Here is a 72,089-nt window from a genome sequence, read left to right on the forward strand (position 1 = left end):
ATTCCCCCTAAAAACTAGAACAAGGCAGGGATGCCCTCTTTCACCACTTCTATTCAACATTGTCCTTGAAACTCTAGCCAGAGCAATTAGACAAACCAAAGAAATTAAAGGGATACGAATTGGAAAAGAAGAAATCAAACCATCCCTGTTCGCTGATGACATGATTATGGTAAAGAAGAGGCATGTTTATTTTCACATAAGAGGTGTTATAGTTTAGTTACGAGGTGTCCCCCAAAAGCTCATGTGAAAATAACGCAAGAAAGTTTAGAGGTGAAATGATTGGGTTAGTCTTAACCTAATCGGTGTATTAATCTCCTGATAGGGATTAACTGGGTGGTAACTGTAGGCAGGTAGGGTATGGTTGGAGGAGATGGGACGTTTGGGGTATGCCTTTAGGACTTATATTTTCTTGTACTAAAGAGAGCACCCCCCATCTCTCTCTCTCTCTCTCTCTCTCTCTCTCTCTCTCTCTCCCCTCCCCTCTTCCCAGTGCCATGTCCTGAGTCCCTTTCCTCTACCACTCTTCCTCCGCCTCGCCTTGGTTCCTGAGGAATGAAGTCAGCCATCTAGGGACTGAGACCTCTGAAACTGTGAGCCCCCAAATAAACTTTTCCTCCTCTATGTTGTTCTTGTCAGGTCTTTTGGTCACAGCAGTGAAAAAGTTCACTAACAATAGGAGTGGGATTCCTAATTAGGGACATAAAATAAGTATGATGGCCTAATTATATCCTAGAATGAGAAGAAATATGCAAACTGGTCATGACCATAGAATAAAAGGGATGTCTGGGACTGGTTATGTGCATGGGATAAAAAGAAGTTAAGGAGCTTGATCATGTACAAGGGAAAGGAGAAAATAAGGTTCTGTTCATGTTATATAAATGGAGGAAAATATATGCATCATTGTGTCATATGATATGGGGAAGGTGAGGTCTGTATGACTGTATAAAAAAGTGGAAAATAGGGGGCAGGGTATTAGGTTCATAGAAAAGAAGAACAAAATGGGCCATGGCTGTGTTCATGTGGAAGACAACTATAGGCGCCTAGGTCATGTCCAGGGAAAATGAGAAAAATCCAGAGTATATACATGAGAGATAGGTGGAACATAAGAGAATTTACTGTGCACACAAATGATGAGGAAATTAAGCCTGATAATGTCTGTGGGATTGGAAAAAGTATGAGGTCTGATAGTTTCCATGGAATAAAAGGAAATGGGAAGATTTAGATGTCTAGGAATAAAAGTAAAAATGGAGGCACAGTCATGTGCATGGGATAAAGGGAAACAGTTTTTCAGGTCCTTAGAACAAGAGAAAAATAAAGAACCTATCATTTGCCTGGTTATTGGTCATGGAGTAACAGGAAAGTAAGGGATCTGAGTCTTTCCACAGAAAAAGGGTAAACTAAGTATGCTGGTTAAATTTGTGAAAAAATGTGAAAAATAAGATCTTTCTTTTTCTTCTCAATTAAAAGGGGGGAATATAGCCCTGTTTATAAAATGAATTATTAGGAAATATGAGATCTGCTTCTGTATGGAATAAGGAGGGGCTAGAGGAAAGGATTTTAAAGTGGTAAGAGGAAATTTTAGGCAATAGATATGATTGTTTTGTGGATTGTGGTTATGATTCTACAGATGTGCAAATGGTAAAAGTCTTCAAATTTTGCACTTTCAATATATGCAATTTATTACTGGTCAATTATGTCTCAATACTGTAGTTTGAATGGATGAATGAATAGATGGATGGATGAGTAGGTGGGTGGATAGATGGATGGAGAGATGAAGTATATGTGGCCCTAAATACAGTGCTTCTTATGGAACACTCAGTCTGGGGTTCCCTTCCTGCCACCACCATTATTGGTGACTTAGACTCTGAGTGACAAAGAATTGACCTTGTCTGAAGCCATAGGGGCACATTTGAGAACAATGAGGCAGGCACTGCAACCATTCTCATCTGCCTGTGCCCAGGTCACCTTATCATCTGCTGCCACACCACCCAGTCAGCCTGCCTCATGGGGAGTTATTTCTTAAGAAGGAGGGACTATATTTCCCAAGCATCCAGAAAACCTGGCTTCCTGTATCATGAGCTGAACCTGGTAACTGAGCCACTGCTGGACCAGTCACAGTGACAAGTGAATGGAACTTATCTTAAGCCCATGGCGGGCTACATGGGGTGTAGATGAAATGTCTGAATTTGAAGGGACCTCTATGAGCTGCACAACCCTGTGGTTGCCTGTTGACAACTGAGCTTGAGATTTCTTTGTCAGTGCAGTTCCCAGAATAAAACAAACAGCTGACAGAGGGATAATGTGCTTAATCACTGTGGGTTAGTAAGCTCTGCTGTGTGGGCTAAGGCAAGGGAGTTTCCCGGCTGTAGCTTTTTTAAAATTGGTGCATTCAAATTATACATCACAGTAGGATTCATGTTGCCATATTCATTCCTGCACATAATTTGCTCAATATCACCTCTTTAACTACCTATCCTTCTTGTCATTGCTGCTGTCACTCCACACCCCTAGAGGCTCTTCCTTGACTTTGAAAGAGCTCTCTTGGGCCTGCACAGAGCCACCTGTCAATATGGTCAAAATCCATTGTTTACTGTGTTACACCTCTGACTGGAAACTTGAAGAGGGGTGCCCTTACTCCCCAAATTGGAAGTTATCCAGGAAATGCCAAGGTTCCTGGGCATGTTCCTAGAGAGGCATCTGGATACAGTATTCCATTTCCAACCAGCCCCTGTCTAGGCATTTAGATCCAGTAAACTTTGGGGACTGTGGACCTTTGTGAAGGCAGGAGAGATGGGGATCAGAGCAGCCTTTTTCAGTGCAAGTTGACCAGTTGCTTTACCTGTTTACCAGTTACCCCACCTGTAAAACTGGCACAACAGCAATCATAAATGCCTCATAGAATGATAATGAAAATTACCTTATAAAATGCACAAGTTCAGGGCTCAAGGCACATCAGGGTTCATATTTATATCAATGTCACACATCAGATCACATATTTACATCAATCACATCAGCTATTTCAATAAGAAGGGGGAACCACCAGTGGAAAGCAAAGCAAGTTGAAATTGCACTGGGGCTTCATACTATTTCCTGTGAATGTATGTACCCCTTCCTCCATCTCAGTTGCAATTGTCATGATTCTAATAGCACATAGAACCTCTATTATCTGCAAGTTCTGCATCTACAGATTCAACCAACTGTGGATAGAAAACATTTTGGGGAAAAAAATTGCATCAGTTCTGAACATTCACAGAATTTTTTCAAGTCATTATTTCTTAAGCAATATAGAATAGCAACTATTTAGATTGCATTAGGTATTATAAGCAATCTAGAGATGATTTAAAGTATACAAGAGGTGCACAGATTCTATGCAAACACTAAGTCATTTTATATATCCATATCCATGGAACCAATACCCATGGATAACAAGGGACAACTGTATTTCACTGGAAAGCATGGCTTCAGGGTTGAGAGAAGGATCATGGTGTAACTTATTTTATAAACTTACATTTGATATCTGCCAACTTTTCACTCTGGGGGAACAAATGAGCCCTTGCAAATAAAGATGGTCTCAGTTTTTTCTCTCTACCCTCTTTTTTTCTTTTTTCTTTTTTAATGTAGCACTATTTGATCAATTCTTTTTGTACCCTGAATAGTCCTTGTTAAAAGGTTTGGAGGTGAGGTGTCCCCCAAAAGCTCACATGTAAGACAATGTAAGAAGGTTCAGAGAAGAAATGATTGGATTTTGAGAGTTTTAATGTAATCAGTGAATTAATCCCTGATGGGATTAACTGAGTGATAACTAGAAGCAAGGTGGGGTGTGACTGGAGGAGGTGAGAAATGGGGCATATATATTTGTATCTGGAGAGTGAAATGTCTCTCTCTCTCTGCTTCCTGATTATGTGAGCTGCCTCCCTCTGCCACAGTCTTCTGCCATGATGTCCAGCCTCAGCTCAAGCCCTGAGGAATGGATCTGACCTATGGACTAAGTAAGATCTCTGAAACTGTGAGCCCTTAAATAAACCTTTCCTCTTCTATAATTGTGCTGGTCAGATCATTCAATCACAGCAGCGAAAAAGCTGGCTAAAACAGTTGTGTTCTAGATAAGCAGAGTGGCTGCTGACCCGTATATTGCACAGACAGGAAGCAATCCTATTTGTGACCCACCCTACGACCAGATACAATCTGTGACCCTCTTGAGTACTCCAAGGTGTGGTTGTGGGAGACCATTGCCCAAGCTGCCAACAGCAGTCCCCATGGCAGCCCTGGACCCTTGTCCCTGGAACTGCTACAGAAGGATATGGCTGACCTTGGCTCAAAATGCCCGAGGTCCTTAGAAGCAAGCCAGCAGCAAGCACGCACACAGAACCTCAACATGACAAGGTGGTGCTACAGATGGCTTGAGCTGGCATCGCCTCAAGAGGCCCAGCGGATGTATTCTCTTTCCAGACTCAGAAACCTGAGAAATCACAAGGCGCAGGAAGTCAGAGCATTCTCACAGTGCTGTGCTTCCCCCTGGTTATATGACATAAAAAAGGATGCCCAGAGTGGAGGGGCTATTGGCAGGTCATCTTTTTCATCTTGTCTTTTTGTTTTCTTTATACAGATGTTTTCCACAATTCAAGATGACTCACTAGCTACCAAATAGGCTACTCCATTTAAATCAGGTTGTTTTTCTTTTTCCTTTCCTTTTTGATTAAAACAATTTAATTATAGTTAACAATTAGGCATTTGGGGGTAGCTGTGATATTTTGATTCATGTGTACAATTTATAATGATAAAATCAGAGTAGTTAGCATTTGCTTCAAGTTTATTATTTCTATGTGTTGGGAACATGTAAAATACATAATGTTAAGTGGAATAAGCCAGAGGTGGAAGAAGAAATAATATTTTCATATACGACATGTTGTCACTCCTATATAAAAGTCAAAAATATTGATCTCATTGAGGAAGAGAAAGTAGGGATTAAAAGAAGCTGGTAAGGGGAGGGAGAGGAGGGGGAGAGCGAAATTGGATAACAGGTACCAAAATACAGGTAAATAACAACAGCAGCCAAGGTCAAATGCTGGTGAGGATGCAGAGAAAAGGAATTCCTATACACTATTGATGGGAGTGCAAATTAGTATTGCTGTTCTGGGGAATGGTGTAGAGGAGCCTCGAAAAAATTAAATCTACTATAAAATCCAACTATCCCACTTCTGGGTATATATCAAAAGGAAATTATATCAATATATCCAAGAGACACTGCGTGCCCATGTTCACTGCTGCACTATTTACAATAGCTATATCATGTAATCAGCCTAGGTGCCCATCAATGGATGAATGAGTAATGAAACAATAGAATATTATTCATCCACAAAAAAAGATAGTGCTCTATACTAAACAGCAAAATGGATGGAACTGAAGGACACTGTGTTAAATAAAATAAATCAAGTGCAGAAAGGTAAGTATTTCTCATATGTGAATGCTTTTAAGAAAAGTCAATCTGAATATGGAATCATGATTATTAGAGATTGGAAAGGAGATGGGGGAGGGGGACAGAGAAGGGTTGGATAATGGATACCCAAACACAGTTATATAAAAGAAAGAAGTTCTAGTGTTCTAAAGGACAGCGAGATGACTACATTTTACAATAACCTATCGTATATTTTGTGAATAATTAAAAAGAGAAGCTTGAAGTTTCCAAAAACAAAGTAATGATAGGGAGTTGGAAATGTTACTTTGATTTACTCATTATACATTGTATAAGTATATCAAATTATCATGCTGTATCCCATGAATATGTACAATTAAAATAATAATTAGAACTTTATAAATACAGGTAAATAGGAAGAATATTTTCTAGTGTTCTATAGCACAGTAAGGTGACTGTAATTTACAACAATTTATTATACATTTCAAACAGCAAGAAGAGAGGATTTTGAATGTTCCCTTAAGTCCCACTTTGAAAGTAAATAAAAGGCCAGGAGATTCCATGGGCTGTTTCTGCTGTCTGCCACTATTTTTCTGTTTTTTTTTTGTGAGCAGATGACCATCTCACCAAGGCAAAGAGCAGACAAAATTGAAAAAGGCAAAATGTTGATTGAAATACTCTATATCTTAAAGTTCAAGGCCTTTGCCCATTTTTCTGTTTGGTTGTTTGTGTGTCGTTGGTTTGCAGAATTTCTTTAGCCTTGATAAATTCCTTTGGGTATATGTATTACAAATATCTTTTTCTGGGTTGTGGTTTGTCTTTTCATTTTATTTATGGCACATTGGTGAAAATAAATTCTCAACTTAATGGAGTGAATATATTGATTTTCCCTCTTCTGGTTTGCATTTTTTATGTCTCATTTAGGAACTCAAGGTCATAAAGCTTGTTTCAATAAAGCTACTTTCCTTTATTTCCTTTCAAACATTTTAAAGTTTAGCATTACCCATTTATGTCTATAGTCCTCCTAGATTTTGTGCATAGTATGTTTGCTAATATATAGTACAGACTTTTTGTATCTATAGTTATAAGTAAGACTGCCCTACCATTGTCCTTTTCCATATTTTCCTTCTCTGGTTTATGTGTCAAGGTCACACCTCATTCAATGAGTTGAGGAGTATGTCACTCAAGGTCTCCACAGTAAACAGAGGTACACTGACAACAGAAAATTTCAGGATAATTTATTTACAGAATTTCTACACAATGATGTAGATGCAAGGGAACCACAGTTGTCTGAAGCCATGGCAGCCATTACTCACCTCTCTCCTCTTTATTATGCCTGAGCATCAAATACAACTGGATGTCACAGGACTCAACAGTTCTGGGGTAGAGAGCAGCATTGAGTAGGTGTATTAGTTAGGGTTCCCCAGAGACAGAACCAGCAGAAATATACAAGTGTGCATATGTATGTACGTATGTTTATGTACCTATATGTATGTCTACATGTATGTATGCATATATTCATATGTGTCTGCATATGTGCTTGTATACATCATGTTTATGTGCAGATACATATGCACATGTGGGCTGTATGTGTGCATATGTGTGTGTGCACATATGCTAGGGTATATGTGTACTCAGTGTGCATGTATGTGCATGCATAAGCCTGTGCATATACATGTGTTCATTCCTGTGTGTATGTATGTGCCAATAAGTGTGTACCTATATGTATGTACATGGGCATTCATATGTGTGTATGTGCATCTGCATGTGTACATGTGCACACATACATGTGTGTGCATGCACATGTGTATGTCTACAAGTATATATGAAGAGATTTATTATAAGGACTTGGCTTACACAATTATGAAGGATGAGAAGTCCACAATCTGCCATTTGCAAGCTGGGGACATGGAAAGTCCATATATAAAATCCCCAAAATGTAAAAATATGGTACTAGACAGGATGTGAAAGGGACACTTGTTAAAAGTATGAGAAATGGAACAAGAAGGCAGAGAACACTAACCTTAGCTTGGAATGTATGTGTCAAGACATTCACATTATTCACCACCCTGAGTATGTCTGTGCGTATCTGCAAAAGTATCACAAGTTGTGGTTTTAAGATTACAAATAAATTTTGTAAAGTAAGTAGATTTGCAAATATGTAATCTATGAATAATAAGAATAGGTTGTAATTTCAAAGCTAGTTACTACAATGCAGAGCAGGTTTACATAGACTCAGTTTCCAACTGACTATGAAGAGTTGCTAATACCACCCATTAAATAAGCCTGGCACAGTGTGGTCCAGCTATGATTAAACTCTCTCACTTTTCAGGACAGATATATTTTCCATAGGAGCCAAATTTTATACAACTCATGACACAATGGGAAAGGGTTATGTAAAACATGATACATTCAACCACTGGCAATTAACAATTAGTCATGTGTCATATTATGGTTTGAATATAAAATGTCCTGAGCCTGAGGTGCGACTGGGAGGTGGTGGGACCTATAAAATATGGGCCCTAGTGGAAGGAAGTTGGGTCGTTGGGGACATGCCCTTGAAGGGGATAGCGGGACCCCCTTTCTCTTTTTGCTTCTCAAGCTGCCATGAGATTAACAGTCTTCCACCTCCACATACTCCTTACTATGATGTACAGCCACTATAGGCCCAAAGCAATGGAAAAGTGACCATGAAGTGAAATGTCTAACTATGAGCCAAAATAAGTATTTCCTCCTTTTAAATTGGTTTTCTTAGGAATTTTGTTTCAGTGATAAAAGATAATTTGTCATTTAATGATAGGGAAACATTCTGAGAAATATGTTGAGATTTTTGTCATTGTGAAAATATAGAGTAAGACTTACGCAAGCTAAGATGGCTACAATGTTACTAGGCAATATAAATTTTATGAGACTACTATCACATTTGTTGTTCATCATTGACCAAAATGTCATTGTGTTAGACAACTTTCCATTACTATAACAAAATATCTGAAATAATCAACTTATAAAGAGACAAGGTTAATTTTGGTTCACTATTTTGAAGGATTCACTCCATGGTCAGTGAATCCATTGCTTTTGGGTCTATGATGGGGTAGCACATCATGGTAGGGAGCAGGTGGTGGAATGAAGAGAGAGACAGGAAGGGAATGAGTCCCACTATACCCTTCAAAGACATACCCTCAATGACCTAAGAACTCCTACTAAGCCTCACTTATTAAAGTGTCTACCACCACTATTGCACCATGCTGGGAAATAGCCTTTAACACATACACCTTTGGGAGACAGTCCAGATCCAAAACACAACAATTGTTATGTAGCACAAGATTGTAATTACAAAGATTTATAGCAACACAAAAAACATGCTTCGTAAACAAAAAATTCAAGCTATAAAACTACACTTTAATAATGACTAAATATTTGGAAGTTTGATGCACCAAGATAGGAACACATATGTTAAAAATGAAAACAGTCTTTTTAAAAAAAATTTTTTTAGTTGTAGATTAACACAATACCTTTATTTTGTTTGTTTATTTTTATGTGGTGCTGAGGATGGAACCCAGTGCCTCATACATGCTAGGCAAGCACTGTGCTACTGAGCTACATCTGAAAAGAATCTTGATAGTTATGTAGAATTATGGGTGAATAGCTTTTTCCCCAAAATATCTTTGTAACATTAAATAATAAGGTGAAAGAAAATCAAAGGATCTGGGGGAAATAAAGCACTTTTCTTCCCAAGCAATTATTTCTGTGGCTGAACCATAACATTTAGAAGATCTATCTTAAGTATGAGAAAGATCTTAGTATATATCATATTAAATTGTCTACTTTGTGGTATGCCCACTTGCCACACTTAAAATCACCAAGGTAACTTTAAAACTTGTTTATAGACTTTTATACCAACTAATGAAAAGAATAACATTAACCAATGAAAATATATGAATAATACATATTTTCATATATTTACTATTTATTATGTTTTCTCTAAAAGATACTTACGTATATTTAAATTTACCCTTTTAATTTCTTTGGTCTGAATTTTACAGACCAGTCTCTTAAAGAAATATTAAATTATATTTTAAAAGATCTATCTGGGAATATTTGGAGCAATTTTAACATAGTGTAAAATGTCACCTCCCCATACACACAAATGAACATATGTGAACTAATGATGATTTGAAAGTTTTCAATTAAAAAAAGACATATCTAATTAATTATTCCTCTGAAATGTGCCATTCAAAGGTTTTGGAATTTTGCAAGTCCATGAAGAAAATGAAAAGAATCACTGTAAGTAGAACAATTAAATTCTGTCCCAAAGTTGCACAATCATTGTTGATTGATTGTATTTCTTCTTCTGTGAAGTGTCTGTTTAGTTCCTTTACCCATTTATTGATTGGGTTATTTGATTTTTTTGTTGTTTTTTTGAGTTCTTTATATATTCTGGAGAATATAGAATGCTCTATCTGGGGTACATGTGGTAAAGATGTTCTCCCACTCTGTAGGCTCTCTTTCCACATTATTGATTGATTCCTTTGTTGAGAAGAAGCTTTTTAGTTTGAATTCATCCCATTTATTGATTCTTGATTTTACTTCTTGCACTTTAGAAGTCTTATTAAGAAAATCAGATCCCAGGCTGATGTGGTGAAGAATTGGGCCGACATTTTCTTCTATTAGGCACAGGGTCTCTGTTCTGGTGCCCATAGAGAAATGCAAATCAAAACTACTCTATGATTTCATCTCACTCTAGTCAGAATGGCAATTATCAGAATATCAGCAATAATAAATGTTGGTGAGGATGTGGGAAAAAGGGTACACTCATACATTGCTGGTGGGACTGCAGATTGGTGCAACCATTATGGAAAGAGGAATGGAGATTCCTCAGAAAACTTGAAATGGAACTATATTCAACCAAGCTGTCTTACTTCTTGGTATATACCCAAAGGACTTAAAATCCAGTGATACAGCCACATCAATGTTTATAGCAGCTCAACTCACAATAGCTAAACTATGGAACCAACCTAGGTGTCCTTCAACAGATGACCAGACAAAAAAATATGGTACATATATGCAATGGAATATTACTCAGTGTTAATGAAGAATGAAATGATGGGAGCTGGGGAGATAGCTCAGTTGGTAGAGTGCTCACCTCACAAGCACAAGGCCCTGGGTTCAATCCCCAGCACCGCAAAAAAAAAAAAAAAAAAAAAAAAAAAAAAAATGAAATTGATGGCATTTACTGGCAAATGGGTGGAACTGGAGAATATCATACTATGTGAAATAAGCCAATCCCCAAAATCAAAGGACAAATATTTTCTCTGATATGTGATTGCTAATTCACAATAAGTGGGGTGGGGGGACTAGGGAATTATAGAGCTACTTTGGATTAGGCAGAGGGGAGTGAAGGGAGGGGTGGGGGTGATGGGGATAGGAAGGATAGTAGACTCTCCTATGCACATACATGACTACATGAACAGTGTGATTCTACAAATCATGGACAAACAGAATGAGAAGTTACACTCAGGTATGATGTGTCAAAGTGCATTCTACTGTCATGTGTAACTAATTAAAACAAATTTTTAAAAAATTTTTAAAAGTTGCACAATCTCACTCACATACATGGAGACATTTATTTTCATTAATGTGTTGCTTAATGATTTTGGATAAATAACCTTTTGGAATGGACTCTGTTCTTCCTTGCTTTCTCAAAGAGAGCACATTGCTTTAGAACATTCTGGCACTGAGCCAGTCCACCATTTGCAGGCTGGAATGTCACAAAAGCGGGGGGCAACTGAAGGCTCTGGTAGTAGCCTCTGAACAGCAGGACCCTGTGAGGAGGGCTGCTTCTCAGTCTTGTGGCTCCAGTTTTATAATTTGCTCAACATAACTAGAATGGACAGGGTGAGAACTGACTTCCTCACATAACAATGGTTTTAATCTGTCTATAAATCGGTTGAAATTCCCTGGCCCTGATCCAGACTTGGTGTTGATTTCTCTCTGAATGTTGGTAAGCTTTATCAACTTGCTTCAGTGTAGAAAGTGATGCCCTACAACTTTCAAGATCATGAAAGGTATACCCATCTGTCAGGAGTTGTATTAATCAGGGTTCTCTAAAGGAACAGAATCAACAGGAATTATGATTATAAAAAGGAGCTTTATTAGACTGACTTACACGACCAGAAGCTGGATAGTCCACAATGGCCATCTGCAGCTGAAGAGCTAGAAGAACCAGCAGCTGCGCAGTCCAAGACACAGAAGCCCCAGAACAACAAAGATCAACAGTGCTACCCTAGTCTGAGACCAAGGACTTTGGAAACTACCCAGAGAATCACTAGCAGAGTCCACTTTGGAAGAGTGAAGAAGTGAGAGTCCGATATCCTCAGATGATCAAAGCAGCAATCAAGAACCCGTTCAAGAAGAACCAAGCTTGCATCTCCATCTGCTTCCTTGTTCTTCCAACTTTTATTCCATCCTATTGGACGGTGCTGCCCTCCCTTAGGGAGGGTCTCCACTTCAATCATTCCTAGACACGCCCTCCTTGACACATCCAGAAGCCGCTGAATCATGGGCATCTCTTAATCCAATCGAGTTGACAATTCAAATTAACCATTATAGGACTGTCCAGTAGCAGGAGCACAGATATGCTGGGAACCTCTCATGCAAAAATGCAAGTTAAGACTGTCCAGCTGCTATGGTGACACCCTGCTTAGAGGAAGTTCCGTGTATGCCAAGGGACTATCAGTCTTGACCCTGAGTTCAGACATCAGCTGCCACAGTAGAGAATTATGAGCGCAAAGGGATAATTATAATAGAACTTCATCCTTCAGACTGCTTGCTTTGAAGAAACTTTCTCATAGAAAACCCTTTTGATCTTAAAACCTATATAATAAACGTACTAAGCTAGTCTGGGTCATTCATCCCTCAACAGGGGATGAAGAACCATCCAGCCCCAACTTTTCTATGTGTGTCGTTTGTTGTTTCTCTATTCCCCCATTGCCCCTTGCCAGTTTCTGAATTAATGACCATGCAAGTGGTGGCACCCTTCTACCTAGTACTCTTTTTCCCTTCTAGAACTCACGCAGAAGGCCAGGCCTTTCACCCACATTGGTCATTTTCTAACCCTACTTTTCTTAAGAGAGAGGTCTTCTTAGATGGCTTCAGTGCTGCCTCTGTGGACAATCCCTTGGGATGGGTGCATGGACACTGCTAGTCAAGCCTCCTGTTCACTGATTCAGACTAAGTGTCTACATGTCCACTCCACTCGTTTCTGCTCCTGGGGAAAGGTCAGCAGACTCTGTTTGGTTCTGTCTTGTTCAGGGTGCAGCCTCCTATTTTCCTACTCAATCTCAGAAAATGACTGAAGCTTATTCCCCCCTTTTCTAAGTATACAGAACTGTAAGTCAAGATGCTATAGTTTGGATCATTGTCCCCCAAAGGTCCATGTTTTCAACACTTGGACCTCAGAGAGGTGCTTTTGGGAAGTGTTTGCAGACTTTTAGGAGGTAGGTCTTAGCAGGAAGTCCTTAGATCATTGAGGGGGCATTCCCATGGCCCTTCCTGCTTCTCTCTTTCTTGGCTCATGATGTGAGTGGTTTCTTCCAACATGCGCAGCTGCCACGATATTCCAGTAGGTGAGAGTACCCGTGGACTTCCTGTAAGAAAGAAGAGAATGAGATAAATAATCAGAAATAACCAAAAATGTTAAGACATATCCCTGCCACTTTTCATTGCAAATTTTAGGTTAGAGGAGATGATACACGCTAGCTTCTTTTCGGCTGACTACAGATTTGAGAGTCTAGAATTGTGAATTTCAGAATGGAGGTAGAAGATTAAGGATGCAGCTTAGTGGTACAACACTTGCCTTGTATAAGCCCCTAGGTTCCATCTCCAGCACAGTGGGGAGAGGGGAAGTACTGCCTAGATTAGGAGTGGAAAATTCTTTTTAAAATGTGTACCTTCTATACTCCAACAGAGATTCTTACACTAAAAGCTAATGGTCTAGGGATCAGTATCTTCTGAATATCCCACAGAACTTCTTTATGGAGCCAGGTTTGGGAACTGTTTTGATCAACAGTGATACCTTGGAAGTTTTTGAGTTGGCCCACTCCATCACATGCTCACAAACTCCTCTACTTTGCAGATGCCTACGTCCACTTTTTGCAGACTTTCCTCTCTTTCCTCCCGAATTTGCTGCCACCTCCAATTTTCTGCCTTTTCCTCCATACTGCTCCAAAACACACAAATCAGTTTTTCAAAATCAGAATTATGCACATAGTAAGTGCAAATAAGCTGTGCATAAAGAACTGAGGTTGCCCTCTCTCTCTCTCTAGAATGTCCAGCAGTGTATGAACTTAGTGACATGCTTTACTAACTTTTCCTTCTAGGGGTTTGGCCCTATTGCATTGCTTTCTAAAAACAGGCTTAATTTTCTCATGTAAATTTTGCTTGCCAGTACCCACAGTGTATTTATTTAATAGTTTAAAATTGTCATAAGTTCTCATTTGTGATATAAAATTATAGTGATTCTTATATTTGCTTTACTACCTCTGCTTTAGCATTACCAAGCACAAATGGTCTAGACATAATATTAAGACATAAGTCCCTCTGGGACAATCCTAGAAGCCAGTATTGCATCTATCTGTGCATACTTCTTAGGAGATTATAAGTCTTAACAGCAGATAGGGATTTTGTTCCAGGAGATCCACCCTCTGTGGCAGGCATTATGTAAGGGATAAAAACACTCGAGGGCTCATATCCATTTAATAGAATTCAGTCGATAAAAAGTGGATTGTACACATATGGCATATATTCATTTCTAATAAAGGAGAGGACAAACAAAAAGTTGCAGTTAGGAGAGAATCAGGAACAGGAATTTATATATATATCTGGACGATGAGTATTCTTAAACGTCTTGTTCTGGGAGACAAAAATAAGAAACAGCTGTTACTCCTATTTTGGAGAGTTGTGGGGTGGGCATCACATGGTTGATGAAATCGCTTTCAATGGCTGCATAAGATTCCGTTTTGCAAGAAGCTGAGAATTCTAATCTGTTAAGTACCATGTTCCTTTGTCCATCTCAAGTTGAGCAGGGAATCCTGATACTGTGTATTTTAAGTAATCTTTACCAGAAGCCACAGGTCCTTTTCCAACTCCGGATTCAAATATTCAAGTCCACCCTGGCTCCGGACACCTCCCTAGGGCCACGCCCCCCGCACCAAAGGTGGGGAGCCAACGGTATAGAAGTCTGGCACCCGACCTTGCCCAGTGCCAGACTTCTGGGCCTTCTGGGAACTGTAGTCGGCGTCTCTCGCGCCTCCGCCGCCATGGCAATGCCTCAGACTACAAATCCCGATAGGCCTTGCGCTCCGCGCTTGCGCGCCAGCGGCCAAGAGCGGGCAAAGGGGCCCCGGGCTCTCCTGAGCCGGCTGAGCAAGCTTTGGTGACTGCGGCGGGCGACATGGACAACGCCGGGAAGGAGCGAGAGGCGGTGCAGTTGATGGCGGAGGCCGAGAAGCGAGTCAAAGCCTCCCACTCTTTTCTCCGAGGGCTGTTCGGGTGAGCAGCAGATGTTTGTTCCGTAAGGAATCTCCGTACCGGGCTCCCTCCCCAGTCCGCAGCCACCGCAGTCCCCCAGTCGCTTCCTGTGTCCCCCAGAACGCACCTAAAAGTCCTCAGCTCCCAAAGCCTTGCAGAAAATCCCCTCAGGTTTCCTGCGTCCCCTTGAGTCCCCTGGAACGCCCCCAAGGTGTTAGGTGACCTCCGGCGAACCCCTTGGGGCTTCCAGCATCCCCCTTGGGCCCCCTAAAACGTTCCAGGAACCTCTGGACCCCACATGCCTTCTAGAGACCCCTTTTGGCCTCCAATGCCACCTTGAGTTCTCTAGAAGGCGCCGAGGGACGCTACGCGCCCTCTGGATACCCTCCTCTGGCCCTCAGTGTCTCCCTGGGTTCTCGAGAGTGAACCCAGGGCCCTATATGACCTCCGGAGAATCCCCTCGGATACCAACAGCACCGGAGCATTCTGGAGGACCAGGGAGACCCTTCTAGGACCCCCAGTGCCTCCCTGAATCCTCCTAAACGCCCCCAGGACCCTCTGACCCCACGCTCTCTGCAGAGACCCCTTGCGTCCTTAAACTGCGCATAGGGGGCTCCAGTCCCCGCGCACATTTCAGAGCCCCGGATGGGCCCGGCTCTCAGAGTCCCCAGGACCTTTTAGGTGCCCTTAACCGCCCCACGCCCCCCGAGACCCCTTAGAGTTTTCCCAGAGACCAAGCATTCCTGGAAACCCCCAGAACGCCCCAGAAGCTCTCAGCCACCGCCTGCCCTCCAGAGACCTCCAGGCATTCCCGCCACCCCCATTTTCCTCCGTCCCGGAGGTGACCGCGCGCTGGTGGCCAACACCGCCTCAAGGGGCAAAGGACCCCACCGGTGTGGTGGGTGGGATTTGTGCTTTTGACCACCGTGAAGCCCACACTGGATAGTGGCGTCGGGGGAGGGGCGGACCGGGGACTCATTCTGTCGCCTGCCCAAGAGTCTGGTGGCCATCCGCGGGGGTGCAGTGGTTGGAGCCCCCATTCCAGCGATTGGACTCCCGCTGGCCTCGACCCAGAGACCTTGTGCCCAGTGGTCATGTAGTAGATGCATTTCTTCAGCATAGTATTTTTCCTTTGCCAAAGATTTATAGCCAGGGCCTCCTGTTTGATTAAGGATAACGCAGCCCTTATTTTAAGTCATCATCTTTTGGGAATCCTGTTAATTTCCTATAATTCTTCCACGCTGTCCTCGGGAAGGTTTTATTTGGACCTCTTAAAAAGCCTGAGGTTGCACTGACAGCTTGTTAAGAAACCTGGGCTGTTGATTCTGTGAATGATTCAGCTGTTTAGGATGACAGTGGCAGAAATTTTGTGAGTGCATGTTTTCTTTTTTCCTTTTGAAAATGAAAAATCCTCTGCCATCACCAAGAGCCAGTTTTTATTCTTGAGAAGGACCAGTGGTACATGTTTAGCCATTGCATTATTAGAGACAATTTTATTTTTATACAAATTCAATTGAGACTCTTCGTTTAGAAAATACACTCAATGGGTTTTGACTTCTTTTGCCAACCTGGTTCTATACAGTGCCTAGTATTGCGGCCTGCAAAGATGCATGAAGAAAAGGGTCCCTGTCCTCAAGGACACAGCATAGCTGGTTTCTAAATCTCTCGTGACATGTAGATTGAAGATATGGCTATAAATTATATATTTTATTTCCCCTCTTAAGTTATAAAGAGTATTGATTCGTGTTTGATGCTAATGGCAAACAATAACACTTTTTATCGATTCACAAAACATTTAAAATTTATTCAGATAAAATTTAATGTCATAGCACCTCACACTGGGAGGTGGCAGTGTATTTCAAATCAGGAGTGTCTACTTGGCAGAAGAAAAAGCGTGACAGTGCTGAATGCTTGTCTCAGGACAACATTCCATTGGGTCAAGAGGTATTTTTGTTGTGTTGGAAAAGTAGGTCAAATCTTGAGCCAAAAATCCTAAAAAGTGTTTTGAAGAACCTTTTTGTTTTTAAAGAAACATCTTTTTGGCTGTTGTTGCCCTGCGTCATTGTCAGGCCATATAGAAAGACTTCATTCATACTCAGTTGGCACAAAAGCCTTTGCCTTCTGTGTCTGACATAAATTCAGCTGGTCAATTTATTATCCTAGCTTTGAGACCTGGTTTGCTTTTCTGTGCCTCAGTCTCTGCTATAAGATGGGGATATGACTAGTATATGCCCTAATTTGTGAGGGTCAGTGAGTTTATGTTTGTAAAACTTTTAGACTATGGATTTTGGAGATGATGATTACGGGAAATGAATTTGCATATTTATCAAAACTTAAAATATTGTCAGATTCAGTTATTTAGCAAGGAAGCAAAGGGCCAAATGAATTAATTGACTTCCAGGATTTCAGAGCCAAAGACTTGATCATTGACCCTTTAATGAAATAAATACCTGAAAAATCTTTTAACCACGTAAAGTACCATGAAAGTGTTATTTATATTCTGGTGATTGTGTTATATCCAGTAATATTTGGTTCCTGAAAAGTTCTGAAAAAGAAGAGTATTTGAGTCCCATGAGTTTTAGTACTATATAATTACTCAAAGTAAAAACTAGATATAATTTCTCTGTTACAATGGGAAGACTGAGATTTTACATCAATTTTAAATGTTTAGAGTCCTTTTTTTATATGTGGCATCACATGCTCTTGTCATCACCTTTCTGGGCTGGAATATGTATCACTCTACCCTGACTCCTCCCCATTATCCATTATTTAAAATAGTATAGTCTGTGGGGGATGGAAGGGAGGCAAGAATGGAGGAAGGAGGGAAAAGAGGGGTGGGAGGGGTGGAGAGGAAGGAAAAAATAACAGAATGAATCAAACCCCATTACCCTATGTAAATGTATGCTTACACAAATGGTATGCCTCTACTTCATATACAGAGAAATAAGATGTACCCCATTTGTTAACAATAAAAAATAAAGAAAAAAAATAGTATAGTCTGTCTCCCTGTCATACTCCTTAATTAACCACACAGAATTAACAAAACACACTGTATTGACCTGAATGTCATCAGAGCACACTATTTAAGAACAGATCAGGTAGTGCTTTCAAAGGGACAAGTATTATTTTGAAGATGTGGAACTTATTACAAGGTGCTTGGCATATTGCAGGTTTCACATGTCACACATATTCTTAATATCCTAACTGCAGCTTAAAGCCTTTCATTAGTTCACCTCCTCCTTCACTCAGTGTTTATCCCCCACCCACACTGTTTTTTTTTGTAGCCGTACTGTATTCTCAGTGCTTTTCCATAACTCTTGTATTTTTGTAGCTTTTAGTAAAATTAGATGAAAATATGCATCAATACAAGAAAGCATCAAATAATTTTTCTTTGTGTAATGCACAAATCCTATGACTTGTCTGCTTGGTAGGCAAAGTGTCCGTGTTCTTTCCCAGAAGATTCCCCTTTCCCCCCACCTGCAATACCCCCACAGTTGACAAGGGATGCAAAATTGCATGAAACTACTGTTACTAGTATCATTTTTCTGCTTAACTGCATGTTAGTTAAATAGTAATGTTTTCGTAGCTGTGGAGTCAAACCTTACTTTTTCTGAAAGAATTGTATTGTCATTTAGTTTGTTACCCAAAATCAGCTATGGAATTTTGTAGTTAATTTCAAATTCTAATTTAGAATCTTAATGAATTACTAGTATGATTTTAAATTGGCCTGAGTCTGACAGTAAGAGTTTTGAATTCCAGAGACCTCCTAACAAGTTTATCATCTTGATGCTAGGAGACCATAGATTGAGGACAAGCAACCTTCTTAATGCAGGTCAAGAGGTGCTTGCCAGCCATGGTGGTGCATGCCTGTAATCCCAGAGGCTCCAGAGGCTGAAGGAGGAGGATTGAGTTCAAAGCCAGCCTCAGCAAAAGTGAGGCGTTAAGCAACTCAGTGAGACCCTGACTCTAAATGAAATACAAAATAGGACTGGGGATGTGGCTTAGTGGTTGAGTGCCCCTAAGTACAATCCCCTGAACCAAAAAAAAAAAAAAAAAAAGAAAAAGAAAAGAGAAAGAAATTGGGGCTTTAGAATTAAGACAATGGAAAGATGTTCCTGATGATTAATGCTATCTTCCCCTTTTTTTAATCTCAGAGGTTCTCAATCTCAGGTTATTTTGAAAACAAAACAAAAACCTAAAAATCTGCCAGGATCCATGTAAATTTAATGAAGGGCCTTACAACCTATGAGGTATTTGTAAAAATTGGGAATATTTCTTAAGCGTTGTAGGCTCTGATCAGTATTCTTCACTAGGCTTTTTCAAATGAAGATTGTGTATCCAAGTTTTTCCACAATATAGTGGGCCATGTGGTAGCCTTCATAAACCTTTTAGATCTTTCCCAAGTTATGATTCATATTCAAATGTAGATTGAACTTTTTAAAAATCATTAGTTTCAAATTGATTTATAGAGACAAGTGATATAGTATAAGCAATACATATATATTTCTTATAATGTAAGAACTAGGATAATCTACATATTGGATATTTTTTATATGTTATAGAATAACATATTCTAGAAATAGAATACCCATTATATATGGGAATGCAAAGGACGGACTTTGACTCGCATTTACTATTTTGGTGAACATCGCCTAGTAGGTCATACTCGGAGCTTCTGATTTTTTAGCTTTCAAATGGGCAGAGGGACAAGAGTTGTTGGGATTGAATGAGGTATGAGAATGCTTAGTAAACCGCACAGAGCTTATTACTGTTCATTATAATCATTTAGTTGTCTGATTTTATGTCAAGTTACAGTTTGGATATAAAATGATAAATTGTCTGCAGTGGCCTTTTTTCTGTTTGCAGCTTTGTGTTGTTTGTTGTATCTCTCATTTTGGAAGATCTGTTTGGAAGAGGTGGTACACAGTGATGGTGTGTGGCTCCTTGGGAGTCTATTCTGTTTTGTTGGTGTAGAGACTGAGTATATTAATGTTAATACAAATCCTGATTTTTTTTTTTTCCCTTTAAGAGCAAAGGGTATATCATAGTAGCTGCACATGGTAGAAAAGTACAAGTAGTATAAAGGGTTTCAGTTGAACAGTAAAATTCTTCCACACTCTTCCCTTTTCTTAATCCCCAGAAGTAGCCATTTTTAACTTTCTCTTTTTCATTCTTCTGATGGTTACCATCATAATTCTAAAAAATTTCAGAACACTTCTACTTATAATTTCTTCATCAGTATCTATGATTATGCTGAAAATGATAAGGAATTTACTGAAATTTACATGGTCTTCCATTTCTCCTTTGACCTTCTGATTTTACTTAGAAAAAAGTAAAATCTTAGTTGATTTTCAATCTCCAAATATTACCTTTAAGTATATAAATAATATTTAAACCTGTAATTCTGAATCTGTGCTGATTAATGAGCGTCCAGGACACTGGATTACCCTAGCTAGTTCTAGGAGACTTTACATGTTATTTTTAGACCTTTACATTGTGTTCATTTGATTAGATGATAAAGTCAGTATTTTGTACCTTCAAATAATTTTTAGTGACTAATACAGTCACAGTAAAGAAATTGGAAGTAAAATTTTAGAATAATTATTTCTGTATTTAAATGGATCTTAGTGTAAATAATAACTTAATTGAAATTTAATAAATCAATATTTTCTTAGATTAAATTATTTTTTCATGGTAAGCAAGTATCTTGTTGATCCTGTTTTATTGGGTGGTTCCATTAGACGTTAGTGTTGTATTTTGAAGCCCTTTTCAGTATCTATGAGGCTAAACCTATTGCTCTTTTAGAGGTACTGATGTGGTCATTAATGGTAGCCTCATTTTGAGCTATTCTTGCTTTCCTACAATAAACCTTTCTGAATCCTACTATATTATTTTTTAATGAGTTCTGTTGGATTTTGATTTTAAATATTTTATTTAGATTTTGTCATGAGCAGCAAGGAGGGGTCAATGAGAGTAAATTTGGTCCAAAATCAGTTGGCTTTTATTTGATGCTTTTGTCACACTAATATCACATACAACTTAATCACTAAATTATTATAAGCCCCGAATAAACAAAACTCACTCCTTACTGAGACCCGTTCCTAAGGTCCACTCCTGTGTGATGTGTCTTGAGTCCAAGGGCAGCGACTCCCAGAGGTCAGCCAGGAAGACAGCTCAGGATATCTCGCTGGGGAAGTCTCTCGGGCCAGAATCCTGATTGGCAAGGACGGTTGGGCAGCGAGGTCACGGCAGGCAGGCCAGGCAGAGATATCTCAGGTAGGATGCACACAGGCAGCTCCGCTGTCACTTCACAGGGACATCTCGGTCATGGTCAGGATGATGGATGGTCCATCAAGCAACGAGCAAGTCAGTGAGTCCCCTTCAGGCTTGGCGCAACACTGGTGTCATTGATGTAAAACGGGGGCTGGAGCTAGGCTCATCATGAGTCCTTTTAAACCCTTTTTATCAGACCCTGGCAGCCGGTCTTGGTCCAAGGGAAGTAGGTTATCTTACTCGGGGACAGTTGTATGTGTCTCCAACTTGGGGGCAACGTCAATCTTATCTTGGGGCAACACCACATCATTACCTCATTATAGCACAGAGCACTCAAGTTATTTTTTTGCAAGTTACACAGCACAAGTTGTTTTTTGCAAGTTATGCAGCACAGAATAAACAAGTTGTTTTTTTGCAAGTTACGCAGCACACAGAATGTCACACATTTAACTTTGCTCCTTACGGATTTGTTTTACTTAACAATTTTTTGATGTATAGTCTTTATCAGGTTGAAGTGTTGGTGTTACAGGTGCCTCCCAAAAAGAATGTAGGAGCCAGGTGTGATGGTGCATGCCTGTAAACTAGGCAGCTCAGGAGGCTGAGGCAGGAGGATTGAGAATGCAAAGCCAACCTCAGCAACTCACTGGGACCCCAAGCAACTCAGTGAGACCCTGTCTCTAAATAAAAATTTTAAAAGGACTGGGGATGTGGCTCAGTGGTTGAGTACCCCTGAGGTTTAATCACTGGTGCAAAAAAATAAAATAAGATAGAATGTAGGAGTATAATCCACTTATTGTGAAACCATTGAGCATTTTGTGGTATTTCTTTGATAACTTTTTCTTCTTTGAAATTTAGAGTGTTTAACTTTTCTATTTGTACTGAGGTATGTTTTGATAACTCCTAAGCATTTTCCTAGGAAATTTTTCATAAAGGTTTTTAAAAATTTACTTGCAGATTTCTGAAAATGTTCTGTTTCAACAGTTCTTTCCTTCTTGCCATTCTTAGTTTTGTATTTGTGCTTTCCTCTTTTCCCTTGATTCTTTCCATCCTTTTTCTCTAATTAATATTTTGATTTATTCCACTGGTTTCATGTCTTCTGCCTTACTAAGTTCTGCTTTACCTTCATTATTTTATTTCCACTTTATTTGACATTTTTTGGTTTTCCTTCAGGCTCTTTTTTGGGTATAGATATTAATTTGCTGTTTCTATATTATTATTATGGATCCAAATACTTGTAGTTTTATTTACATTTGTGGCTATTTAAAACTACTTTAATTGTACACAACTGTAGATCCGTATGTATGATGTCTGATGTCTTCATTTTGATTTGTTTCCCCTCTGAACCAAGAGTTATTTAGGGACTTTATTCCAGGCAGAAGAACCTTTTTGTATATTATTATTAACTTCTGGCTTTACTTTGTTATAATTAGAAAACTTCCTTAGATTTTCTTTGCTACCTAATATAAGTTTGTGTTCAGGAATGAGAGAGTGAATATTCTCTTATTAGGGATTGATAGAGATTTGTAAAATTAATTACTGATTATATTGTTTAGGTCTTCCTTGTCTGTATTTATATATCTATCTGATCTGCTTTGGAATAAAGGGAGTGTATTAATGTCGCCTCTGTTTTTTGATTCTTACATCTCTTGTAGTTTCTGATTTATGAAAGTGACTACTGTTTTTGGTACATACATATTTATAACTAAAGTAATTTCATTAATTTTATGTTTAGCATTATGAAGTGAACTTTATTCCATTTAATGCTTTGGAGCTCAGATTCTACTTTGTCTGATTCCAATAGCAATCTCTGCTTTCTTGTAGTTTGTATTTGCCTGCTTTAGGACTGTATTATGTAAGAGGATCATAACATTATTCGTTCCATTGCCACATGCTCTGTTCTGCTTGGCTCCCTCTCCCCTGGGAGCCTATGATGACCATGTGACTGAACTGAGGAAGTATCAGTGGAAGAGACAGGTGCTCCTTCTGATCAAAAGTGCAGGGAATACCCGGGCAGCTGCCATGGGTTCCCCCCATAAGAAAATAAGAAGATATCCCAGATAACTGCTTTCCAGAATAGAGAATGGTGACCCTTAGAGAAAGGACCAGTAGCCACATCACCCTGCAGTAACCAGTACACTGAGCAAGAGACACCTTTGGGAGATGTTGGGGTTATTTGTTGTGACAAATCTAAGTCAATTGATATATTTGGTATACTTTTGGCTATTTTAAGTGTTACAGAATGACTTTTAGTTTTGTCCCTTGTACTGAACATGGAGTTGAGTTTTATTTTAAGAGCAAATCTGAAAACCTGTTTCAGTGGATATTTTTTCCTCCCTTCTACTGGGTCTTTTGGCTTTTTGTGTATCCTCAATATCACTTTTTCGCCTATTCTTTTTTCCCTTCATTTCATTTTCATTCACTTGGCTGTTTTCATTTTTCTCCTCTATAACAGTAGAACCTGTTCTCTGAGGTATAACAAAGATTTCACTTCTAAGATGATTTTATCCTTTTCTCTTTCAAGAATTTATAACAAAACTTCATCTTATTTTTTGTGTATTTCTGGTCTGAGAGTTTTTAGATTTTTACTTTTATGACGTATTTATATCTGCAAAAATTTTTTAAATATTTAAATCACATGAAGTGATGTTTTCCTCTGCTTTGTGGTTGTTATGGGAAGTACATTTTTGTCAGCTGCAGTTTTCCATCTTCTTAGATATTAGCTTCGTATGAATACTGCTTCTTTTTTCTGTTTAATGTTGCCAAGTTTCCTGGGCCTACATTAGCACAGGTTTTTATGATGGGAAGTTGAGGGGGTTGAGTTATTTCATAGAGTCTGAGTTTGCCCTTTTCTGTTAGTACAATTAAATGCAATTTCTGTGCTGAACAGTGTTATATGGAGCAGTGGGTAGAGGCTTGGTCCGTTTTCCAGTTCTGTGATGCTCCTTTCTTTTGGAAAGATTCTGAATTCATCTCCATTGCTTACATTCCTTCCTTTCACTGCAAAGCCTCATAAATCAACCTCCACTTTGTAAGTTGCCCCCTCTATCTCAGAAGCAGTGTCTTCTGGAGATCGCCACCTTAGCAAAGGCCCTTCCTCATTTGCCAGCTGCAGTGCTCCAACCCTGTAGGTCTCTCTTCTGGTCTTTCCTCACTCTGATGGTCTGACCCCCAGTAAGGAGTACTGTCACTGAACCTTCATTTGAAGGGCTCTTTTGGCCACAAATTCCCTCCTGACTTTAGCAGGAGCTCTGTTGGCTCTGCTGGTTTAGTATTTGTGTATATAGCCAACATTGTCCTTTAGAAATTGAAAAACTCATCAATTATTTTTTAAAGGTTGAAATTCAACTCCAAGATTTAATTTTTATAAAGATTAAAATTTACTGTTGGCAACCATTTGGCTATGTAACAGCCATTTCTGTTTACCTAATAGTTGCTACTCTTAGCTTTCTTATGTATTTATCTTGGTTTTATTTTATTACTGGATCCAGTCTATAAATATTTCCCTCCGTAAGAAAAATGACTGCTCTATCTATCAAGCTGAAGCATTGTAACTGTTGCCAAAATGAAGTCCAGCTAGCTTTGACATACCTGTTCTCATCTACTATTTTTAGGAAATTATGCTTCCACACAGGTGCTTTTGTTAGACAGTCCTTAAATGTCTCAGATTGTTTCCTGTGTCTGAGAATTTATAATTATTTTTTTCTTACGTTGGTAAAGTGAAAAGCTCTCAGAATTGAATCCAAGAATCCAAGACATAGCACCGAAAGCTGCTCACCTCACTGACAGTGCTGGCTGCAGGGCAGGTAGTGTTTTTCTTCCCATCTTCATCCTGATTGCTCATGGGAACAGGCAGCAAAGTCAGGTCCCTGGGCCTTTCTGCTATCTTGAGTTTCTGTATCATCAGTTTAATGAAAAAACAAAGCAACTTGCAAAAACTGCCTCAAGTCTTATGGAAACAATTTTAAGAATTCACATTAGCATTCTGGAGAGTCTCCCTCCTGCCTACCTCTTTAAAACATGTATTTGTATTTTTAATTTATACTTAGAATTGTACAATATGACATTGCAGTACATATAGACAATAGATTAGAGTAATTCCATATCTATCACCTTAAAAATTTATCCTTATGTCAGAACATTCAAATTCCTCTCTATTAGCTATTTTGAAAGAGTTAAACCCTACTTAGCTGCAGAACATACGAAGTTATTCCTCCTATCCACCTGTACGCCATTAACCATCCTTTCTCCATTCTTACCCTTCTCAATCTCTGATAACCACTGTCGTACTCTGCACTCCTGTGATATCAACATTTTAGCATTTTGCTTCTACATATAAAGAGAACACATGCTATTAATCTTTCTGTGCCTGACTGACTAAATTTACTGGCCTAGTTTCATCTATATTGCTGCAGATGACAGAATTTCTTTCTTTTTTATGGTAGAACAGTATTCCATTGTGTGTGTCTACCGCATTTTCTTTATCCATTCATCTATTGATGGACACCTGGGTTGATTCCATATCTTGCCTTCTGCCTTTATTTACAGTGTTCCCCTGGGGCCACTATCTCCCCTGCTGCAGAAATTTCTACTTTTTCTATCTCATAAAGGAAACTAGACTCTTTAGAAATATATTAAATCCAGAAATAAAATAATCAGTGTAATTTACAGAAATAAAGCATCATCTGAAAATAAATTGCACTTGGAATTGATACTATCACCAAATAAATACTTCTATATGGCAGAGGCATTTTTAAACAAATTTTGAATTTGTTTCTCCACTTCTGAATACTTAACTATATTTTCTTATTGTTTTGAGGGGCACATGGAAAACTTTTTAAAAACTAGTGTGGACAGGTTCTTTCACCCAGGCAGGCACTAAGCAGTTAGCATTGTCACTGTGGCCTGGACAGTCCCTATGCTGGTCCTTAAACCCAGAGATCATTCTAGTGGCTAAGGAGACACTGTTGGTAAAGTAATGAAGAGGAGAAACTATCCTGTATGGTAGGGTACCCCGCCTTGCCCCAGGCACTACTAACAGTAATTCCTGTTTTCAGTTCTTTGATATGGTTTGACATTCCTTCAGGGTATCCTGATGATAGAGCTGAATTTTTTCTCTGGTTCTACATGCACATCATCACAATGCTGTCATTGTTATCTTTTGAGATATTTCTACTTTAATGTCTTGTGATTTTAGAGGCATTTTTATTTCTGCCTCTGCAGTTGTCACCTTTTTCTTTCTGGTACATCTCATTATGTGTGTGCCATTAATTCCCACCCATCTACTTTCTTATCTCCCTCCTCTCACCTGCAGTTTTAAAATAGTGTGTATTATACTTGCCAGTGTGATACAGTGCTCCAAAACAATGATTACTCAGGATGGGGGAAACTCAAGACTTAAAGAGTATTTGAGAATTAATTGGTCTTGACAGCTCTGTTCACTGGCCTCTGTTGGGACATACTGAACGTGGTGAGGTTGAATGTGCTCTCTCAGACTGCCTCTGTCCCTGAGTTTGATATTTTTTCCTCAGCATTTTGACCTCTCAGTGGACAAGGTATTTCCCTCCTGAAATATGGCACATGTTGAGCTCAATCAGGTGTTTGCTCAATAAGCATGATCAAAAAGAGGGAATCTGCCTTGCCCCTGAAATTGAGGGGTCTATTCCACTAGAGCTGCAGGGTGATGTTGGTTCCTGTGTAGCTGGTCAGTGTTTTCCTTTCATGGTGAAGAAAGCATTTTCTTCTTCAAGGTCAGAACTCTATAATACCAAAAAACAGTTAATTTAGCTTTCTATAAGTCAATTTAGTGCCATGTAGTTACATTATACTACTTTATAAGATAGATTGTCCCACACAATCTCATTTCTATTTTCAAGATCAACCCCTCTGTGAGACTCTACATAACAATTTGTTGAATTATTTGAATTTGAATTCTGAATATTTGTTCTTAAAACTTAAAAAATTAGCTTTCATATGTATAAAACAATTTCAAAAAATACATTTTTCTATGGGATTTTACAGTTTATATTCTGTTTAGAACAAGGGAGTCTTCTCTGGTGTTTTTAAAGTGAAGCTACTTCCATTTCAGGAGGGGCAAGCATCTCTTGGACTAGCAGGATTCATTTAGTATTTTTATAGCAATCACTAAATTTTAAGCCAAGAGTTAGCCTGTACTGCTGTCCTAGGCTGGTGACCACTGTGGGCCATTGACCTCCAGATACCATTTTCTCTTCTGTAAAATGGAAATGGTGTCTTTTGTGATTGTTGAAATAATGAAAATGACATATATGAAAATATCAGTTATAAAACCTAGCATAATGTACAAGTTTTATTATTCTTAGCTATGTCTATCTCTGAAAATAATGTTACAGTGGTCCACTTTCTTTTTGAATATAGCCCTTGCTGCTCTGAGGCTTATTTTTAAAAGAACTTTTTTTTCTCCCTTCTCCCCTCTCCCCGTCCCTAGCAAGATTAGGGAGAAAGTGTTATCTTTTTTTCTTCCCCTAGTTTTTTGTCCTTGAACACACCCACCACAGGAAGAAGATATCTGCCAGAGGATCTAAGAAGTGAATATCTAACATACCATTAGGGCACTCTGGGACCCCTTACCCCAGAGCACACCTGGAATGCAACCTTTGAAGAGTTCCTTTAAAATCCCCCTGTTCCTGAGGGGCAGAAACACAGCCTCTGGGACTGGGAGCCCCCCTGGGTTTCTCCTTTGCTAGCAAAACAATAAACCTTATTTTTCCTTTTTCTCAAAATCGTGTCCTCGTTATTAAATTGGCATGAATTGGCATCAGAAATAAGGACTGAGCTTTCAATAACATAATAGGATAATGTACATTTTAATTAAACTAGTTTTATTTAGAATCTTTAATAAGAATGATTGCACTGTAATTACCGTTCAAGATTTCTGGTACTCTGTAGAAAAAAGATAACAACCAAGTGGCTTGTTTTCCTTAGCTCTAGGGAGCTATGGCTAAGATTGAGAAGACTCTCATATTAGGAACTTTCCATTGAGGAAACCTATTGGCTAATTGTTTCTTTAAATGTAGATTTGAAATGGAGAAAAAAAGGGACGTGAAAGAAAGCTTTTCTTATTGTGATGCATCCTTTTTGGTGTGACTTGTTTCCCACCTGTCATTCATGGTGTAACATAACCCCTAAAGGTTTTGGGGGAGCGGGGAGCAGTTTTATTTAGATACAGTTCATATACCAAATTATTTACCCATTTAAAGTATATAATTCAGGGACTTTCTTTTTTTTCTTTTCTTTTTTTTTTTTTTTTCCATATCCAGAGTTCTGCAATCATCACAACAATTTTAGAACATCTTACCTCCAAAAGAAACAGTGTGCCCACTAGCTGTCATTCATAAACACATACCTTTCATCAACACCACCAGCTCTGGTATGTCAGTCTGTTTTGTGCTGCTGTATAATACCTGAGGCTGGGTAACTTTACAAAGAGCAGAAAATTTTATCTCAATATTATGGAGACTGGGAAGTGCATAGGGTATCTGAGTCCTTGCTGTGTCCTCATATGACAGAAGAGTGAAAGAGAGAGAACCCACTCACACAAGCCCTTTCTGTAGTGAACTAATCCATCGTATAGCAGCTTAGTTTATTCATCATGAATTTAACAAAAGCTCGGTCCTTGTCCTCCAATGCCAGTTTAATAATGAGAATACAGTTTTGAGAAAAAGGAAAAAAGGAGGTTTATTATTTGGCTAGCAAAGGAGAGACACAGGGGACTCCAGAGGCTGTAGTTCTGCCCATCAAAGCAAACTGAAGGCTTTTAAAAAAGGTCTTCAAAGGCTAAAATTCCAGGTGTGCCTTGATGGTGTGTTGAAATTTACTTGTTAATTTGGGAGGTAGTCACTTCCTAGATCTTCTCCTTCCTGTGGAGCACTGATAACTTAAGGTAATCTTGTTCCTCACCCCCAGGTTAGGGAGGGGGAGAGGGAGAAAAAGGAAAAGAAAAACGTATCCTTTTATATAAGCAGCAAGGGCTGTATTCAAAAGGTAAAGTGAACCACTGTTACAATGATCTAAAAAAAATTCATTAGTCTTCATCTCTCCACTTCTGTTGCATTGGGGATTAAGTTCAACATGAGTTTTGGAAGGGACAAAAGCATTCAAACCATAGTACTGGACAACCACTCTGTCTCTAGATTTGCCAGCTGTGGACATTTCATGTGTAAGAACCAGAAACCACTCCGGACGCGGGAACTCACATAAGAGAGTTTATTAAGCAAACAGAGTGTCTCCATGCAGGGTAAGAGAGAAAGTGAGAGGAAAAGAGAGAGAGTGCGCACACAAGAGAGTGAAAAGGAGGAGAGAGCATAAAATCAAGAGGGGGGGGGCGGGAGAGAAATGGTGGGGAGCTCTCCTTAACCAGCCGAATTCCGCGGGGCTTACAGTTGACCAATAAGGCAGAAGGATACTTGCTAGCTGACTGATGAACCAATAGCTAGCTAGGATGTTCACAGACTGACAAGAAGTTGGGAGGCAGGGAAATGACTAGCATAAAGGGCGGGGGAGCAGCTTTATATTATATCATGTAAGTGGAATAGTAATGTAACTGGCTTCTTTCATTTAGTATATTTTTAAGGTTCAACCTTGTTGTAACATGTTTTTTGGAACTACATTCGTTTTCATTGCCAGATGATATTCCATTGTATGTTTATACCACATTTTATGTATCTATTCATCAGTTTGTTGCAGGGCTGGGGCCTTCCAGGAACCTGAGGCAGTGTGAAGGCCCCTCTTGAAACCCCATTTCTTGGGAACAAATCAGAAAGATTACAGACAAGGTGCAGAGTTTATTAGAAGGGATAGGAAAGGGGAAAAGGGGATACTCTCAAAGAAGAAAGTGAGTGGGTCCTCAGAGAGGAGAGGGACAGCCCTCCAGTTTTCTTGGGAGTCCCATTGAAGCCAGGGGACAAAAAGACTCCTCCAGCCTGTTGCTAAGGTGACCTGCCTCAGGAATTGTTCCTCCTGGTAAGGAGTTATAAGAATTGTTAATGGGCTGCTACCTTCCTGGATCATTCCACTTTGGCCCACCATTTGGTTTTATATACAGGATTGGGAGAGGAAAGAGGAGAGATGAGGCGGTAGAGGGCAGGAGAGCAAAGAAAATCTAAAATAGAGGAGCAGGACATCCCACTTCTTTGGATACCAGCTCTGGACCCCGTCTTCCTCCGGGGAGAAGTCCATTTCTATAAAAAGCCTGTTTTAAATAAAACTTGATTTCTACGCTTGCCTTTGTGTTTCTGTGGTGCTCAGTCCGGTATCACCATAGAAGTTTCCAGAGAGTCACACCCAAGTCCATCTCTTTACTTTTGACTGACAGTAGTGATACCTCCGATTACTGATGACGAATTCTACTTCCTCAGGTGTTGGATTATAACAACCAGAGAAAACACAAGCAACAATAGGTGTGGGCAAGGATGTGGGGAAAAAGGTACACTCATACATTGCTGGTGGGGTTGCAAATTAGTGCAGCCACTCTGAAAAGCAGTATGGAGATTCCTCAGAAAGCTTGGAATGGAACCACCATTTGACCCAGCTATCCCACTCCTTGGCCTAAAGGACTTAAAATCAGCATACTACAGAGGTACAGCCACATCAATGTTCATTGCTGCTCAGTTCACCATAGCCAGATTGTAGAACCAACCTAGATGCCCTTCAGTTGATGAATGGATAAAGAAACTGTGGCATATATATACAGTGGAATATTACTCTGCCATGAAGAATGATGCAATTTTGGCATTTGCAGGCTAATGGATGAAATTGGAGAATATCATGCTAAGTGAGATAAGCCAATCTCAAAAAACTAAAGGATGAATGATCTCACTGATAAGCGGATGAGGACATATAATGGGGGGTGGGAGGGGTTAGGGTTAGGTTTAGGGTTAGGGATAAGGAGGGTGGTAAGAATGGAGGAAGGAAGGACTGTATAGAGGGAAAAGAGGGGTGGGAGGGGTGGGGGGAGGGAAAAAATAATGAATCAAACAACATTACCCTATGTAAATTTATGATTACACAAATGGTATGCCTTTACTCCATGTACAAACAGAGAAACATGTATCCCATTTGTTTACAATAAAAAAAAAAGGAAAAAAAAAAACAACCAGAGAAACATGCCAAGGCAAGCTTATATTTAGCAGATTTTATTTAAAAGTAGTAACAGACTTCTCCTGGGAGGGAGAAGGGGGCCAAGGCTGATATTCTAGAGTCCCAAGAAGTGAACGCACCCTACATCTTTTATAGATTAGGGTCTGTCGCTGGCTCTTTGCGGTTCCAAAATCCGTGGATATTTGTCACCACCTGCAGCAACAACTTGCATGGGTCTTATGGGTGGTGGAGTGGAAACTGAGGCACTTCTATCTTTCTTTTTAGTGCACTGCTTTCCTGCTTGTTTGTTTATAGAGGATAGAGGAAATGAGGTTTACTTGCTTTGAGAGGAGAGAGACCCCGCTTATCAGAGAGAAAGAGACTTTTCTTAAGAGAGAAACTTTGAGAGAAAGACAGGCTTTGCTTAGAGCTTAGAGGAAGAGACTTGCTACGCCTTAAAGTCCTGCATCCTGTGAACTAAGGGTACGTCCACCCTGTGCCCTAGTGATGCGTCTCAGTTCTCCGTTCCACGATCTGCCTTCCGCCGCTGCCCCTACTTGCTGCTGTGCCGCTTTTCCCTACTAGCTGCCGTCGCGTGTTTCCTAGCTGCTTTTCCCTGCATGTGTCTTCTACTACTGCTTTTCTGCTACTAGCTGCTTCCGCACGTGTCTTCTGCTGCTGTTTTTCTGCTAATGGCTGCTGTGTGTCTGTCTCACTCCACCTATGCTTATATCACCTCCAGGAGGCGGAGAGCAGGGCCACGCCTCTTATGCAAAGATTAGGCCAGACGCTTGGAGCAGGCAATTAGTGCTGGAGAACACATGCGCATACATTGTGTGCGTGGACAAGAAAATCACCTGAGTGTGCTTATGTCAGTTAACCTCCTCACTGCACATGGCGCAGCCCCCAACAAGGGTCTGCTTCCTTCTTTCTCCCCGATTATCTCTCTCCTTCCTGCCTACTTGACTAGCCCCAGGAGTTGCCGGTGACAGCCAAAAAGGAGAGCTGCAGATGGCACGGGAGGGCCAAAGTGATTCAGGCAGGTAGGGGCCCAGGGGGAATTAATTAGCAACTCCTTGCCTGTAGTCTTGACAAGGACAGGTGAATTTGGTAATCAATGGACTTTTAGATCCTTGACATTCTATTCTGCCAAGGGCAGTCTCCAACTTCCAGATGCAGATGGCTTTCTTGGCCTCCATTCCTGTATTTGACCCAATCCCCTATTCTACACTAACTGCCTATCCCCAATTCTGGCTTCAGTAGGATGAAATCAGACTATGAAGTCCCCACTGCCATGACAACTCTAAGTCACTTTGGGTCCCTGCTGACCAGTCCTAATTGGATCCTATTCTTATAGATTTTTGTGGTTAGGGAGGGCTGGTGGCCAAACAAAAGTGGACAAAAATGACCCAAGGAAGCTTTATTGGAATTTGGCTCTTGGGCGAAATTCCCAGCCCCAGGGGGTTACAGGTCAGGGTGGAAAGCTAGAGAAAATCACATGTGGCCCCCTGCCTGCAATAGGTTGGGGAAGGGGCTTGAGGGTTTAGTGTCCCCCTAGGGTTGACTGGGGACTCCCATTGATTGAGGGGCAGTTGCAGGACGCCACTAAGGTTTATCTGCCAGCCTCTGTTTGCTTGTTCTTCAGCATGCTGCTCGCTGCCTCGGTTCTTCTGCTCCCTCCCACGTAGCCCCTTAAGTTCCTACCTAACAAGGGGGAATTATCCTTGTATTTCTGAATGCTGGGATCTGGTCTGTTTAAGGGTCACAAAAGTTCTCTCTTTTAGTGTAACTTGTGTTCTTCTTATCTGCTTTTTGGGGCTGCATTTTTCCTGCAGATAGCCGGAAGTTTGCTGAGCATGTAACACATATCCTGTCCACTTAAGCCAGGCAGGGCTCAGGTAAATTACTTTTCAGAGGTGAAAGCATGTGGAGTCAGCATGGTGGGACCATTTTACAAAATTACCTCCTAATGATTCTGCTATTTACCGGTGACGAGTTCTGCTTCCTCAAATGTTGAAGTATGAACATTAGAGAAGCATGCCAAGGCAAGCATATTAAGCTAATAATAAAGGTAATAATACAGACTTCTCCCAGGAGGGAGAAGGGGGGCCATAACTGATGTTCTAGAGTCTCAAGAAGTGAACGCACCCTACATCTTTTGTAGATTGGGGTCTTCTTTGTTCTGTTCTCCCCGCTTATCTCTCCTTCATGCCTACGTGTTTAGGACCAGGATTTGCTGGTGACATAGCAAAAAAGGTGAGCAGCAGATGGCAGGGGGGAAAGGCCAGATAGAGATTTAGGTATGGGCCCAGGGAACATTAATTAGCAATTCCCTGCCTGCAGCATTTTGGAAGGGGTAGTTAGGCAGGTAACCTTGGTGATCAAAAGGGTTCTGGAGACACTGACATTCCAGTCTCCCAGGGGCTGTCTCCAACTTCCAGATGCAGATGGCTTTCTTGGCCTCCATTTCCTTGATTTGACTGATTCCCTATTTCTACACTAACTGCCTGTCCTCAATTCTGGCTTCACTAATCTCATGTTCCCTCCGCTCCTGTCTGGTCTGTATCCCCTATCAAGTTGATAGGCATTTGGGTTGTTTCCATTTTATGACTATTGTGATGAATGTTATTGTGAACATTTGTATACAAGTTTTTGTGTGGACTTAGGTTTTCATTTCTCTTGCATTTGTGCCTAGGGGTAGAATTACTGGGTCATATGGTAACTCAGTGTTTAACCTTTTGAGTGACTGCCAAACGTTTTCCAAAATGACTCCACCATTTTATATTCCTGCCAGTAGTAAGTGATAGTTCTGTTTTTCCCCTACATCCTCCCTAAAACTTCCTGTCTCTTATTTGAGTCTAGCCATCCTCAAGGGAGCCAAGTGGTATTGCCCATGTGGTTTGCATTTCCCTGATGGCTAATGATACTGACTTATATGATGTTGTCTTTAGTAGTTACTAGCATATCTTTGGGAAAATGTCTAATCAGACCTTTGCTCGTTTAAAAATTGGGTGACTTTTAGTCTTTTTATTATTTAGTAAGGATTCTTTATAGATATATGTTCCTTATGAGATGAATGATGTACGAATATTCCCAAAGGTTTTTATATGCTCAACACATGGATCTAGTTTATAATAACCATCCTAATTGAGGAATTACTCTGGGTCAAACTCTGCAATGGCACCTATATGTGGATTATTTCTTTTGCTTCTCATAATAACCCAGAGTTATAGATAGTATCCTCAGTTTTCATGTGTAAAAACTGTGACACAGAAAAGTTAAAGAATTAGCACAGGTGCTTAGTAGTTATTGCCCTCAACCTGGTGAGTCACACCTGGTCCTCCCTGTGTATTCACCCTTGACTCTGCAGCAGGACTCCTACAGAGCTGCATACCTCAGCTTATTAAGTTCCTGGCACATGTGTTTGCATTCATTCATTTTCATTTTGTGTCCAGTCTCCAGGGTTCAGTCTTGACCTCTCCTGTCTTAGTCCTTAATGTCTACACTCCACTCTGAGTTTCTCATTATGTGTACTACACAGTTAGGATCTGCTGGGTCTTGATTTTCCTCTGGTTAATTTTTATTTATATAAAATATGAATATGGATAGACAAGATAGGTAACTGTCTTTCATAGAGGAAACTTAGCTTAGTAAAATCAAAGTTGAATTAGGAAGTTTTGGGGAAATTACAAAAGATTAATTTTGCTTTTATGTAAGAAGAAATTTCTGCACAGCTAAAGCTGTCCCTCAGTGAAATCAGCTACCTGGTGAAGAATTTTCCAGAACTGTATGTATTCAAGCAGCAGTGGAACACCCTGTGCTCAGGATATTGTAAAATGCCTTCTTGTACTGAGTGGGGGCTGTGCTGAGGCAACCTCTACATTAGAGAAGGGCTTGCCCCTGACAAATAATATAGTAAGCATGGCACTTTCTCATGTGCTCTGGCTTCAGGCTTTCTTTCTATTTTTAAGTCTGAATAAACATAGTGCTAAACTCTTGAGTAATAAGTTAAAAGTAAATCCTTCAGAATTCAATCTCCTTTGGAAAAATACTTCTAATTACTCAGATTGATATAAAACTTAAGTTTTTCTAAGTGGAAAGGACTTTGGTTAAAGTTATAGACTGGATTCAGTTTGATCTGCCATTGAGACTCAGTTCTGTGGTATCCATGCTATGTGCCCTTGGGCAGTGGCTTTACCTTTGTATGCCTCAGTTTTCTTGTCCAGAATATGGGTATAGTAAGAGTATTTCCTTTGAACAGCTACAAAGATTCTCCATTATTTGTGTGATGCATACTAAGTGCTAATTAAATGCTTGTTATTGAAGGAGGGAGGATGAGGGGTGTAGATGGTTGTTAGAATTAAATGTAACCTCATGTTTAAATTTTTCTTAGAGGAAACACAAGAATAGAAGAGGCTTGTGAAATGTATACCAGAGCTGCAAATATGTTCAAGATGGCTAAAAATTGGAGTGGTATGTACAAAGACTTTGCTTGTTTGCTTTTTAGACAGATACTTTAAAATCATTTTGTGGAAGGAAATGACTTTTTGTTTTCCCTAAAAAAGTGAGACTGCATGCCCTGGAGATAGGTATCAGTCCTGCAAGGACTGCTTATCTAAGTGAGCCAAGCTTGAAACCTGGCTTCAAGTCTATAAGCACAGGGACAGTGTCTGTCTTAGTTTCTATAAACCACCTAATACAGTAGGTTTGTAGTAATAACCAGAAAGAATTAAAATTGCATGGAATTAGGAAGAATAATCTTTGCTTTTTACTAATGCACTCAAATACATACAGTGCTATAAGGAATGAAAGTTGTAGTGAAACTCATTGAAAACAGGTAGAATAAAAAGAATTGCTTGGTTTTCTTTACCTAAACATTGATTGAGTATTTCTAACCATTCCCTACTAAGATAAGTGATTGTGAGCCCATCAAGAATTGCTGTGAGGGGAGTTGGGGATCTTCACATAACCCTCAGGGACTTTTTTTTTTAAGTAATGACTTTACTCAGTTAAATTACACATAACAGAATCAGCAGGATTTTTCCTTTCATTGGCCTGAGAGGAGATGGCCCTTTCTAACACTGGTTTGAGAAAAAACTTCATCACCCTTCCCCTGGAAAAAGAGACATTTCAGGGCCAAATAAGGTATTTCTGAGTGAAGATGGAGACAACCTTAGACCAGAGCAGGGAATGTGGGTCCCTAGCTATAGCTCACAGCTTCACTGTGATGGAAAGTGGTTCTCTTACCTTCTACAAGCTATTTGTTTCCTCGTTTGTATTTGAGTATACACTTTAAAATCATTTCAAAGGAGAAAAGTCTTTTGAGTTAGATGAATTTGAAAGGTCTCTACTGGTTCTGAAGTTCTTTTTAAGTTTAGTTTTATAGGTAGAGTTTAGGTAAAGGGAGATACCATGTTTTCAAAAATGCACTGAGGCCTGAATTATATTGCACTGGTAAAAATGCAGGAGGAAAAAGTATTATTCTAGCATCCCATCTTCTTTTCAAATCCTGTAATATAGTTAGAAAGTGATCTTATCTAAGAAGACCTGTTATTTTTTCTTGTGAACAGATAGTCTACCCTTTGAAAAACTGCGTCAGACCATTTATCATTTATATAAGATATAAATTATATATAAAATTATATATAATGATATCATTTATATAATGAATGGGGGCTTTTTGTGTAGCTCCTCCCCCAGTCTGTTGTCTGGTGTGGTGCACCCTGTATTGTCCACCTGACATTTCTGTGGATCTAATCTGCACTTTCCCATTTTGTAGTAATGACATGAGGTTCATCCACTTATATCATTCCAAATAAGAAACGACCTTCTTAACAGCAGCCTTCAGGGACTGTCTCCTTCATCTCTGACCTCATCCCCTGTTTACGCCTCTTGTGCTCCAAACTTCCACCTTGAAACCTTTGCTTGTGCTGTTCCCTGTGTCTGCACTTCTCTGCTAAATAGAATGTGACCAGTTCACTGCTTCCCTCAGGTCCTTCTTCAAATGTCATATTAGTGAGCTTTTCTCTGGCTACCCCTTTTAAAAGCAGCAATCTTCTCGTTCCTGGAAACACTTTTTTCTCCAATGCCCTATCATCTAGCAAAAATACATAAATTATGTGGTGTTTTAATCATTTTGTATTTATGTGTTTTATTGTGTGGTGGCTCTCATTAGAATGTGAACCTTGGAAGACAGGCTGTTTCGTGTGTGTGTGTGTGTGTGTGTGTGTGTGTTTATCTCTGCTATATCTCAGAGCCTGGATTTTTTACAACATAATAGCTGCTTGGTATGTTTGTTAAGTGAATTAGTAAATATTAGACTCTGAAGTTAACCCTATGTTGCTGTGGTAGTCATTATGACATTGGTTGCACTTTGTAATTTTGAAAGTTTTTTTTTATAATGATTAAGCTAATGCTTTTGATATGCATCTTTTGAGAGATCTTACTGACAGGTATTAGACTTAGTTTTACAGATGAGGAAATTGAACCTGAGAGATTGAATGACTTCCCAGAGGCTGTCAAGTTTAATATATGCTCCTTTAATGACACTTGAAGTCCTGGCAAGGCTGAACTGCCATTTGTTAGCATCAATTAAAATGAGTGCTCAGAGTAAAAATGTAAGCCAGCTGCTAGTTTGAGATGGTAGGAGCATGAAAATGTAAAATTAAAGCACTTACTTATTGTCTGGGGAAATAGAGGTTGCTCAAGAAAGCCTTAATGTTGTGGTATTATCTTCAGCAGAAAAAGATAGACCATGATTGATTCTGGACAGTTAACATGAATTGTTGAAAATGAAATGCTGGCAGGAAAGGGGAGAGCTAAATTGTAAAGAAATAAGAATATTTAAACATACCAAAGCATAGGTATGATCTAAGGATGGATTTGCCACAATAATAGAAATGACCAACACTGGCATAACCTGAGCCAGGCCCTTTCTCACATTTTGACTTGTTTCTGATTTTTTTTTTTAAGTAAATACTTGAAGTGCTTGACCATATTTGTGTGTGCCTCTGACTGGAATTCAGGGAAATGTAACTTCTCTAGCTCATTGTCTTGGCAGTTCTATGGGGAGGTGTTTCCCCCTGTGTTTAACTGTGACATCTTCTTCTCTAGCCGCAGGAAATGCATTTTGTCAGGCTGCTAAGCTTCATATGCAACTTCAGAGCAAACATGACTCTGCTACTAGCTTTGTGGACGCTGGGAATGCTTACAAGAAGGCAGACCCTCAAGGTGAGTCAGCCCATCTCTCTCTGTGCCTAACAAACTAGCCATTGTTGCCTTCAATATCAAAGTCAATGTGTCCTTTTCAGTCCCACTATAGGAAATTTTTGTATTTAGGAATAATGAGAGAAATTTCGATGATTAGAATTTTTTATTACTTAATCATTTGGGGGCTTTTATGAAGAGAGAATATTTTAAATTTATCTTGGCTATTTAGTTATCAACACCATTTTCTTGAACTCCATTTATGTATTTTGGAGAACTGTTTGGAAATTACTTTTTATTTTATCTAAGACTTCTTTTGTCTTGGTTTTATGAAATATGTTCCTTATCATACAGAGAAATTCTAATGTTCCTTTTCTCCTAATGCCCAGTGAGTTTTAAGATACAGTTGGTGGAAGACTGGATAAAAACATCTTTTAGTCACACAGCATTCATTTGTGATTTTTTTTTTCCAAAGTATTTTGAGCAAAGAATGAACTTGAATAAAGTGCTAAATTTTTATAAAGGTTATTTCCTGTACACTTAGCAATTAAAAGTATTCATAACTTATCTCCCACACATATGCATGGATAACCTTGAGTCTCCCTTTTTTTTTTAGCAGTCCATCTTGTTTAACAGAAAAATTTCAACTTTTATGAATGTGTCATAAAGAAATAAGATAACGTCAGGGGATTCTGTATAAAGGTTTATCACAGTTTAGTTCCAAAAGTGAAAAGCTGGGTATAGCCCACATAAACAGTATGGGTAGAGTGGTAGACTTGCAATGCATCAGTATTTAGAATATGATGCAGGCATTAAAATTCCTGAGTCAAAGAATCCTTGGTAACCTGGTGGTAAATGTTTATGTGTTAAAGACCCACATGAGACTAATGTTGCATGTCCTTAACTTTGGAAAAAAGTTCATGCACACAGAAGAGGATCCAAGAACACTGGAAAGAAAAGTTCATCAAATACCACTATATTTTTAAAGATGTAACAGTGAATTCATATTTTTTATATATTAAAGGAAATTAATTTTAATTTTTGTTATTTACCTAATTCATCAGTCAAGTTTTTCGACATTGCTGCCTCTTTTAAACCAATACAGTAAACAGAAAGATGCCAATCACATGCCAACAGTATAAATACCACCTTTTGGTGAAAGGGGATTTTTTTGGCCGTTTTAAAAATTGATATAATTTATTAGCATTATCATTTGTTAGATTTTTTTTTCCTTCCTTTTCTGGATATGTTATTATACCAAAAGTTAACATCTTTGTACAGTATACACAGTGTTTGACTTCACTTAAGAGTTGTCTGAACAGGCATTTCAAGATGTTTTTTGATTTAGAGGCCATGAAGAATAGAACCTATTGAAATGATCTTTCTTGTGAAGTGATACTGTCTTCCAAAATTAGTATATATCTGTACAATATTAATGAAGAATACATTTACACTTATGTGTTAGCAGATATAATTTGTCAGTTTGGTGACAATCCCCATGGTCTTGATTTCTTCATAATACCATATGTCATCTCACTTTAAGGTTGAGAGGAGCTATTAGCCAATATTACTCTTACCACATTTCCTTAAGTTATACTGTAGCTGCTGGGAACAAAGCCATACTGATGTATCTAGACCTGTGCATGATCGGTATTGCTTCTCACTAACTGACCTGCCCACGCTTCGCCCCAAATTGTACCTCACTAACGTTCTGATAACAGCCAAGAAGACAGGCTCACCTGAACCCTCTTTGACTGAATGGATTTTTCATTGTTTTTCTTAAATGCCCACGCTTCAGAGGCTATCAACTGCTTAAATGCAGCCATCGACATTTACACAGACATGGTAAGATATTACATTGCTTGAGCGGCTGTGGGGTGGAGTCCTTGAGATGGCTTAGAGTTGTATCTTTTTATTTTTTTCCTCTTCCCAAAATAATTGGCATTCGAATAGGTAAAATGGGTGTGTGACTCTGGTTTTTTTCCCCTCTAGGGAAGGTTTACAATTGCGGCCAAGCACCACATCACTATTGCTGAGATCTATGAAACTGAGCTTGTAGACATTGAAAAGGTAAGCAGTGGTCACAGCGCCTCATAACTTGATGTGAAGCAGGTGGACAGATGGATTCCAGGAGCCCTCCCCTCTCAGCTGACGAGTTTTTTACAGTGATCACAGAGGTCTTCCTGGGGACTTCATGGGTGTGACTGCTTTCCTGGAGTGTCTAACACATGAGAGCTGGTTAAGATTAATTGAACTCACCCATTATTTGCATACTCTAGTTCATGTCAGAACATTAGTATGGCCAAAAGAGTCTTCTGCTGTTCAGCTAAGGTGTCCGATGCCCACTCTGGGAAGGAAACTGAAGAGGTGAACTCTCCACTCACTCAGCATAGCTACTTTAATATCATCTGTGCAGCCCAAACCTTGCTCTGAACTGAGGATTCCTACCTGCACCTGCCTGCTGCTAGCTTTTCCACTTTTCCAGCATCATCTCAAAGCCAGTGGATCTGAGACTGGATTTTTATCTCAAGTGCCACCCTCCAACCCCCTTGCTTCCCTCCAATGGCAGGCTTTCTTGTCCTTTCTCTTACTCCACATCCAACCTGTGAGCCAATTCTGTGAGCACTGTCCTCAGTGCTTCTGAGTCTCAGTACTCTCACTGCATTGTTGTTCCTCAGCTTTACTTGATCACTACAGGAACCTCTTAACCAGTTTTCTAGCTTCTACTCCCTCCTTCCCCTCATCATGAGCCCTCATGCAACAGAATAACCAGAGTGATCTTTGTCAATAGTATATCAGATTCTATTTCTCTGTGGTGTACAATCTTTGGTTGAGGCTCTCATCATTCAGGAACATCTTCTATCTTGAATGTAGTCTGCACTGCCCCACTGAATTTCTCCTTCCACCCCACCCTATTGTCTTCATTCCCTTCTGGAACCTCCTTTATCTACTTTCCTCCCCTCGCATTCCCTGCTCTGGCCCCAGGATCTTTGCACGATGATTCCATCTATCTGTACAGCTCTACCTCAGATGTCCTGGTGGCTAACTTCTCACATTCTTCATGTCTAGTGATTAAAATCTCCATATCTTTCAGTTTTTGCTCATTTATCACCTTTTCCATGAGGATTATCTTGACCACTTATTTGAAATTACAACTCTAGCCCCTCAGGAATACTTAATCAGACTGTCCACATCTCAATTTTTTCTCGTTTTGCAGCACAAGTGTGGCTTGTATCATGCTTTATCATATGCTTGCTTATGCTTGTGTCTTTCCCTTTACTAGACTGAGTGCCTAAGTCAACAGAGAGCTTTGGCTCTGCTTTTCTGTTATATCCAAAGGGCCGAAAACTTTGGATATAGTAGGCTTTAAATAAATATTTGTTTATAAAAACTATACCCCAGTCTTTGACTTAGCAAATGTTTGGGGAAGTCTTTGAGTCAGTATAGAAGTTTTAGTGTTATGGTTCACGTTTACCTTTCAGACTTGATTCTGACCACCATCTTTTAATTAGTCTGTTCAAAACTTGATGCATAATATTTTTTAGCCTCCCCTACCCTGTAATTGCCATGCTTTCTTGAGGAATCACTCTGATCTTAATCAAATCAGAGCCACCATGTGCATTGGCATGTGAACCATCTTTGGAAGGTTATCTATGAATCCTGGAGGAAGGTGATGAAACCTGGACCTAAGCCCTCATTTGTTCCTCTGTGTGGGATTAATGATGAGTTAGAAAGGAGACATATCCAGTATGGCTGGGGTCTTTGTTTGGGCAGAGTATCTGGGATGGGCATAGTATCTTTATTGAGGTTGAGTGAGTCTCGCAGAGGACAAGTACTGTGCAGAGCATCTTCTCAGGTTAGCTTCCTGGTCCATACTCTAGTATGGCAGGACGTTGGCATTGTGCCATTTCTGCCACCAGGGCATGGTCTCAGACAGCCACTTCACCATGTGGTCTCATAAAGTTGGGGATGAATAAAATGAACCATGGCATACTCTTCCTCTTTTAAAAAATTAAAAAAAAAAAAAAAATGATTAGTGATAGCAGCTTCTGAAAACCCACACCAACTAATGTGTCCCTGCCATGCTGAGAATTGGCCAGTAGGTGGCACCTTCTTTCACTGATGTGTCCTATCCTATTAAAACCAATTTTAGAAGAATATTACTCACACACATCTAGCTTGTTATATTCCCTTATGTTTGAGCTTTATTGTTTAGAAATAAAGACAAATCATTGTCTTTTCCTTGATTGGATGTATAAGATTGTGATCAGTGGAGTGTGTGACATTGTGTAAAGTTTATTTTTGAAACATCATTACCCTAAGGTAACATATCTAATTTTTACAAATGAATTTATTCCCTTTTAATTCTCTCCAGTGTCCATTTCTGATTCATTCATAGAATTTAGCTGTTGGAGAGTGAAATTTGAAATTCATAAACTCAGTTATCTCGATAAAGTAAAACTCTGAACCACATAGTAAATAGGTCCTCTTTTAGGTGATCTTTTAAATGATCCAGAAGAGCTATAACTCATTTCTGTTTTCAGCTTCTGACCATACAGCAGGTTCATGATAGGTCCTGTCTGACAGTATTTGTTCTGAAAGAACTGATCCTGTTATAAGTCTCCTTAAGGCTCTTTCACCTACACAGTGGACTCTTAAGCTTGAAATTGTCAGATACAGCTGATTTCTAGTATGTAAGGATCTACTTGTCCTGATAAATTTCACTACATGTTTAAAGTTCCACACTAAATGTGAATATCCAAAGATTATATGCAGCTACTGTTTTTTCTAAAAGTTTTCTGTGAAAGCAATGTATATGCATGCTTTCCTTTCAAGTCCAATCTCTGTCAAAACTATGGATTTGATAATTGGTTTAATTAGCATTATTAAAGGAAATGTCTTCTTTTACTAATATATGTAGTTGTAGTTTACAGTTCTAATATTTTGCTGTGCCAGCCAGTCTCATTACTTAATAAATATTAAGTTAAACCAAATTACCAACATTTGTATGTTTCCCCCTGGAATTGCCCCCTGCTACCACCATCACCACCAGGCAGCTGTTCCATATGGCTCAACTCAACCCTATTCATTGATTTCTGTTAGAACTAGGAAGATAAACAGTTCTCTCTTCTATCCCAGGAAAAGGTTATATCTTTCTTTGTAGAAAGATTTGGTTATGTTTTTCATGCCTTACCCCATTTATTACAATGGTAAATGGTGCTAAACACTTCAGAGAATGAAGACAATTAAAAAGATTTTGGGTGGGGGGAGTGTTGAGGGATCAAAACCAGGACTTTTGTACATACTAATTAAGCACACCCTCTTACCATTGAGCTTCACCTCCAGTACCATTAGTTTTTACTAATCATAAGTTCATTGAAAAACTTGTTCTGGTATTTCAAATTCATCAAAATATTAGCAGTAGTTTAATAGGGGCCTTTATTTGTGTTGTCATTTGCACTTATTCCCTTAGCATCTATTCATTGAACACCTACCATGTGCTAGGCATTTTACTAGGCTCAGGGATATAATAGTGAGCAATAGTGCTCATACCTGCTCTCAGAGGTTACATTGCAGTGGAAGAAGATGTATATTCAACCAGGTAATTCCATATGTGTGTACATGACAACTTTGAGAAGTGTTCCAAAGGATTATATTCTTCCAGACACTTCTCTATGACTGTACACTTGGAAAAAGAGGACCATGGTATATCTATTCTCTGATAACTGAAGCTTTTTTTTTTCATTTTTTTTTATTGGTGCCTTGGTACATAACAGTGGGATTTGTTACTGCATATTCATACATGCATACAATATAACAATATAGTTTGACCAATATCACTCTCCAGGTAACTGTTTTAAAATTTAGTGTTTTATGAAGAACTTTCCATCTTAATACTTTCTACTCCTTACTGTCGATCATAGGCCAATAGCCCAGCATATTTAACCACTTATGTTATATCCAGTTTTTCTTCTATAATAAATCAAACTGAGAAAATATGTTTGGGAGCATATTAATTAGGATACTAATAACTGAACAGTAGACTCAAACATAATTATTCAAAACTATTCAAGGTGAATGAATGCTCTACAGTCCAGAGGCTAGGGTAGTGCTGACCCTGCCACATCCCTCCTGTGACTTAAGAGGTGCTCTGCTCTGGTGGTCATAGCCACTGCTGCCTGCAGAAAGGCAGAGACCTGTGGACTTTATGGACCAGTTCTATTTGCTTTTTGTCAGTACCCTTTTCCAGGTAACAAAGACCAAAGTGGCATTCTAACATAATTCCCTAGCCTGTTGTTTTATTTGTTTTCTTATTCCTGTACCTGGCTCTTAACCAATAAAGAGCTGCCTTGAAACCATTGAAATAATGAATGGACTTCTGATTTAATCTGATTTTTGCTTGCTGCTTGCTTCCTGTTTGGGCTTATTGGGAAACCTTTGTCACTTCAAACAGGGGTCTGCAAACCCACCAGTTGTGGTTCTATATGTGCACAAGTTAAGAGGAAGAATGGTTTTTATGTTTTTTTAATCATTGAGATAAAATCATTTGTGACACATAAAAATAATGTGAAATAGAAATTTCATTGTCCATGAATAAAGATTCTTCAGAACACAGCCACACATCTTCATTTATATGTTGTTCTTTGTCATGCTGCCACAAGAGACCTGAGTTGTTGCAGCAGAGATTGATTGGCTCACAAAACCCAAAATATTTGTTATCTGACCTGTTACAAAAAAAGGTTGCTAGGTTCCTGATTTAAAGCCTTGTGCACACATACCTCTTGCCATTTGAGATGTAGAAGCCATTGCTTTTTCCAATCTTAGGAGGGTCTTATCTCTGATGCCTTTCATAACTACCCATAGACTGGCTAATTTTTCCCATGATTTATACATCATAAAATCTTGCTGAAAAGAGCAACACACATCATAATGTGGCTCTTCCCAGATACTTAGACTTTTAGGCTCTGGTAGACATCTGTTCTACCTTCTAAATTGTCCTGTTGCTTAATTTCACTTAATCATCTGCCACAGTATGACAAGGGCTTTTAGCTTTCTGGCTTGTGATCGCTTTCCTTTCCACTTGACAGTTAATTGAATCACATTTTAGTTTGAAGGCATACTGTTGTTTAGGATGACATTTATGTGACTAAGGAGACTGAAGCACAAGGATCATAGATTCTTCACATCTTAGCGAGACCTTATCTGAAAATTATAAAAATAAATAAAAGGTGCTGGAGATGTGGCTCAGTGGTAGAGTATCCCTGGGTTCAATCCAAGGTATCCCCCCCCCCTCCCCCCGAAAAAAAAAAAAAAAAGAAAAGACTCTTTATGGTATTAATCTGTGCTATAATAATAGTTGTAGATTTTAAGTGTAATGGAATTTCATATCTTCCCAAAATATAAGTCCAGTGTAGCTGTTGTGAGTTTGACAGTGATGGATAAATTAGGGATGGGATATATTTTGCCCTTTGAGACTATTTAGGAAGCAGAGTTCTGCCATCTTCAGTATCATTCTAGACTTGGATCATTGCTGTTCTAGCTTATAGGAAGTGGAAAAGAACTGGAGGAGGATGCAGACAAAGTAAAATAAATAGCCTGAGCTTGAAAATGGCCCACAGCATGTCTGTTTGCATTTTATTGGAAAGAAATAGTCTTGTGGCCAACCCTAACTGCAGTGGAGGCTGGAAAAGTGGGGTAACTGGGCATTTGCTATGCGGGAAGGGAAGATTTTAATGGATAGAAAGCATTCTTCAACCAGGAGCCCTGCAGAGGTGTGTATTTCCTAAATAAAGTTGGCTGAGTTGTGAAAAAATCTGAAATAGACAGATTTATAGGAAAAATAACTGCAGGTGTAGTTTTAAAATGCAATTCTCTGAGTTAATTTACAAACATGAGTAAACTGTATGTATTTTCAGGCTATTGCACATTATGAACAATCTGCAGATTATTACAAAGGAGAAGAATCTAACAGGCAAGTTTTTAAAAATATTATATGGATTTTATTATGTGTGAAAAAAAGAAATCATCTTTATACTATGTGACTGTCTTTGTACCAAATGCAAACATACCATTGTTGAAACACACACACCTTTTATTTTTCCTTTGGATTCTTACTCTGCTCTGGTTCTTGATTTCAGCTCAGCCAACAAGTGTCTGCTGAAGGTGGCAGCATATGCTGCACAACTGGAGCAGTATCAGAAAGCCATTGAGATCTATGAGCAGGTGAGGATACTTTTGTTTCCTCAGTGTAAGCCAGTCAGTATCATTGTTTCAATTAAACTTTATATTTAATTTTTATTTTTACTGAGATCATTCACACATGTAAATAAGTACAATTCATTAGTTTTTAGTATATTCACAAAGTTGTATCACTATTACATACTGCTTAAATTCTAGAACCCCAAAAACAGCCCAGTACCCTGTTCTACTCTCTTCCCAGTTCCTGGTATATGTCATCTATTTGTTTGTATGGATTTGCCCTTTAATATGTGTGGAATCCACAACATGTTCTTTAGTGACTGACTTCCTGACATATTGTTTTCAAGGTTCACCCATGCTGTAACCTGTATTAGTACTTCGTTGTTATGACACTGAGTGATACTTGATAGTTTGTGTACTCATCAGTTGATAAACATTTGGGGTGTGTCCATGTTTCCACTTTAGGGCTGTTAAGAAAAATGCTGCCATGGGGCTAGGGATGTGGCTCAGTGGTAGAGCACTTGCCTGGCATGGGCTAGGCCCACAGTACCACAAAAAAAGAAAAGAAGAATGTTACTATGAAAATTTATAGTTTTTCTCGAGGTATGTTTTTAGTTCTGTTGGTTATATACATAGGGATGGAATTGCAATTGCTGGGCCATATGGTAAGCCCATGTTTAGCTTTTAAGGGAGCTCAAGCAGTAGCTGTACCATTTTACATCACCACAGTCATACATGAGGATTCCAGTTTCTGTGCCACTAATGCTTGTTTTTTTAATAGCTTCCCTTAATGAGTGTGACTGTGTTGTCTGCTTATGGTTCTGATTTGCATTTCCCTAATGATTAACAATGTTGAACTTCTTCTCTGCATGCTTATTGGACATTGTTATATCTGTAGAAATACCTAGTCTAGTCCTTTGCCTCTATTTAGTTGGGTTGTCTTTTTTGAGTTCCATATATTCTAGGTATTAACTCCTATTAGATACATAATTCACAAATATTTTCTCATTACATAGGTTGATTTTCACTCTTTGGATAAGTCCTTTCCCATTTTCTAATTGGATTGTTATGGTGGTGAGCTTTAGGAGTTCTTTATATATTCTGGATATTAACACTTTATCAGATACATGATTTGCGTATGTTTTCTCCCATTCTGTGGGTTTCATTTTTACTCAATTAATGGTGCACAAATATTTTTAGTATTCTTAAAGTCTAATATGTCTGTTTTTTTCTTTTGCTGTCTGTGATTTTGGTATCATATCCAAGAGATCATTGTCAAATCAAATGGTATGAAGCTTTGTCCTATGGTTTGTTCTAAGAGTTTTATAGTTTCAGCACTTTTGGTTTAGGTTTTGATCCATTCTGAGTTTACTTATATGCATATTAGGTAAGTGTCCCACTTCATTCCTTTGCATGTAGAATTCTAGCTCACCAGCACCATTTGTTGAATAAACTTTTTGCCATTGAATACAGCCCTCATCTTTATTATTTGACCAGTCTATGAGAGTTTATTTCTGGGCTCTGTTTATTTCATTGTTCTGTTTATCTTTATGCAAATATCAGCTCATTTTGATAACTGTATCTTTACAGGAAGTTTTGAAATCAGGAACTGTTAGTCTTATAATTTTTTTCTTTCTCAAGATTGTTATGGGTAGTGTACACATGCATATGCATGGAGGAAAAAGAAGGGAGAGAGAGAAGAGATAATCTTAAGGAATTGATTGACGTGATGATGGAAGCTAATAAGTCTGAGATGTAGTCAGCAGGCTGAAGGCCCAAGAAAGCAGATAGAAATTCCAGTCCAAATCTGATTCCAAATGCATAATACTGGTGTCTCTGCTCTAGGACAGTCAGGCACTGAAAATGAATTATCCTTTACTCATTAGCTTTTATTCCATTCAGTAAGGATAATCTCTCTTACTCATTGTACTGATTCAAATGTTAATCCTATTTAAAACCTTCACTGATATATCAGAATAAATTTAATCAATATCTGGGTACCTGATAGTGTACTCAAGTTAATATATAAAATCAACCCTCACAGAGTATTGTCATTTTAACTGTTAAATCTTAAGAGTGTATCCATACAGAATGTCTTTCCATTTATTTAGATTTAAAGATATACATTAAATTTAAATTAAAATTCATTCAGAAATGTTTTGTAGTTTTCAGTGTATAAGTTTTGCACTTCTTTAGTTAAATATATTCCTGATTTTTTTTTGATGCTGTTGCAAAAGAATGACATTCTTAATTTCCTAACATAATTGATTTTTGCTTATCAGTTTTGGTTTCTGCAACCTTGCTGAACTTGTCAATTGGCACCAATAGATGTTTCTGTGGCTCTCTTAAGATTTTCTACATATAAGATCATGTCATCTGTGGATGTTTTACTTTTTCTCCCTGGTCTGAATGTCTTTTATTTCATTTTCAACTGTCTTGGCTGGAATCTCCAATGCAATATTTAATAGAAGTGACTAGGGCAGACATTCTTGTCTTATTCCTCATCTTAGAGGAGAAGTTTTTAGTCTTTCAGAATTAGATATGATGTTAGCTGTGGGTTTTTAAAAATTGCTTTTTATCAATTTGAGGAAGTTCCCTCATGTTCCTAGTTTGTTCAGCTTTTTTCCCCCTTCATCAGAAGGTATTGTATTTTTTAAATGCTTTTATGCATCTATTGAAACAAGCATACAGCTTTTGTCCTTCATTTTATTAATAAAATATGTTATAGTAAGTTTTGTCTGTTGACCCAAACTTACATTCCTAGGACAAATCCTCCTTAGCAAAGTTTCAGTGTCCCCAAGAATACCCTCAAATTAAGTAATTTGCTAGAGGGCCCCAGAATTTTCTAAATAATAATTTATTATCATCACAGTTATGGTTTATCACAGCAGAAGAATACAGGTTAAAATCAGCCAAAGGAGAATCTTATGGGGTGGTCCCAGAGAGCTCCACATATAGAAGTTCCAGTTGTCTTCTCCCAGTGGAGTTGTATAGACAGCCCTTACTTCTCCTAACAGTGATGTGTGAAAATATGTATAAGTTACTAAACCAAGGAAGTTTACCTGAACTTGGTGTCCTGAGTTTTTACCAAGACTCTGTCACATAAATGTGGTTGATCACACTGATGACTGACCTTATTATCCACCCTTTCATAGGTTGGTCTGAACCATATTACCTCAATCTCCCAAGTAAACAGTGATACTGTTTTTAGGCAAGACATTCCAAGAGCTTATAGGTAATTCCAAGAGCTCACAGGAGCCACAGGCAAAGGACAGTCCTCTCTTTGGACAGCATTAGTTCTTTACTGTATAGCCATGGCATGTAATAATTTTTCTAATTTGCCAGAATTGGTTTCTTAATATTTTGTTGAGGATTTTGTGAGGATATTCATAAGGGAAATTGATCTTTAGTTTTTCTTTATTTGTGATGTCTTTGGTTTTGGAATCAAGGGAATTCTGATGTCGGAGTAAGTTAGTGTTTACTGGTTTTTTTTTTTTTTTTTTGAGTTTGTAAAGGATTGATATTTATTATTTAAATATTTGGTAGATTCAGGGATTTTTCTGTTGTTTTGTTCTTGTGTATTGATTTCTGTCTTCATTATTTTCTAATGTTTTCTTTGGTTTTATCTTGCTCTTTTTACTTGTTTTTTTTTTTTTTTTTTTTTTCCCTGAGCATTTCAGGTGGAAGTGTAGTTTCTCCTCTTTGTTGTATGCATTTTAGTGATTTCAGTTACCTTTTCAGCACTGCTTTGAATGTGTCTCATGATTGATTCATTATTGTCTTTTTACTCTAACTCATTTCTTTTTTTCTTTCTTTTTTTTTGGTTGATTTCCTTTCATTGACTCATGGATCACCTAAAAAGTGTTTTATTTAATTTCCAAATGTTTGGAGATCTTCTTGAAGTCTTTTCTCTTGTTGATTTGTAGTTTGATTCCATGTGGCTGGAGAAAACATTTTGTGTGATTTCTCTTTTTATGTATTGAGGGTTGTTTCTGGGCCCAGAGTGTGGTCTGTCTTGGCAATGTGTTTGTGGTATGCTATTACTGGGGGCAATCTATTCTTGCTGTTGGTCAGATTCTGTTGACTGTTGGCATCATTGAACCCTGGATACATGCAGACTTTCTGTTCTGTTCTGTCCCTGACCTGATGGGTTCTTGTGTTCTCTATCAGAAGAATCAGGCAAAGGCAGTGTAACAAGAACAAGCCTCCTTTTTGGAGGCTTCTGCTGCAACCAAAAGGGAAACCACACTGACCAGATTATTAGGGTGGTTCAAGCAAACAACAAAGGTGTGCAGCTTTTAAGAGTCCTCTATATTATTTGCAGACAAGACTGAATGTTTTTCTTTTTCCCTGGGTTTGATGTTAAAGTCTAAATACCTAAACTGACTTTTTAGCCTCTATTCTTCAGGTAAATTATCTTAATTCATAGCCTTGGAGACTGTTTCACTTCATTTAATTTCTGAGTTACTAGTGTGTCTGTTAACCATATAAGGCTGAGAGCTAGTTTGATTCTCTCATTTCCTGAGAGGTTTTAACAACTTAATCCTAAGGGTTTGGTTTTCACAGGGGTCCCTCACTGTATAGTTCTACCCATTATTGAGAGTTGGGTGTGAATCATTGTGAATTTATCTCTAATTCTGTCAGTCTTTGTTTCACATATTTTGCAGCTGTGGATTGCTGTTCTTTGTAAATTGACCCTTTTATTGTTTTATGATGTCTTTCTATCTTTGGTAATTTTCTTTTTTGTAAAATGTACTTTATCCAACTTCTAGCCTCATCTGTTTTCTTTGAATTATGCTTATGTATCTTTTTCCACCCTTTTTTCAACCCATGTCATTATAATTAAAGTAAATTTCTTGAGTTTCTTTAGTTGGGTCACTTTTTAAAATCTGTAATTTCTCTCTTTAAGTTTGTATATCTAGTTTATGCACACTTAATATAATTTGTTTTATCAGGGCTTAATTCTGCCATTTCATGTTTTGCTTTCTATTTGTGCTAGGGGTTTTTGTTTGTTCATTCTGTTCTCTTTTTTCCTGCCTTCTTGTGGGTTACTTGACTTTTCTATAGTGTTTTTTAATATATTTCTTGCAAAAGCTTTTTTAGTGGTTGCTGTATTATGTTGTAGTTACATAAATTATCACAGATTAATTTTAACAATTTCAGTGAAATACAAAAATCTTACCTCACTTTATGTTCGTCTGCTCTCCCCCTTCAGTATATGGCTCAAGTATTTCCTGTACATACATTTAGAATCACATCTTTCAGTATACAAATTTTTGCTTCAACTATAATTTAGAAAACTCAAGAAGGAAAACCTATTATATTTACTTACATTTTTGTTTCTTGTTTTTTTTTCTTCCTTCCCCTTGTTCCAAGATTTCTTCTTTCATTGTTTCCTTTGTATTTCGAAAACAGCCCTTTAGCTTTGTTTCAGGGTACATCAGCTAGCAACAAATTATCTTGATTTTTCTTCTCCTGGGAGTATCTTGATTTTCTTCCTTCAATTTTGAAATGTATTTTTTCTAAGTGTACAATTCTGGGTTGATAGTTCTTTTTTAGTTTGGAAAATGTGCAATTTGTAGCCTTCTTAGTTTCTGACCAGAAGCCTGCTATCACTCAGATGGCTTTGCCTGTTTTAGGTAGGCATTTTTCTCACCTGTTTTCAGATTTTTTTCCTTTGTCTTCAGGTTTTAGAAGTTTTATTATAATGTTATATGGGAAGGATCTCTTTGGTTTTTATCCTGTTTGGGTTTCACTAGACCCGAATCTATAGATTTACATTTCTTGCCACATTTGAGAAGTTTTCGGCGATTATTTCTTCAGATATTTTTTAGCCCTTTTCTCTTTTTGCTCCCCCTCCAAGACTCAGATAACACAATTGTTAGGCCTTGTTTTAGTCCCATAGGTCCTTGATACTCTGCTCTTTCCCTGCCACCCCGCCTCCAATCTGTCTTCTCTCTGTTGTTTGGTCTCTGTTGTTGAGTAATTTCTATTCTGTCTTCCTGTTCACTGATTCTTTTCCTCTCCATTCAACCTGCTGTTGAACCTACCCAGTTTTTATATATGAGTTTATCAGTTCTAAAATTTCTGTTTTTTCTTTGTATCATCTTTTTTTTTTTTTCCTTGTGGCTATTTTTTCTTGTCATTGCTTTTTAAATTTTTTTAGTTTTTGTAATTGCTTGTTGAAGCATTTTTGTAAGCGCTTCTTTAAAACCTTTGTTTGATAATTCTAACATTTCTGTCATCCGGGAGTTTTCTATTTTCTTTTTGCATTCAGCTTCAGATCTTGTGTTTTGGGTATTACGAGTGATTTTCAGTTGAAAATGAGCATTTTCATATCATGTCAGGACACTCGATCTTATTTAAACTTTCTCTTTAAGCTGGACTTCTCTGACACTTCGCTGCCTGCAGAGGGTTGGGGGCAATATTGATGGAGATAAAAGCTCAGCCCCCCCACCCACCCCAGTTAGGCCTCCATTAATATATAAAGGAGACCCTCATTCCTCAGCATCCCTGTTCGCTACTTGATCTCCATTAGCACCATACTAGGGTTGTGCTTGTTTGATTGATGATGGTGGGAGTCTTCACCCTTCACTAGACCTCTTCTGACCCCTCCTCACCAACAGGGAGATGGAGGTTACCCCAGTCCTGCAGGGTACAAGTGGAGTCCAATCTCTCCCTGTGGTTTCCTTGACCTCTGTGGTGGGGTTGAAGGCAGGAATAAAGTCTCTGTTCTCTGGCCTCACAAGCCACCCTGGCAGGGTTAGGGGCTGTTCCTTATGGTCATACAGAAATGGACATTTAGGCTCCCTCTTCAGCCTTTGGTGATATAAGTGGGAATGGGGCCACAGCATTTCTGTGGTGTTTGTCTGTAAGAGAGTACTTATTGTCTGAACATTGTCTCTTGCACCTTTCCCAGTCCTTTGGCTAGAGAGAGCAGGTGTGTTTTTATTTTTGGGGGGGGACGGGGGGGCGGCACCTATAGGCATTTCTGGGTTGCTGGTTCTCAATTCCATATTAGAAATATAGGAAAGAAAAAACCCAAAAGACCCACCCCTGTGTTTCCCTTGAGTCTCAGGGCCCCTCACTGGTTTGCCTTCTTCTGTTTACCTTTCACAGATGTTTGTTTTATATAAAATGACCAGAGCTTTCAGTTGTGCTTAGTGGGAAGAATAAGGGAAAATATATCTTCATCTTCCTAGATGCAGAAGTCTTCTGCGTCTTTTTTTTTTTTCAGGGTGGCGCTTCAAGTATTTATTACAATTTATTGTCTAATAAAATTTTCTACTGTTTGATATTGGGTTAAAAGAATGTATTCCATGGCTAAACTAACATAAGATGCACAAATATTTTCTAAAAAGCAATGGATGGATGAATAGAATTAATTTGTCTAGTATAAGAAGGTGAGATAGACCTTTTAAATCTAACTTTGCTTTCTGCACCTAGGTTGGGGCGAACACTATGGATAATCCTCTGTTGAAGTACAGTGCAAAAGATTACTTCTTTAAAGCAGCCCTCTGTCACTTTATAGTAGATGAGTTGAATGCCAAGGTAAGGAGTCTTCCTACACTCATTTTCTGATATGTTTTACCCTTGAGAACAGGTCCTCTGTTGTTCTTGATGTCATTTCTTGTGGGTGTTAATAGTAGCAAGATGAAACTGGGTGAATTAAAAATAATAATTTTGGGCTAGGGATGGTAGCACCTACCTGTAATCCCAGTGACTCAGGATGCTGAGGTAGGAAGATCACAAGTTCAAAGCTAGCATCAGCAACTTAGCAAGGCTCCAAGCAACTCAGTGAGTCCCTGTCTCTAAATAAAATATAAAAAAGGGCTGGGGAATGTGGCTTAGTGGTTATGTATCCCTGAGTTGAATCCCCTATTCCAAATAATAATAATAGTAATAATAATTTTGTGGTATGTGTTCTAATTTTAATCTCTTAACAGCTATCAAAACTGTACAATAAGTTTTCCTTCAGTAGTTTTGCTTTTTAAAAGAATTAGGGAACTAAAAGGGAGACAATAAAAGTAGAATAATGTTCTTCAAAAAAAAAGTTGGAGTTGAAATGCAGATGAGAAAAAGTAGAAAAGCAAAGTGAAAACTGCGAGACAAAGGCAAGGACTTAGGCAGCCTCAGTGTTTCCACTGTGTAGAGTTGCAGGGTTAAAGACACTGAGAGAAAAATGTTCTAGAATCCTTCCACCTCCAGCAGTAATCTAAACATGTTTTATTTTGGTGTTTGTACAGTGTTAACAAAGAACATCTCCACTGAGTGGATGAACACACACACCTGACTGGCCTTTTGAGAATTATTTTTTGACCATAATGTCTTCACAGCAGCCTAATTAAGAAAAAAAAAAAAAAAAGTCAGAAATTTATTCTCAGTTGAAATTGAAAATTCAAAATAAATAGGTTTCTGTGTTCTGTTGAGTCTAATGGCATACTTATTAAACATTTAAATGCATTATAGATAAATCAAAGTTCATAGAAAATTGAAAACTTGTTTCCTATTTTAGTAAGTCTGTAAGTCTGACATTGATGAGTGGTTTTCCTTCCTCAGCTTGCCCTTGAGAAATATGAGGAAATGTTTCCAGCATTTACTGATTCAAGAGAATGTAAATTACTGAAAGTAAGTAATAATAGAACTTTAAAGAAAAAAAAAACCTTTGCTTTCAGGGGACAACACCTAAGTGGGACTAGCTTTAAAATGAAATTCAGTTGATAAATCTGCAAAGGGGACCTGGTACTCTCCTGCTTTTTTATAATAGGTGTTCAGATGTCATGAGGTTCAAGGACATAAGCATTATGTTCTGAAACAGGCAATGTGGAAATTTTAATACCAAAGCTAGACCCTTAATTTGGATAATTCTTTTACTTAAATTTCTTCAACTTTGTGAGCTACTTGGCAACATCAGTATAATATCAAGGCTATTTCTGGGTTGAAGTATCCATTTACAACTGGGAGATTTGGTCTTAACAAACCTAATTTCTTTATTTTTTTAATGCTTTTAGAAACTTCTAGAAGCTCATGAAGAACAGAACAGTGAAGCTTACACTGAAGCAGTAAGTTATACCTTTGGAATATGGTATATTTTTGAAGGTTTATGTTAAAGAAACTTTTCCTTTTCATTGTGTAAGTTCTGAACTTTTATTTGAACACGATTCTACTTCCATACCTCCATTTGTGTTTTCCAAAAGTCATGTGTTATATACCTCACAAGTCAGACAGTACAGTCTTTTAACAAAGCACCATGCAGAAATTCTAATAGTACTTAGCCCTTTTTGACTTACACTCACAACTTAATTAGCTCCAAGGCTGCTTCAGGAGCAAATGTCACATACTATTATAAATGGCTATTTTAATGTTTATTTTTTAAAACAATCTGATCTATAAGTAAGTATAAAATAAATTTAAAGTATACAGTTGAAAATACAAAATTAACTTAATTATTAATTAAATTAATATAAACTTAAATATATATTATGTTTTATATAAAATATTTAAGTTTTCCTCCCAAACTAATCTCATCCTGTTTCTATTTTATTCTTTGGTAATATATTAAAGGAATTCTGCTTCCACATCTCCTAACTCTACAGTTATGTTATTCAATGAACATTAGTTTTCCTTATTTTTTCTAATTGTTATGCTATATTCAGTTTCTTCCATCACATTGAATGTACTCCTCCAGTTGTAATTTATGCTGTGTGTATTTACATACAAAGCAATATAAAAGGACAGGAACTTGTCACTAGTGCCATCAAAATAGACTCAAAATAATGAAAAAATAAAATTGTTTTAATGAGGAGAGTTATAAACTAGAATGAATTCTTTCTAATGAAGAACGTTGGTTAGTGGTATAAAATATTTGAGCAGTACTTGTTCAAAACACTTTTTAAAAAGCATTATATACTACATTCAAGTGGGATTTATTTCATTGTTTTGTGTTTTTAATATATTTCCATGGAATAATCCCTGTTGCTCTTTCTTTAAAATAGGTGAAGGAGTTTGACTCAATATCGCGCTTGGATCAGTGGCTGACCACCATGTTGCTTCGTATCAAAAAGTCCATCCAAGGGGACGGGGAAGGAGATGGGGACCTAAAATGAAGTGTTTTATGTCTTTGTGGCATGCAGCTAACTCCTTTAGTTTTGTCTTAGGGCCAAGTGATCTATATGGGATGCCCATTTAATGGCTTAATTTTGTTGCATATGAGCCAGTCTGTGTATTGTTCAAGCTCACCACTTCTGTGTTACTGTGAAATGGTCAAACTGGAGGCTCGCGTTCATATGGTTATGACAACCAAAGTGTATTTCATGCTTGTCAGTATCCCCAGAGTTTTTTAAAAAGAACTTCAGAATCTTATTCCTGTTCTTTTGATATTTACAGAACCCATGTTTGATGTTGCCACGTGTTTTTATGTCCTTTTTCTTGGACTATAGTCCTCAATCCAATTGTTCTAAGAGATGCTTTGCAAATTCTCTGTACATTGGGCATCTGGATGTATTTAAATGTGTGTGTTTAGTTTCAGGTAGTTACTAGGAATGAGTTTTTAATTTCATTAGAAATTGTTTATTTTTGTTCAGTGATTATTTTGATGGTGCTAGTGACAAGTTTTTTTGCTATTTGTATTCTGTATGCTCACATGTGCATGGCAGAAATTTTAGAGCAGCTGGAATCTTGTTGGCATCACTTGCATTGTGAGGAAAAGAAGTCTTCTGTCAATACTTTTTTTGTGTATGGATGAATGTCCAGGTGAATTTGATTGATTTGTACTTGAACACACACACTCAAATGTTTAAGATCTATGAAAGATAGAACTTTTCCTTACCCTGGATAAAGATTCACTTTTTGTTGGGGTATTTTAAAAACACTTTTGAAAGTGTTTTAATCATCACATCCAGTTCTTCATTTTCATATGTACACACTTACCCACATTGGCCTGTTGAGCTCCCATTGAGCTGCTGTAGGTGCCATGGCTGTGCAGATCTTGGTTAAGCCTAGCTGAGTGATCCCATTTGGAGCTTGGGAATGTTTGTGATTACCTTATTCACCTGTTCAACATGTAAGTTAGATGGGGTCAACATGGCACAGAAGTTTATGCCTCGTTGGGCAAGAACCCTGTCTGAGGAGTCTTGGTTTTTCATTGATGTACCTCTGGCCTGTTTGCTTGGCTTACATAACATATGTATGCTCTCTTGAATTGAGAACTTGATCCCCTATTACTTTATATGAAGATAATATAGACATAGTCTTGTTTCCTGAATCTTCTGGATATATTTTATGCTGAAATGATTCGTTTGAGGTGCATATGTTGCCAGACAAAACTCACAGTACTTTCTGAATTGTCATTAGTGACAGTTATAATGAAACTTACTATGTTTTGTCAAGACAGTAAGTTGTATTGGAATGGTGTTCTCATTTTTGGATGGCCCTGGACTGGGACTACTAAGATGTGATTAAGTAGAAGTGAGTGGCTAATACCACTGAGTATTAGGGCTGAGTGAGGATAGTTTAGAGGAAGTAGCAGGAGGTCAAGTTGAAAAGGGCCCACCAAAGCAACTTCAAAGGCTTACTGATCCAATCATGGTGGTTATATGCATGAGGACCAATCATGGTGGTTATATGCATGAGGACCTGGGGGAGCAGAAAGCTCAGTGATGTCAGTGCACTGGTGGAGGTAAAGGAAACCAAGGAAGACTTGAAAGCCAAGAAGATTCCCTCTTTCCTTAAAAGTTCTGGGGGGGTTCTTAAATGAAAACTGGCTGTCTCTGAAAGGATAAGTTTGAAGTGAGCCCTTTTGGTGCTTCTTGACTCCCTGTTAGAATCACATATGAAAAAAAGTGATGAGAGAACAGTGGGTTCTTGTTGCTGTACCTAATATGTTCTTTAACCCGTCACATACACATTTGTTGAAAACGAGGTTTTGGAAGTAGTTCTGTAGCACAAGTCCTCTGGGTCTGAGTCAATTCCAGGAGGAAGGATTTTAACACAGCCACTGTGCTTGTGTCAGCACTATTCAAGAAGTGTGTGTCCACTTCTTAAAAGAGAGCTGGTCTGATCATTTAAAGTAAAAACCAAGTGATGCCTTTCAGGGCAACTCTTTACCTTTGAGCACAGTCCCCTGACTGATTCCTGTCTGAAGAAGAGGCATGTTTTTTAGACAATAGTGTTTGTACCATTTTGCGATGCTGATCAGAGTCTCTTGTTTGTATTAAAATAAATGCTGGGATCAGTGTCTGGGTTAAGAAATAATTTTTGTTTTTAATATTTTACATTCAACAAATAAAAGTAATTATAATGTTTATAACAGACCTGCCAGAAAACAAAAGAATCAGAAAGAGCCCAGACAATAGTGTGCAAACTCACTTTCTTAAGATGTCCCATGAGTACAGTACAGTGCCATGTCTCAAGATGCCTAGGAGTTAGGCTTTCCAGATGTCTAGTTATTTATGAACAAAAAAGAATGATCGTTTATGTAACAGTTCTTGTACTTCAGCAAATCTGAGATTAGTTCACAGTTAAAGTCAGTTAAAATTTCTTACAGGAAAGCTTTGCTTTTTGTGGCAACATTTTTATATAAGCTTGTGTGAATTCCTTTTTTATTTAATGATCTGAAAACAGTATTTTTGCACAATCGTGACCATGTGTGATGGTTTCACTATAACCAAAGTCTGTGCACCAACCCTTGTGCATTTATTGTTCCCTCCAGTATTGTGCATTTAAAATGTCCAAATACAAACTGCTGTGACTTTCTTTGAAGGATCTGGCAGCACAGCATGCCCCCGTGACCTGCCCGCTGAGGTGTGACCAGTAGAAGGCTTCCTGCCCTGTAAAGTCTTGAGTTGATCTCAGGCAGGGGATTACATTATGAAAACTAACCATGTAACGTTAAACCTACCCTTGCAGAAAGAATGTGTTTTATGTGAACCTGTACAGTAAATAAAGTGGAAATTATGAGTAGTATTTTGACTAGTCTTTCTTCACAAAATTGACACAGATCAAAAAAAGTAGCTCGCTTCCTTTCCTTCAAATTGTCCCTGTCATTATCTAATGCAGTGGCATTAATATTTTCTAGGCTCTTTGAACCTTAGTCATTTGATGGCACCTCAGGCCACTGAGGTGAGCTTTTTGGAAGGAAGCCATGGTGCCTTCTGTTGATGCAGGCACTAAGTGAGCTTGATAACTGCTGACTTCCCCTTCTTGTCCCTTCCTTGAATCCTTTGGACTCTATAGTTACTTACAAAATTGAGGGAGGAGTCATTGCTTGAAAACTGTTGCGCAAGGTAAGGAACCCTTGAGCCTGATTGCCCCTGCCTCCCCAAGAAAGTAAGGTGATTTGGGCAGTGTGGGCATTTAGTTGAATCTTACAGGTATCTCTACAGGGACAGCAGATGCCTCTGGGAAAGGGTCATGCTCAGTGACCTCCTAGGGCCTGAAATTCTGGGGAGGAAGAGGACCTGTGTGTGGGTAGTATAGGCCAACTCATCCTATCATCCTGCCATAGATCATTGACTTTGGGTGCTAGAGCATATTCACAAGTTAAAGTAATTCAAAGCGGAGCACAGCAGCACATGCCTGTAATACCAATGACTTGGAAAGCTGCTACAGAAGGACTTCACCCTCAGCAATTTGACCAGACCCTGTCTCTAAAAAATAAAAAGTAGTAGGAATGTAGTTTAATGATAGAATACTCCCAGCTTCAATCCTCAGCACCACACACACACACATATATATGTATACATATATAAAATGTATATGTATATATTTACATACTTTTTTTTTTTTTTTGGCGGTACTGGGGATCGAACTCAGGGCCTTGTGCTTTTGAGGCAAGCACTCTACCAGCTGAGCTATCTCCCCAGCCCTACATATATATTTTTTTTAATCAGTGAATTTTAATGAATGGTAGAACAGACCATTCCAATCTAGGAATTCTGAGAAGTTGAAGTTTAAAGGTCTGCTCTTTCAAATGGTTTTCTGACAGAAGTCTTGTCCACCTTCATAAGAGGTCTATACAGATGGTCAGAGTGAATGGTTTCTGAGGCTGTTTGGGGGACATCCTGGATGGCTGTGACCTACTTGTAGCCTTCTCAATCCCATCGGCTCCTGTTCAGTTGCATGTGAATAAAAGTCCTTTGCATGAGTACACTTCCCAGCTGAATAATAGGTACTGCCCAAGTAGTGAATACTACTGATTTCCAGAAATGTTGGTCCTTGTATGAAAAGTATGACAGGTTAGTTTTATAGGTTAGTTTAACAGGATAAAACTAAGGTAGAACTTAAATTTGGAGAATCACCAACAGCAAAATCATGAGGTTTTCCCCACTGCCTGGTCCACTTTTTCAAAACTCTGTAAGAGCCCTGTGAAGTTTGGGCTGATGTTTCACACAAAATGGTTGGAATGGTACCAGGTCAGCACCTTGATGACCTTTTTATTGACATCCTTTAGAAGCAGCATACATGATACCACCATCCAGACACTCTTCATTATGTGCTTGGGACTGACATATTCTTATCTACGTGGCCTCGTTTGTACTCAGTGTGGCTACACTTAGATTAGGTGAGACAGGGAGATGTCCCCCTCCCCCAAAGTCTTCTGCAGGTTTTATGGATTTCTCTGTTCTCACATATCCTTATCCTTCCAGGAAGGGGATAAAGAATTTTTTTTAAAAAATGTTTTAGTTGTTGATGGACCTTTATTCATATGTAGCGCTGAGAATCGAACCCAGTGCCCCACACATGCTAGGCAAGTGCTCTACCACTGAGTCACAACCCCAGCCCTGGGGATAAAGAAATTATGTATCTAAAAGTCATCTCTGATACCTACTATGATTTATATTGAAGAACTGGGCAAAGAGCAACCTTGTACTTATACCTTCCCTAGTAGAACATTTTTCATTTTGCCTGAGCAGCAAGTAGTATTTCCTCCCCAGACTGTCAATTCTAAAGACTACTGTGGATGAAGATTAGTTCTTAGATTTCAAATCTCATTATTCATACTAAGCAAGTTATATGTGTTTCAGTTAAGAATCTTAAGTATATTATTTCTATAGACCCTAAGTTGTATAATAAGTTTAGAACTGCAGAACTACTTTAGCAAAGCAGACTTTTATTAACACATTAAACAATTTCATGTAGAACGTCTAAAAGAAACAAATTCAAGACAAGAGTTCTTCCAGTAGGTAACAAAATAAACTATTGTTTAAATTCCTTCTCAAGATGACTTTATTCCATAAACAGTACATGGGTTGAGCAGGTTCAGTCTTCTTCACCAAGATTAAAAATGTTTGTATGACAGTCACTGTTTTTTGGTTCTGTAAACACAACTAGGATAGGATGATGTGGTCATAACTGAATTTGGAGTAATTCAGTCCTGTGACCTTCAAGAGCAGGTGTGAAACAGGGCCTGGAAACACCTCGAAGTGACTTCACTAATTACTTAAACATGTTAACACAAAATGAGCAGGGAGGAAGAAAAGCTTCCCTCAATTTGTCATACTGCAGCTCTGTCTTCATTATGGAGCTTAAGAACAAGGTACCTTCCTCTTAAGAAAATCAAAGTGTTTTCATAGGAAAATTTAATAAATTAACATCTGGGAGAAAGCAACTAGTAAACAATAATGCTCCTTTAAAGCACTCTTAAAATTAATGTTCAAGGATTACATGTGGAATCAAAGCATTTCACAAGCACATACCACACACTCAAGGCCCTGGAACCAAATGTCAGGAGTAGTAAATACAACAGAATCCTCTTTTCACTGAATTTTTCTGAATAATTAAATCCAGCATGAGAAAGCCGAAGGAACATTTAAGACAGTACTGGTTCTGTATGATCTGCTCATTAAGGCATATCAGAGATGAATGTGCCAAGGCTTTTGGTCCCTTCCAGATTCTTGCATGCTCCCAAGGAAGCAGATTTGTGGCAATCATTTCAACCTCCTGATGTGGAAATGAGGAAGTCTGTGTTTCTGGAAATTATAGAAATAGAGGAAAACCTAGCAAAAATACTAATATTCTGCATTCTAAGATTTGCCACGATCACCTCATTTTGCTATTTGTGAATAAAATGACTACCCAATGTTCAAGTGCTTTCTAAAGCCTCTTCATTTTTCACAACTCTGCAAAAAATACTACAGTTTGGCTAGACTCTTTGGTAGAATAGCTCTTAACCTAATCCAGTTTTTAAGAATGAAACTGAACAGCCACATCTCATTTCAAAAGTTGATTTTATGACAAATTCCCTACCTCTATATGTGCTATGAGTACAGATATACAAAGTTTTGCAAGTGTTCAATTTGTCATTCCTTTTTTCATGCCTACAGATAGGGTGTTGAGGAGGAATGAATGCAATCACACATTTCTTCAGTCCCATTCAAGGGCTCCCCAGAGCAGATCTGATTTGCTTCAACTCAACAAGGAAGAAACAGCTGAAAATACATGGCCCCAATTTTATTTCAGCTTGTAGAAAAATACCTCAAAAGAATCAAAAGAAGTAAACACACATGGAAGTATAAGGCAGGGCAAGACCGGGAAGACCATTAACAGCAATTTCATGAGCTGGGTCAATGCTCTGTACTCTGCAATTAAGACAAGCAGTCATCTAAACATCAAGAGAATCAAGCATTAGGATGATTAGTGCATACAGTATACACCAGAATTAAGTGAGCTTATGTTAACTTTGTCGACAAAGTGTAGCTGAGATCATGCAGATCAGGATTTTTAAGGGAAAGCTTTAAAACTGCTGTGATAAAGACGTGCAAGTTAGTGGAAGTTTAGGAATATCTGCAGAGGTCATTCTTGCCTGCATCTTTGCACACATTCAATTATTTTTCTTAGCCCCTGGCATTGTCTAGAGTGTAGCTATCACACACAAAGACTTATTGGCACACAACTTCAAGCTCCTACTCCATATTGGTCAAAGAGGGAAGCTGTGTGGGTACTGAATCTGTCTGTGGAGTCAGCTCGCTAAGCTCACTGATGGTGGTGGCAAGCAGAGAGTCCTGGGACACCACGGGGTCCTCCACTTTGCAGACTATGTCTGCAGAACTGTTCTCAGGCACAGTAGGCACACCACCTTGGACTGTGGCCAGGTTGTGAAAATGGCCATTTTCTGCAAAAGACAGCAATTTATCTGGAAGTTTGGGTGATGCATATTCTTCATCAGGCTGTTCCATCTTGTGTTCTTCATCATTTTTGGGTGAACCATCTACAATAACAAGGAAAGACTTCCATGGAGTATTCTTATCGTGTATCTACAAATCAAACACAAAAGTCACTTAATGAGTCTCTGTACATATCCCAATTTACAGATACACTGTTAACAAGTGCCTCTTTTTTAAAAAATAGGTCTTTCTCCAACTTAGTTTTTTTTTTGCAGTGAAATCTCTTTACTAAATGAAATACCTGCCTACCACCAGTGTCACTACTGGATATTTGCCATGAACTTTGTTCACTCTGTACTCACTGCAGAGAACACCTGAGCTGTTACCTCCTCTAACCCCCTTAGGAAATGATGTCAGGTATTTCTGGCTGGTTCAGAGTTATGTATCTAAGGACCAGCAATGTCCATCAGACAGGCCATTCTGTCGCTTACTGTGGTGTGCCTCCGGAGAGTGGACTTGTCAGTAAATGTCCGTCCACATGCATTACACATGAATGGCTTCTCTCCAGTGTGGATGCGATGGTGGCGCTGGAGGGCGTTGAGCTGGGTGAACTGCTTTCCGCACTGGTCACAACAATATGGCCGCTCCCCTGAGGTAGGAAAAGAAAAACCTATTGGGAGATCTCATCTCTTCAGCCTACTGAATTTAATCCTGAATACACTCCAGGAAAATCTGTCTGCAGACTCCAGGAAAACCTCAACACTTCCACATATAGGAAGCAATGTTGGGGGTTACTCCAGGGCCAACTGTGAGACATACCAATCGATTGTCCTTATAATATCAAATTTATGCCAACACCAAAAACAGACCACAATCCATTCCTGCAGGTGGTATATCTGTAGAAAAGACACCTGTTTTTCACAGTAAAGACTACAAAATTGCAAATCCCCTGATAACTGAATTTGTGTGCATACTTGTGTATATACAATAACAGATCATTATCCCTACTTACAATCTAAAAATACTAAAATATGCACATCCATATTGAAATATTCATTCATGGATAAGGTGTCTACCCTTTCCAGTTAAAAACTCCATGCAGCAAAGGAACTTGATTGTCCCCCATTTGCCCACAAAAGTTTTCCCATTTTCCAGATTCTCAGAGCCAGAAATTAGAAAAAAAAAATTTTTGGAGGGGTACTGGGGATCGAACCCAGGGGTACTTAACCACTGAGCCACATACCCACTACGTTTTATTTTTTATTTTTGAAACAAGGTCTTGCTAAGTTGCTGAGGCTGGCCTCAAACTTGTGATCCTCTTGCCTAAGCCTTCTGAATCGCTGGGATTACAGGCATGTGCCACCACACCCAGCTAGAAACTGTTTAAAAAAAAAAAAAAAAATGCTACTGTGACATACAGTTTGGCCATTTTTCTCCCAAAGCTTTTCTAGTAAATCTAAAACCTTTGGGCTGTTTTTCTTGCTGAACCAAACTAACTTCCTTCCCTGGGACACTGCAGCCATACCTGTATGGACTTTATTATGCTGGTAAAGTGAATTCCGCTGGGCAAAAGTCCTGAAACATACTTCACATTTGAAGGGTTTGGATCCAGTATGGATTCTATTGTGGTGTTTTAAGTACTCCTTAGACGCAAAACTCTTGCCACATGTTTCACACATAAAAGGCCTTTCACCTATATGAAAAGACAAAATAAAATTAAAAACAATAACAGGCATTCCAAAATGCATGGGAACAGAAGGTCCACACTCAAACCCCTTGGTGGGCAGCATGTTATATTTTCTAATTATAACCATTATAAAACATCTAGTCACAGAAGATGCTTGCTATTTGCTGAAAGTTAGTATAAAATACCCTTAGAAATCTAAGGAACATTCCACTAGACTAGATCAAGAGTTACCATTCAGCCAGCTCACATTTTAGAAATGTCATTCCATGCAAGAAAACAATTTCACAACTTCTCTTTGGAGGGCTTTTTGGATTGTTCTCAAAGAAGCACTTCTGTGGACTTCTTATCAGAATAAGTCTGATGAAAAAGTTCCTCTCCTTTTAAGAGGGACTATTTTTTCTGAAAAAAGGAGAACTATATGGATTTATAAATGTAACTTCTAGAGTAACAACTGCAATCAACCTGAGTAGACTATAGGACAAGAAAATGTTCAATACCATCTCACTTTCTATAGTTTAAGTTCTTTATTCTCACAACTTGGATTCATCTACAGGTATGCCCCTGATTTCACAAACATCCAAATAAAACCCTGGCTTTAATAAAATCTTAATACATGAATAATCTCATCAAATGACTGATTCTAATTTAATCCTTTGATGTGACCTGACACTGCCCCACCCAGCTTCCATTAGACACCAGTTGTACTCATTTTACATTATGAAATGCCTCATCTCTGTCTTGCCTGCATCTGAATTTGAGGCCGGTATGACAGTGCTTAGAAAGTGAAACATGTAAGCAAAGAATGAACTGGATTAGTAGAGTAACTACAGTACACAACAGTTAGATTTTGTAACCATTTATGTAGTTTACAAGATTCTGAACCTCATGGTCACTGTTGAACCAGAATAAAGCCAATTTGAACTTTCTCCCCCATAAAATAAAATTGTATCACAAAGATTTTGGAAAATAGGAGACTATCCCACTACCTTAATTTAACGATTTATCATACTGCAATTTATTTTGTTCATTTATGTGCAGGTTTTCAATACAGTTGGGAGTGACTGTGAGCTTATTAATTGAGCATTCTAAAATTCAACAACCAAGCCTGGTAGTTTTTTTTAATGCCATTCAGAGTCCCTGTTCTGAATGGTCAAGTCATGAGCCAGGGAATGGATTTACCAGAGTTTGTTGAACCATTTCCTTACATTAATTTGGACAATCAGGGTGTTTCCAATTCTATGTTATTAAAATAACAAAAGGAAAACTAATAGTATATAGCTTTTTTTCATATGTTAAGCAATTTCTTCATGCAGATTCCTGGAAATGGAATTTTCTATGCCAGTAAGAACTATTCCATACCTTTGACACCTAAGACCCTTATGCCAGATCTTATTGCCTGGTGGTATAGAGGCCATGGCCACAAGCACATAAACACTGCAGGCAATGAGTGTATTTTGATTTATTTTTTGCTTACTAGATAAAAAAATTATAGCATGGCTTTAACCTGGACCACTTTGGTAGATGCCAACTTCTAGTCAATTGCAGTTCCCTTCTACAGCTAGGAAAGACATTCAATCACAACAGCATGGGTATTTACCTGTGTGGCACCTTTTATGATAAATCAGCATGTGGTTCTGAGTGAATCTTGCACCACATTCATCACAGACAAAAGGTTTTTCCCCTGTATGAATTCTGAAAGTACAACATTCAGATGGTAACTTAGGGTGTATTTCAAAGCTCACTTTGCAATAAAATTTCCACTCTATCCTGCAAAAATCGTTTACTCCAAGAAACCTGATAAGAATAACCTAAGGGAAAGGTCGAGAGCCCATATTGCCATCCCAAAATAAATGCAATTTCTGTGGAAGGCTAATAGATCGACACATAACCATTTTAGTTCACATCCCAGTGTGGAATCACTGAACATCATCCACGTCATGCTATAAGGCAAGTGCATGCATGGGGAGCCCATGCGTTGGTGTATATTTTAGAACACTAAAGAGTGTCGTCTAATACTGGTAAAAGCTTCCTCATTCAGAATCAGTCACAAGCATCTAAGAACTATTGCTGTCAAAGTACCACATGACCAGAAATTTTACCATCATTTCCTAATGACGTGACAAGTCTCAAAAGGAGAGCTATTCTCAAACTGCTGAAGCAACCTATTTCCATTTTCTAAGGAGCATACATGAGCATTTTAATTTTGCAACCAGCATGATGAAGCAATCAACCATACTTTACTGAGCACTTCCTAAACAAGTATTTTACACTAAAAGATGATAAATGTCATGCCACCACCCCGAAGACTGGCCTAGGTTTGAGATCAGACCTAGAACAGGTTAGAAAATTTAACTGCTTGCCTGGATTTTGAATATATATATATAACTATAAGGAAACTTATTTAAATACTGACCACCACCCACCTAAAAGTTCAAAAAACAAACAGAAAACACAGTCTGTCCTGAATCTGGAGTTTAACCATACAGCACATATTCCAAGTCCTATGAACTAAAAGATAAGATCAGAGAAGTGTTCTAAAGAGGTCATCTGAGCTCTTTAATGGGACCTAGCTGATCACAGAACCCAGGTTCCAAATGAGGTGTCCGGGAAAGTCCAAAAGGGTGATTATCCCAACTCTTCAAGGATGGAGGGGACTGTGAATATCACATGCCAGGTAAGACTTCCAGGTGGGGGCTGTCAATGTGCCCTGCAGCTGTAGAGTGGCTCTGCTCTGAGTCCAGGATTCTGTGCCTGGACATGTCAAGGCAGACAGTGGAGGATCTCCACTGGCCCATGGGCCTTATGAGTTGAGGAGCCATCTCTCTGAGCCTCTCTACCTCCAAAGAGAATTCAAAACTTTCTCACACCAGTCTCTCCATTCTTAGAGGGAACCGATTAAGAAATCAACGATGCAGAGACCGCCACACTGGTCTAAATCCCAGAACCACCTTGGTTTCTCAAAACTCATTTCAAGAATGATTAAGCCCCTGCAAACCAGCCAGCCCTGTCAGAGGCCTTGGCCCTGGGCAGCCAAGTGGTCAGGTGCTGCCTACCTCATGTGGGTCTTGAGCGCTGAGGGCTGTGAGAACTTGGCACCACACTCTGTGCAGCTGTAGGGCCTGTCACCCGTGTGTGTCCGTTCATGGAGCCTCAGCGCGGTCTTGGAGCTCAGGCCCTTGCCACACTGGACACAGCGGTGCCTCTCACCGCCGCCCTCGTGCACCTGTACCACATGCCGCTTTACATCCTTCTTGCGCTTGAACTTCTTGCCACACAGCTCACACGGGAAGTGGCGCTCACTGCTATGCACATGGCGCTGGTGGCTCTTCAGGTTGCAGCGGTTGGCGAAGGTCTGGCAGCAGGTGTCACAGCGGTACACCACCTCAGTGGCAACACCATGGTGGTGCTTGATGTGCTTCAGGAAGCTCTTCTCATATAGAAATGCTTTCTCACAGATAGTACACTGAAAGTTGCTCTTCTTCTTCTTCTCTCCCTCTTCCCCCTCTTCCTCCTCTTCCTCCTCCTCCCCAGTTGCTTTTGGCGGCACTTCCTCCAACTCCACACTGGTACTGCCATCCTGGATTTCTGCAACTGGTTCCATCTCTGGTTCCACACTGTCTGGGCTTTGGTCCTGGGAAAATGTATAATTCTCAGCTTCATCCTCAGCACTTTTTTGCTGCTCCCGGAGTCTTCTTGTATACTTCTTTTTAGGAATTTCCACAAATACCTTTCTTCCAGCCAGCCTTCCACTAGCTCTTCTGATTTTAGGGTAGGGAGGCTTAGCCACATCTTTCTTTTTGTCTAGTTTCTCCTTAGACTTCCTCAGTGGCATATCAGGTGACATGCCATTGCTGATTCTCTCCACTGGGGAATCTGGGGAATCCACAAGGCCATTGGAGTGAGCACCATCCAGGGCTGCACTTGCTGTAGAGCCTGGAGCAACACCTACCTGTGAGCCATTGCTCACCTCTGCCTCCTGAGATTCAGAGAAATTCTGCAATTCCAAAAGGACTGACTCTAACATTTGTTTCTTTAACTGGAAACAAGTTTCTGAAAGGTCCAAACATTTTAGCTTTTCAGCCATTTCCAGCATCCGCTGTACCCGATCTTCTTCCACCTGTACCTTGGCAGTATAGACAAACTCCAGAAATGAAGCAAAGTCAACAACTTGTACTTCATTTAAGTAGACATTAGTTCTGGTACCATCCTCACTCTTCTCATTAAGGAACATTTCCTTAAAAAACTTGCTGGTGGCTGCCAGCACTGCTTTATGGGCCACAAAGTCTTTCCGGACACCCTGATACTCCACACTGACTGTGACGTCACACAGGTGACCCAGAAGGCGAAGCTCATGCATTTCATGCAGAAGGTTAAATGGCGAAGATTTGGATTCCAGCAGAACTGCACCACTTTCCATCTTTCCAAAAACAGCTTTGAAAACAAAAGCAAGAATTATTTCATGTATGAGCAACCACTGAGGTAAAAGGACTAGAAATTATGAGGATTATTTCAGTTCTTTAGAGGACATGCACTGATTAACAACCTAGCTTCTCTCATTTAAAGATTCAAATCACATTTCATTTCTTAGTGTTTTGAAGTGAACTTCCTAATGCACTTTTGTAAGCTATTTGCATGAAAAGTGTACTACCAAGATTTTCCACAATGATAAACAATTCAAGTCATGACTAGTGAAATGCACTGAAGCAGTAATTTGCTTATCAAGGTCATTTTCTAATTTGCTCAGACACACCCCAAAGCTGTAATAGAATTTATGGCAACTATAATATGTACTTCATTGATCAGGAAACCAGATAGCTAAAATGAAACACATGGCTGCCATTGTCTAAGAGCAAAACTTAGACAAACACTGCCACTGAAAACAACTAAATAAAGCACTACTTTCCAGGAGGAAAACTTCCTGGAAAAGTAGTTTATAATTTCTTCCCCACTTCCAACACCCCTAAACACCTGTTAATTTGCATTATCATTACTCTGCTGAAATAATGTAAGTTCCACATCTTTTTTTTTTTTTTTTTTTTTGCGGTGCTGGGGATTGAACCCAGGGCCTTGTACTTGCAAGGCAAGTACTCTATCAACTGAGCTATATCCCCAGCCCACAGTCCCACACCTTTTTAAGCTGTATTACCTTAAGTAAGTAACTTAACCTTTCTGAAGCTTAATTTCCTCCTCTGTAGAAGGCTCACAGGTTACTATGAATCTTTGAATGCAGTATGTCAAGTCATTACAGCTATGCCTGGAATTTGCTGGCTAGGTGTCTGTCTTCCATGTACAAAGGTACTACTATGATCCCCATTTCACAGATGAGGAACTGACAAGTTGGTGGGGACTTGAGCTTGAGCCCAGTGGGACTCTCGACCCAAATACAACTGTTCAAAACGCCCTTCACCTCAGCTTCACCAAATGCAAAAAAAAAAAAAAAAAAAAAACAAACTGATTTTACCTTCTAGATCTTTCCACTGCAGCAACATGAAAATTTCACCTCATGCTATCCCAAGCCTCCATGAGACCCCACATCATCTTCATTTCTTCTGCTTTGCCAATTCTAACTCTTTCCACAGATTCCTTGAGTAGGTGCTTTCTCCTTAAGGTTCAGCCTGAACTTCTGCTCTTAAATCTTCCTCCATGTTACTTTGGTTCCTAGGTACCCACCTTCCTTCTAACCCTTCACCCAGATTCTAGATGTCATCTCAGATTCAACATGTCTAGAGCGAGATTTGTCACTGTCTCTGAAAACCCAGTCCCACCATCCTTCTGTCCCACCAATGATACTGCTCCTCACGCCCACCAGACCCCCAAACGTGGAAAAGATCACTCCGAGTGTACAACTGTAAAACCTAGGTTTGTGCAATGTTGCCTGAAGGAGACTCTACAGCAAACTGAGGAACCCTAAGGAAAGGACATGCTGGAAGTGGGAACCCAGTAAGTTAAAGGGTCTGGCAGTGACCCCAAGGCCAGCCTGGGGAGAAAAGGCTGCAGATGGCTCTATTAGCCTATGCCCATGTCACCAGCCCTGATTTCCCTAAAATTCTGTTAAAAGGTCCACAAGGGAACCTGAGTCCTTACAGGCATCCTTACTGGCAGCAACTTCTGGATCGACAAGGTGAGTTTTGAGCCCTATTTACTAGTTTACCTGCATAATGGAGAGTATGGCCATTCATGGCCATAGACTATCTGCGGCCTAGTGACAACTGTGTCCCACTGCAACTCATTGGCATTCTGGCCACCTCCCAGTGCAGGAGCATATGCATCAACACCGACAAGCAGACCCCCGGGTCCACAGGGACCTCCCAGCCCCGGGAGACCCTGCTTTCCGCAGCCACAGAACTGTGGTTCTCCAGCTAGACATAAAGTCCGCAGACATAAAGCGGGGGTCGCCCTCTACGCTCTGACCGCGCCCGCCCCCACCCTGCCGGAGCGACCACCTCAGCCACCTCGTGCCCCTGGCGGCCCAAACTCCTTGGGTCTATCAAAAAGACCACACGAAGAATAAACCACTGCAACCAGAGTCGAACCCCTCCCCCGACGGACGTGCCCCTTCCAACGCACG

At 39.0% G+C, this 72,089-nt stretch overlaps 2 protein-coding genes across 6 annotated transcripts in view; one reads left to right on the forward strand and one right to left on the reverse strand.

The window, feature by feature from the left end:
- Positions 1-14,789: 14,789 nt before the first annotated feature.
- NAPB (NSF attachment protein beta) lies at positions 14,790-57,433 on the forward strand. Of its 2 annotated transcripts, XM_079126450.1 has the most exons (11): positions 14,790-14,962; positions 35,721-35,800; positions 38,441-38,557; positions 40,332-40,378; positions 40,526-40,603; positions 46,450-46,505; positions 46,672-46,756; positions 54,179-54,283; positions 55,292-55,360; positions 55,744-55,794; positions 56,728-57,433. In XM_079126450.1, the coding sequence occupies exons 1-11, from the start codon at positions 14,865-14,867 to the stop codon at positions 56,836-56,838; spliced, it is 897 nt and encodes a 298-aa protein (XP_078982576.1). In that variant the 5' UTR covers positions 14,790-14,864; the 3' UTR covers positions 56,839-57,433. The 2 variants fall into 2 exon arrangements, with proteins under 2 accessions (XP_078982576.1, XP_078982577.1); XM_079126451.1 differs by lacking the exons at positions 14,790-14,962; positions 35,721-35,800; positions 40,332-40,378.
- Positions 57,434-61,821: 4,388 nt separating this feature from the next.
- The window catches only part of GZF1 (GDNF inducible zinc finger protein 1), an 11,830-nt gene continuing 1,562 nt past the window's right edge, over positions 61,822-72,089 (reverse strand). For 2 of the 4 annotated variants that reach the window (XM_079126849.1, XM_079126848.1), the window contains exons 2-6: positions 68,575-69,952; positions 67,119-67,213; positions 65,360-65,527; positions 64,326-64,483; positions 61,822-63,984 (exon numbers count right to left, since the gene is read on the reverse strand). In XM_079126849.1, coding sequence (XP_078982975.1) covers positions 63,634-63,984; positions 64,326-64,483; positions 65,360-65,527; positions 67,119-67,213; positions 68,575-69,938 — 2,136 coding nt within the window. In that variant the 5' untranslated portion in view covers positions 69,939-69,952 and the 3' untranslated portion in view covers positions 61,822-63,633. Of the gene's footprint in view, positions 63,985-64,325; positions 64,484-65,359; positions 65,528-67,118; positions 67,214-68,574; positions 69,953-70,982 lie in introns of all 4 variants that reach the window. The other 2 variants (XM_079126847.1, XM_079126850.1) reach the window with 2 other exon arrangements.

This window comes from Sciurus vulgaris (genome assembly GCF_902686455.1).
Source record: "Sciurus vulgaris genome assembly, chromosome: 2".
NCBI classification, from domain to species: domain Eukaryota; kingdom Metazoa; phylum Chordata; class Mammalia; order Rodentia; family Sciuridae; genus Sciurus; species Sciurus vulgaris.

What these genes read in the sequence shown, in the direction of transcription:
- NAPB (XM_079126450.1), top strand. Translation starts at nt 14,865, where the DNA reads ATGGACAACGCCGGGAAGGAGCGAGAGGCGGTGCAGTTGATGGCGGAG. An exon ending in TCGACATTTACACAGACATG is followed by an intron (nt 40,379 to 40,525) that starts GTAAGATATTAC and finishes TTTCCCCTCTAG; the next exon opens with GGAAGGTTTACAATTGCGGC. An exon ending in TAGATGAGTTGAATGCCAAG is followed by an intron (nt 54,284 to 55,291) that starts GTAAGGAGTCTT and finishes TTCCTTCCTCAG; the next exon opens with CTTGCCCTTGAGAAATATGA.